The sequence below is a fragment of the Lytechinus pictus genome, chromosome 11 (assembly GCF_037042905.1).
Source record: "Lytechinus pictus isolate F3 Inbred chromosome 11, Lp3.0, whole genome shotgun sequence".
Classification (NCBI taxonomy): domain Eukaryota; kingdom Metazoa; phylum Echinodermata; class Echinoidea; order Temnopleuroida; family Toxopneustidae; genus Lytechinus; species Lytechinus pictus.
This window is the reverse complement of record NC_087255.1, coordinates 12,751,917-12,823,171: the sequence shown is the minus strand read 5'-3', so window position 1 is coordinate 12,823,171 and position 71,255 is coordinate 12,751,917. Positions and strand designations below refer to the sequence as shown.

Below are 71,255 nucleotides of genomic sequence, written 5' to 3'. Positions count from 1 at the left end.
TAAAAAAAGTTATGAGCGTTTGAATATCGAGAATAGTGCTAAATAATGCGAATATTAATAATGCCAAACAGAGATGCTCCCATTAGCAAGGCTTGCATGCGAACATGATATGCGAATGCGATAGAGTCAATTCTCCTCTTTGGACACTGAAAAAAAAAAACCCCAACATCTTTTTTTTGTTCAGTCTAATGATAGGAAAAATAATTCATCGATGATATTATGTTTTAAAATCTGTATGATACATGCCATCTCATTTTAAAAAATCGCGATAGACTAGATCTAGATAAAAGGAAAAAAAAGTGAAAATGTACAAAAAAATAACCTGATGAGGAAGTTTTATGTGTGACATCACAGATCTTGGTCGCTTTTCCAATAGGAGAATCTACATAATATTAGTGATCTCAATATTCAAATGCTCATAAATTTTATAGTTTTTATTTTTTTTACTTTTTCTCAAATTTTCATTGAATTTCTTTCAGTTATCTCTTTTCTATGAATTTAACTGCATGGTTTCAAGAGTTTCATTCTCCTATTCTCCTTTGTTCAGCGAAGTTTTAAATCATTAGTAATTTGTTCCAAGTCCTTTTCTCTTGAATTTCTTGATTGAACCTACTTTCAGAAATAAAAATTTTGATACTACAAATTTTCAGCATCAATCTACATATGAAAAATTATTTTACTGCCGAAGAATTAAAAAAAATGTTAGACATTCACCTTTTTTTTTTTTTTTTTTTTCGATTGGACGTTTCGTCGACACATTACACAGTACCTGAGATCTCTTTTTCGTAATTCACAAATTGAGTTCGAGAGTACCAAATAATTAACAAAATAAAGCATGGAAGCGGATGATGTAGAGCTGGATGTTGAAGGCATAGATGATAATGATCGGTAATATTTCAAATTTCCATTTAAATTTCTTGTATTTTAATGTCAGACCCTTGACACGTTGAAGAAAGTGCGACATGCATGTTGAGGCCTGAGGCTGAGCTTAGACAGCTGGCAGCCGTCTGTTTCGAGGAGTTTTTTAACATTTTTTTTTTTTAATTCTCCTCGTACACAGACGGCTCGCTAGCGTGCAGCCACCATTAGGGGACTTGCAATGCGAAATCCCCCCGTCGGGGCTCTTCAATTTTTGTCTTTAATGAATAAAAATTTTGAAAATTAACGCGACAAAAATGCAAATTAATATTCCCTCTTGGCATTAATTGCCCAAAAACGGAGAAAAATCAAGTTAAAAGGAACAAAAACAGTGACTTACCTCGGCTGTCGCGCAAATTCACTTCCCCGTTTTATCCGATCTTAAGTACATAAACATATGGCCATTGAGTCCCCTGTACAGATCGCGCTAGAACTTCGGTCTCTGTATTTGGTGAGTGAAGCCAACGGAGTTCAGCTGAACAACCAACATAACAGAGACCGAAGCTTTTGGTCTAGGCTGAGCTGAGCTGCGAGGCAGAGGGTAGGGTCAGTCAGTCCGCAAGCCCTGAAAAAGTAGCTTCTTTTATCCAAGTGATATTCATGACAAGAGGGTTTTTGCATAGTTAATGAGCTTGGTGCGAACCAAAACACCTCTTTTTATTCGGCCATTGCTGCTCTAAATATTGACCAAATTTCATGCTTTTGGTATCTTTGTAAAGAAGAAGAATCATTCTTTGAGGTCATGTGTTTTGATTTTTTAAAGAATGTTGTAATATAGGAAAAACTTTTGATCTAAAACATTAAACAAAATATTATTTTTCATCGAACAAAAGTTGTTGTTTTCACACTTAATTTCTGTTTGGGCACAAATGATTTTTAAATCATGATAAAGCTGAAGATCTAAGCTTTAATATGATATCATTTCTATAAGAAGATGTATTTTAGATGGGTCAGCAGCCAGCTTTTCATAGGCCAAGTACATTTTGCAGCTCAAAAACAAGAATACTGCGCTCTGATTGGTTGTAGACTCCACACACCCACGCAAATTCCAATGTTCCCCACACTGGGCCTCTGCAAGGTCACACTCACCATGTGGTAATCTCTTCAAACTACCCGCCGCTGTTTGTTTTGAAAACAGTATTCAGCCAATCAGAACTCTGGATTTTATGTTACTCAAAAATTTCAGAAATCTCGTCTTGCATCTTGATGGAAATAACTGGCTGCTGACCCATCTAAAAGATGCCACATATCAAGAGTGACATTGTAAGAAAGTATAGAGTTTGAGCTTTCTGATGATATATATAAATAATGTTGGTGCCTAAAACACAAAATGTTGCACAATTTGCAAGTGAAAACAGAGGAAGAAAATTATGTTTGATGCATCTTTTCAGGTAAAAAATCCACTTATTTATCAAAATATTTCATTCAAAAGAAATGACCATTATAAAAGGGTAACATTTACTCTTGCCCATGGTACAAAAATAATCAATATTACTCAAGAAGAAAGTGGTTAAATTCTTTGAGAAAGAAAGTCTCACAATTCACGAGATTTTGCAGGGACATGAATTCAGCCACGAGAGGACTTGGATAAATCTTGCTCATTTGCTCATTAACACAGGGGCTTGCGGACTGACTGGGGTAATCAACTTGGTTAGACATAGACCAAAAGCTTCGGTCTCTGTTATGTTGGTTGTTCAGCTGAACTCCGTTGGCTTCACTCACCAAATACAGAGACCGAAGTTCTAGCGCGATCTGTACAGGGGACTCAATGGCCATATGTTTATGTACTTAAGATCGGATAAAACGGGGAAGTGAATTTGCGCGACAGCCGAGGTAAGTCACTGTTTTTGTTCCTTTTAACTTGATTTTTCTCAGTTTTTTGGCAATTAATGCCAAGAGGGAATATTAATTTGCATTTTGGTCGCGTTAATTTTCAAAATTTTTATTCATTAAAGACAAAAATTGAAGAGCCCCGACGGGGGGATTTTGCATTGCAAGTCCCCTAATGGTGGCTGCACGCTAGCGAGCCGTCTGTGTACGAGGAGGAAAAAAAAAAAAAAAAAGTTAAAAAACTCCTCGAAACAGACGGCTGCCAGCTGTCTAGGTTAGACAGACCGTCGCCGGCGGGGTATCGCCACGCCACGGATTGTGCGGCAGCGTCTGGGTCAAAACCACTATCTCGGCGCAATTGGAAACTCAACAAATCAGAAAAATAAACTTTGTTCAACACATATCATTTTATTATGAAAAGAATGCATGTATTGTCAAGTTAATATCCGTTGATTATTGGCTTTTGAATTTTGCTGATTGACTAAATTTTCACGTTTTCGTAATGACACGTATAATTCAGTGTGAAACCTACGTTACAGAGCATTACACCTTTAATAGTCGTGGTGAAATCTATTTCTATTGAGTAGAACTAATTTGCCACTTTTGAAATAATCAATTTGGTGCCAAAAATTGTACGATAATGGTATATTACTTCCCTTGAGTTTGATTGCGAAAACAACTGAGGGGAATTGAAGTTTGAAAACATTAATTTCTATAAAGAAATTTGACTGTCAAAATCACGAATCGTATCTTTTTACTTCGAACAATAAATCTGAAAGATAAAGGTAAGATTTAAACATTTATAAAGTCATGTAATGATTAAGTTTACAGGATATTCATCAAATTCAACGAACGGGCAGCATGTAATATGTAATTGTCTCATTAAATATGGTAACGTAGGTTTCATGAAAGGTAACGTAAATTACAAGTTCTAAAAATCTGAAAATAACTACGAAGGTTTAGAATTGTATGCACGAAAATAACTGAAAGTTGATTGGTTACATTCTCAAATAATATCATGAAACAAAATGGACCCAACTATTATCACAAAATGGTTTTAATCCACGGGAAATTTAGATTACACGGTGCTCAGAATATGGGCATTTTATATTCAAATGTAAAGTGCCAGACGTGTGGAAGTGTGAGTGATAATCAAAACGCGGGGTCAGTTGTGTTTTCAGATAATGGTATTTATATCAACTCCCTCGTTCTGTTTGCAATTTTAATTAAATGTAAAGAGTGAAAAGTAGAAATAAAGTACTTTGAAAATAGTAACGTATGTTACTTTAATATCTGACAATGCTAAACAATTGTCCTACCACAACTAACATTAAAAATCTGCTAGCTTGGATGAAATATAACACCAATGTGTTTTCAGATAATGGTATTTATATCAACTCCCTCGTTCTGTTTGCAATTTTAATTAAATGTAAAGAGTGAAAAGTAGAAATAAAATACTTTGAAAATAGTAACGTATGTTACTTTAATATCTGACAATGCTAAACAATTGTCCTACCACAACTAACATTAAAAATCTGCTAGCTTGGATGAAATATAACACCAATGTGCCAAGAAATTGCAACTTTAAAATTTAACAATTTGTCTTTTTGAACTTTACCAAGGTATGAAATACTGAAAGTGTGAAAGAACTATAACACCAATTTGAAATTGTGAATAAACTATAACACTTATAGATCAACTATACGTCAAACATATGGAAATGTGATTGATCATCAAAACGTGGTTACCTTTATTTTCCAGATGACTTTTATATCAATTCCCCATTTTCTGTTAGCAAATTTTGATTACGTTTACATAGCGAAAATTAGTAATAAAATTATTTTAAAAAGAGTAACGTATTTTAACTTCAATATCTGACAATGTAAAACAATTATTTTAACTCAGCTAACATTTAAGATTTGAAATTGTGGATGAACCATAAAACCTAATGTTGAAAGAGATAGATGAAATGAGGAAAAGGGAGATTGCAGTAAGTAGACACAAGATGAAAAACAAGAAGAAATGAACCCCCCATGATATGATGAGGAACATAATAGGGAGTTGAAGATAACTCACATATCAATTATTTATGCTTGAATATTAATTCCCTAAGACTGGAAGCAGATCAATCTGATATCCCTACAACTTAATCACATAGGCCTAACTCTAGTTTTGCATGTGTGATATTAATTTCTTATAGCTCTTACAATAAACATATGGCCAATGATTTATATGGAAATCAATAAATCAATTAACCCATAAAAATTAAAACCCCTTTTGAATCATTCCAGTAAAGATCTATGAAGTCAGACAACGGCCTTGAAGGCTTCTTCGATCAGAGCTTTCTGCTCTGGAGATAAAGTGACAATTCTTTGAGAAGTATCACAAAAGCATGGTGTAATGTGACACAACACTTTGTCCCATGCCACCCATATTGCATCTTTTTTTACAGGCCATTTGTATTTCCCCCCCTGTATGGGTACCAGAACATTTTGCCATGAAGTCAATATGAATATCAGAAGAGTCAAATTTGAGGACTTTGCCAATGTACCACTGCTTATCATAAACTGCAGCAACCCAGTCGTCAACACCATATGTACCCGAGGACGCTTCGTTGGTTGTTGGTGAGGACTCATCATTTTCAGACATGCTTGTGTTGCTTGGACTCTGTGGTGTAACAGAAGCACCTGTTGTTGACATGGTAGTCGATTGATGAAGGAGACGATTGTGTTTCCACCCTTCGCACATCGTTTCAACTTGGCCTTCTTCCCGACTGCCATAGCAGCTTTGACAGTAGCAGGACAACTTTCTGAGAAGAACTCCATTGTCATGGCCAATCACTGCGTGCATCTGCATTGTCCCAGGAAAGGTTTTCACACTGGACCACCTCTCCGCAATGAGAAGACTTCCTGCAGCACAGTCTCCCTTGGCTACAAAGAAGAAGTTGATCTTTGAACCTGAGCATTCGTGGCGTTCTTGTGAGGCCCAGGCGAAAAAGTCGTAGGCATCTTGGATAACTGCTGCCCGTCTCTTCACTGCAGTGTCTGCAAGACGTTTGATGGTACCCCCGATCCCATCGCACGGACCCTTCCCGTGGCCACTCTCGAAATAGTTCCATTGAGCATGTATGCCGTCGAAGATATCAGCATGCTCACTCACCAACGAAAACATTGTTTTGTTCCTATATTGCGATGTAGGACTGTCGGTCCAGTAGTGAACCTTGTGGAGATGGGGTATCAGCTCTTTGAGCTTTGGCATGAGCTTGGTGAGTATTGCCAGTATTGTGGAAGTGTTGTGATTTCTGTCATCAGACACAGCTGCAAAACTTTGATGAACTAGTTCATTCCCGTCGTTGCGGAAGTACACGACAATTGGGTGAAGTGTCACCCCATCCTGACACCAGTAGGCGCTTTGGACCTCTTCAAGTGGAACACAGACATAGTTTTCGGCAAAATCCATCTGGATAATGCACTCATCTGGCTTCAAAGAATTCTTGCAATCTAGCAAAGCTCTGAATTGGTTTTTGATTCTGACAACATGTTGCCTGAATTCTTGGATCTCCTTCTGAAAGCGCTTGATAAAGTCAGGTTTACTTTGAGATATGCGGATGATTTTGATTTTCTTTCTCCCATCTACCTCAACCCTTGACCACTCATCAAATTGGATCTGCTCTGACTGCAAGTTGTTGAGGAGAATATCTACCTGAGCTTCATTATGTTCTTTAATGAACTCATCTGGGTTGTCATTTACAGTTCCCCCTAGTGATTGTAGTGCTTTGAGCTTCAATGCAACATTCTGATGCTTTTGACAAAGGCAAAGATCTCTCGAGGCGAACTGGACAGGCTTAATGTGAGGACATAGGGTTCGTCGCACGCGGTTGAATGCTGACAATGATATCTTTCTTTTCCCATCGGTCTCTGCCAGATACCTTTCATGAAGATTAGACAGATAATCAGTCAAATACCTCTTCTGACACTTGGTTCCGTCTTTGCCCTTGCTTGAATCCTTTTTTCCCGGACACATACGTGATACATCATCTCTGTGCAGAAATTCTACTACTTCCAGATGGAGAGAAGTCCAGGTTGGTCGTGATTGTTGAGTTGATTTGGTATGTTTGTTTGCCTTCGAAAGGTTACGTCTCCCCAATCCAGTTTCCGTCCGGAGCAACTTTAATAGGCGGTATTTCTTCAGAACCTTTGATCCAGCTACCAGCTGGTGAAGAATCCGGCGATCAGACATCTTTCTGCTTGTGTTAGAAGAACCTTGAATCTCTTCCATCATTGCATTGGAGAATAACAATCGTTTTCTGATTGAAGGAACACGGCTTGGATCTATTCCTTCATCTTCTAGCTGAGAGTTTGTACGGGATCGCGGTGTATTCTTAACTTCTTTTCTTGTTGGCATTGAAGTCATGACTTTATTCTGCAGCCTCTCACACCTTTTCTTTAGTCTTGTCTTGTCTTTCTTTGCCGCCTGTAGTTTCAGTGTGAGCTGTTCAATGTTTCTATGAGCCTTGCTCAAACACCTACTCACTCGTTTTCTTCTTGGCTTTTGGAATGGCATTTTGATAGTAAGGCCTAACTGGTTAGATATGTCAGGGGATATGTCCGAGATAGCAGAATCGTCATCCGCAGTGTATCCGACGTCATCTATGTTCATGTTTCTTCTTTGTTCCATTTCCTGTCTTACCCGACGAACTCGATCTCTATGCTTTCGTACTCTTCTATTTACTTGCGTTCTTCTCTCTTGGACCCTCTTCTTTGTGAGCGTATCCACCGGTTTGTAGTATTTTTTCACCCTCTGCCTCTCCGCTTGTAAGTAAGCATTTTCCCCCATCTTTTGCCGCTTCCTTTGCCTGTAAGCAGCCTGAATTTCAGCCCTGCTCCTAGCCATTCCTTTAGGGAAAATAAAAAGAGAAATGTTATATTGTATGTTATGTTTTCAATTATGAAATCTTGAAACATACATTACCATTTTGGGCAGGGGAAATGCCATTATTATATTCCAAATCTTATTAAAAGGTGTCGCGTTTATCAATTGATATCAACAACTTCTTTACACAAATATGCCTTATACTGCTATTTATAGTTTTTTTTCTCTTTCATTACAAAAATATTAAGGTATATATATATATTTATTTTTTTAAGAAGGCAATTATATAAAATTGATATATATAAAAGAAATTTGAGGGAAGGAAATCAACAATAATACATTCGATAAACCGATATACGCCCCTCCTTTATATTGCGAAAAATAAAATTTGATCATGGGCTTGGGAAAAATCTTAACTAGTATTCAAAACTCGGTACCAAATCCTGAAACCTACGTTATTATAATTTGAAACCTACGTTACTATAATGAGGTGGATAAAATATTAGCATATGAACTTTGTTATATACATTAATTCAACCAATTGAGAGAGATCTTATTTATGAAGAATATTGGCAAGTATTAATGTAAGAAAGGTATAGACAGTGTAACAAAATACCGAATCTTTTAAAGGGCTAGTTTTATCTTTAAATATTTCATGAAAATAAAAGTTGAACGGAACATAAACAATGCTTGAAGTGATAGTAATTGTACTTTTTTCTTTTTTTTTTGTTCCCGAAATTCCACTGGTAATGAAATTGAATGTAGTACTAGCTTATTATAAACATAAAGTTACGATTAGCAAGATTAAATCCCCTTATATCATCTATGTATGGGACAACTTCTATTTTGAAACATACGTTACTAGAGTTGAAACGTACGTTACATTATTATTACTAGCTATCAAGGTATAAAAAATTGATTGAAGAGTAATTTCACATTCTTTAACTTTTGTTTGATTTTCTAGCACTTCTTAAGAAGCCCTTGACTAATGGTTGCACCTAAAATACACTCAAATATTTAGGGGAGTAGAACCTTTAAAAAATTTGATGAAATTGAATACTTACTAGTCAGCTTCTGATGCAAGGGAGTAGAAACATGGGACGAGATCCACCATAGACTTGAAAAAGTTGTTGCTAGGCTTTCTGAGAATGATCGTAGATGGCTCATCTTTGTTATATATCGAGAAAAATTCTTTTAACGCCAAAAAGGCCGAGGTCTGCATATACGGTAACGTAAGTTTCATAACGTAAATTACATGATGGGGTAAATAAATAGTTGCTGATCCAAAATTGCTCTTTGCAAGTATGATTTCGTTGGCCCTCTGACTTTCCTTTTATCAATGCTAACTGCTGATATACATATCAGCATCTAAGGTCTATACACATTACCCCAAAACGGTAACGTAAGTTTCATCTCTTAATCAGGGCTCCACACTAACCCATTTTTTCTACTGGTCCAACCTATTCATGTCGGACCAGTAGATACCCAGTTTTTCAAATTTTTACTGGTCCGAACCTAAAATCTACTGGTCCCAAAAAATAAAGAAAACATTAAAAAAAGGCACAAGTTTATTTTTCTAGCCTTTCGTCCCCCCCCCCAAATAAAATGAAGGAATGAAGGACAAAAGGAAAGCAAGACAGAAACGAAGAAAGAAAGAAAGAAAGAAAGAAAGAAAGAAAGAAAGAAAGAAAGAAAGAAAGAAAGAAAGAAAGAAAGAAAAGAAAAGAATACAAGAAAGGAAGGAAGGAAGAAAAAAAGAAAAGGTAAAGAAAGGATAGATGTGAAGGAAGGAAAAAAAGAAAGAACTAAAGAAGGAAAGGAAGGAAGGAATAAAGAAGGAACAAAAAGAAAGAAAGAAAGAAAGAAAGAAAGGAAGGAAGGAAGAAAAAAAGAAAAGGTAAAGAAAGGATAGATGTGAAGGAAGGAAAAAAAGAAAGAACTAAAGAAGGAAAGGAAGGAAGGAATAAAGAAGGAAAGGAAGGAAGGAATAAAGAAGGAACAAAAAGAAAGAAAGAAAGAAAGAAAGAAAGAAAGAAAAAAAGAAAGAACTAAAGAAGGAAAGGAAGGAAGGAATAAAGAAGGAACAAAAAGAAAGAAAGAAAGAAAGAAAAAAAAAAGAACTAAAGAAGGAAAGGAAGGAATAAAGAAGGAACAAAAAGAAAGAAAGAAAGAAAGGAAGGAAGGAAGAAAAGGTAAAGAAAGGATAGATGTGAAGGAAGGAAAAAAGAAAGAACTAAAGAAGGAAAGGAAGGAAGGAATAAAGAAGGAAAGGAAGGAAGGAATAAAGAAGGAACAAAAAGAAAGAAAGAAAGAAAGAAAGAAAGAAAGAAAGAAAGAAAAGAAAAGAATACAAGAAAGGAAGGAAGGAAGAAAAAAAGAAAAGGTAAAGAAAGGATAGATGTGAAGGAAGGAAAAAAAGAAAGAACTAAAGAAGGAAAGGAAGGAAGGAATAAAGAAGGAACAAAAAGAAAGAAAGAAAGAAAAAAAGAAAGAAAGAACTAAAGAAGGAAAGGAAGGAAGGAATAAAGAAGGAACAAAAAGAAAGAAAGAAAGAAAGAAAGAAAGGAAGGAAGGAAGAAAAAAAGAAAAGGTAAAGAAAGGATAGATGTGAAGGAAGGAAAAAAAGAAAGAACTAAAGAAGGAAAGGAAGGAAGGAATAAAGAAGGAAAGGAAGGAAGGAATAAAGAAGGAACAAAAAGAAAGAAAGAAAGAAAGAAAGAAAGGAAGGAAGGAAGAAAAAAAGAAAAGGTAAAGAAAGGATAGATGTGAAGGAAGGAAAAAAAGAAAGAACTAAAAAAGGAAAGGAAGGAAGGAATAAAGAAGGAAAGGAAGGAAGGAATAAAGAAGGAACAAAAAGAAAGAAAGAAAGAAAGAAAGAAAGAAAGAAAGAAAGGAAGGAAGGAAGAAAAAAGGAAAAGGTAAATAAAGGATAGATGTGAAGGAAGGAAAAAAGAAAGAACTAAAGAAGGAAAGGAAGGAAGGAATAAAGAAGGAAAGGAAGGAAGGAATAAAGAAGGAACAAAAAGAAAGAAAGAAAGAAAGAAAGAAAGGAAGGAAGGAAGGAAGGAAGGAGAAAAAAAAGATAGAGATAAAAATATTTTTTTAAAGGAAAGAATGAAAGAACAAATTAAAGAAAAAAGGGAAATTAAAAAAGAAAGACAGTAACAAAAAAAATGAAAGAAGAGAGGGAAGAAACAAAGAAAGATTGAAAAGAAAGAAGGAAAAAAAGATAGGAAGAAAACAGAGGAAGAAAGCTAAAACTATCATCAAATAATTTATCAGTTTCTTTTTGGCTCAATTAAAATAGCCCCAGAAAATAGCTACGAAAGAATGTCAGAAACCAAGTGTATCAACACACACATAAATGCATTTGTGGGGCTATTATGTATTCAGACGATATCACCCGAAACCCGATCTGTTTGAACCAAAACAAAAGTGAAAATTTCCCCTTTTACTGCTTACAAATGAGAGTTACTCCAATTTTTAGGAAATATGGACATTATAAGAGCCTTTCATGAGTATGAACCGTGAATTTTGACAGTTCTGTGAGAGATTTATGCCAGAGTTTAGCCAAGCTTTGTTCACGATCGCGCAGCCAGTAGAGAATTTACCACGTGGGTTGTGTGGCTGGCTACATGTACACTGTATGCTACTCTAGTGTGTGTATTCTGTGTGTAAATGACATAATTTAACGGGGGGAAATGGTTTGCAGTGAATTTGACCATTTCTGGAAAAGTTATTGGCCCAACAATGGATTTTATTACTGGTCATGTCGGACCCTTAAATCTTGCTATTTTATGAAAAATTACTGGCCCGACAATGATATTTTCTACTGGTCATGTCGGACCAGTAAATCTTCCTATTTCTGAAAATCTACTGGCCCGACAGCAATTTTTACCGGTCTGGGACCGTCGGACCGCCGCTAGTGTCGAGCCCTGTCTTAATGCTACGTTTCTATAAATTGCTTTTAGTTTGGTTTTGATAAGATTATTCTTACTTAGGAATGGGAGTACATAAGTATCATTTCTTATCATATACCCGAGGTGTCAAATAAATAAAAATAAACATATTTACGATGACAAAAAGTAATTAATTATTGATCTAAAATACGGTAACGTAAGTTTCACTACATTTGGCGACACATTTGGTTTTATCCGCATGTGAAAACAAAACATTTTTATCAAAAACTTTTGATTGTATTTTGTGGAGGGATCACTTATATGCATATTAATTTAGTTTTAGGGCAGTTGCTTTTTACTTTATTTTGGCAAGATACAGAAATTTAGAAAATATATGACCGGCGACACGCTGTTTTTCACTATTACAACGGATGGGTTTGCTAATTTCTCATTATATACCAAAAGAAGGTCAATAATATGACTTTATTTTTAAAGAATGGATCTCATATAATAAATAGAATAGCTTAACTCGACCATTCTATATCGATTTTATTTTTAATTGGACCCATAACATGCGGGACACGAATTTAACGCAATTGCGCCGAGATAGTGGTTTTGACCCGTCTACGGCTACGCGTCTGATTCCGTCCGGCGCTAATCTGCAGTGCAGTTTCGCACCGGCTGACTTCGAGCAAATCTCCCCGCATGATATTGTTCGCAAACGCCGTGGCAAGTCTCTCAGGCACATTTCGAGGTCAATAAACAATATGCGCATCACTTTTCCGAATATCGCGAACGAAAATGAAGGGGGAAGAGAGAAATACAAATAGAGCCTCAGAGGCAAAGCCAAAGGAAGGAAAGGGAGAGGAAGTAGAAATACCACACATGCATACATACATGTCCATGTACATGTCATGATTTTTTATTTTCAGAAAAAGTAGATCCAAGTTAGACTTTATCTTGTGACCATTCGTTTTGAAGCTTATGACCATTCTGAAGCTTATGACTTGCTCTACACTGTAAGAGTATGTTTTTTAGAGGCGAAATTTGCATATTTTTCCACCGAAACTTGTGAAGATTTTCACAAAACTTAAAGTGATTACAAGGATATAATGATAAAATGTGTATCTCATGACCATTCATTTTGAAGCTTATGGGATGCTCTACAATTTAAAAGTCATTTTTATAACATTGACTTTGAATTTGCAAATTAATGCATATTTGATTAGGCCAAGTAAAAAAAGAAAGTAGTTGATCGTCCTCGCGCGCATCTATTTTGGCCGCCGCATGAAAATTTTTACTATTTACTATTTTCAAAAATTGGCTAAAAAAAAAAAAAAAAAAAGTTTCTCCTCCGTGCCTGCTTTCCTTTTTGATTGCAGCATCGATTTTCTTGATATTTACTATTTTTATGGCTGCTGAATAGCGAAAAAATTCACAAGATTGGCAAGTGATTTGCTCTCATGTGCTCTGGGATCTCTCTCGCAACTTCAAAAACAATTGCTAAGTCCGATATCGCCGTAACTGCAAGAAGGAAAAAAATTCTGATTTGGTTTTTTATTGGAATTTTGAAGATACCATCATAAATTAGCGAGAAAATAAAGTTTGCAAACTCGGAAAAGATCACGGATTTCTTCATTTTTAGTGCATTTTCGGGGACCCCACTTCCTGAATCTGAACTAATCCGTCGCGTGCTTTGGAAATATGGCGCAGATAAATCAATTTTAATGATGTAATTTGTATTTTAGCGGGGTATTTTGGTGAGTGATAGCGCCAGTACTTCGATGTGTGTTACGGTGAATAAGCTGTGCTTGTGACTCTGTTGGGTGAATGCATGTGTGCTGGGATGATGTGATTGACTGTGCTGGCGCGACGTGAATTTGTGAAATGAATTGAATTTTCTGGTAAGTTTTAATTTCTTACGTCAGCAGGCAATGCATTGAATATTCAAAAAATAATTTAAAGTGGGTTATTCATTATCAATAGGCCCCTATTGAAAATCATTGATGGGATTCCAGTCAGTGCCAATTCTGTTCAAATTTGATAAACTTCATTCTTCCTTGAGCTATTCAATTTGATGGACAATTGTAAAAATTAGTAAATAGATCTAACACTAACAGTTACAAATATTGAAATAATACACATTATGTGAACAATTAATTCAATAATCATTTAACATTTGATATCAATTTAAAAAAATGAATAAAAATTAAACAGTATTAAACATTATGTAAACGAATATACAAGCAGCTGGAAACTGCGATGCGAAACCATGCCCAGAGCTAAAAAAGAGATTGGCTCTGGAAAACTGAACATGGCTCCATGGTAATAAAAATGACCCCCCCCCATGCATGTTTTACCCTTACATATATATATATTAATATTTAAATTAATGTTTAAATCATTCACTTGACATGAACATTTTGTTTTACAACAAGTACCGTTATACATCAGTAATACTTCAATAGATTTTTTCGCATAATACATTTTCCATATAGATTTCCAATCAATTGTATACATGTATATATATATATATATATGTATTTCTACTCATTTATTATTAATATTGAGCATGCATCGATCACATAATTCGAGCTTGACATGGACTGACAATCATTTGAATAAAAAATAGCAAAAAAAATAGTAAATAGTAAGGACCTCCCTCATCACTGATGTCAAAAAACGGGCCGAGAAAATGCCTCCTTGTTTTTAAAAAAAATAGCAAGATAGCAAATAGTAAGGACCTCCCTCATCACTGCTCTCAGAAAACCCGGACGATCAACTACTATCTTTTTTTACTTGGCCTTAGGTGCAATTTGCATAATTTTTCATCAAACTTCATGTAGATTTTCTCATTGATGACATGGATTGGATTTGGTTTTTTACATACGAAATAGTGTACACTTTATGATAATTTCATCATATTCATAATTCAAATATGTCCTAGAAACTGTAAAACACATATTTTGATGTTTATGCAAATCATATTCATAAATTAATGTGGAGGTATATTTACCCTAAAATACCCAAGTGGATTGATAGATGATTAAATACATTGAAACTGCAGCAGATTTTGAACTGGCCTTTTCCAAGGGACAGGATACTAAGAAGGAGATGTCTTGAAACCACCGAGATGCTTGCTGGAGTCAAACTTTAAAATGCAGCAGATCCTGGACTGACTTTTTCCAAGGGACAGGGTACGAAGACAGAGATGTCTTGCAACATTCAGATGCTTGCTGGAGCCAAACTTTTGTGGAGAAAAAGAGATATACCAACATCAGTTTGAAGGAAGCAATAGGCTATGTTCACAATCTATCTACATCATTACTTTTTACATAGAATAAATCTGAAACTCCAAGCATGCAAGCACTTATACTTACTGCAAAGAACATTCAGATTCAGTCTCCAGGAAAGGGATAAAGGGGAAAACAAGGCCAAGGTGTAGCATACAAATCCAACTGATGAACAAACGTGATGCAAAATACTGGAGAAACGTTACTGAACAGGGAAATGTGAAATGAAAAGTTGTGTTAGTATTAAGAACAGTATTTACAAATAAAATCATTGTCCTCATTAGGTCTTACAATAATTTCAACACTTGAAAATATAAATACCTGTGACGTAATTATTATTGAAAAAAGTGAATATTCCTTTTCTCGAAAAACTTAAAGCATTTATGTTTTCCTGAATAGGCAGTTCAAGCAATTTTTTTTTCACCAATGCACGCTTGCATTTACCTAACAAACAATTTTCAGGTCACCCTGCTTGTAGTCGTCGAGGAGGCGATATGTGTAGATTGCATCATCCTCATCATACTTGACGTTAAACCATTCTGGGTATCCTGGTACCAGTCCTAAGTCTTTCCCACTTCATTCTTTGTTATCAAAACGTTGGTTGTACCTGTGTGGATAAGATCAATAGTATCATGTTATTTTTGTCCTTTTCATTCAATTAGAATCATATTGAATATCATGCATCATACAGATTTCCTCAAGGCAACAAAAGAAATCATACTTTGCAAATCATAATCAACACACACAAATTAATTCATAAACGGTAAATGATAATTTGCACGCATCAGTCAAAAAAAAATATGCTTTTAAATTATTTGCACACATCCATTGTGTGCAAATAACCATCTGGTAGACTTTTTGAGGATCCAAGATGTGGATGGTTTTATCTTCCAAGCACCTCTAGAGTGGAGCAGTGATGAGCCTGCTCATGAGGCCAAGTGCCCTACAGCCTGCCATATACTATGGTTCTGCTAGGTCCATTGATGAACCTTTTCATTTGATCTCCAATAAAATACACAAATGCAGCATTGAAAAAGAGGATGTTAAACCTGTTGCCTTTAAAGGGCACTAGAGGTAGGGTGCGCAATCCACTTCTCTTCAGGAAGTCCTGCGCAAACAACTTAAAATGGCCATGCTCACCTGCCTTTTCACTTCCTCCTCTGGCAAATGCCTTGCTACAACCTTTCACCAAGCGGAGCACGCTACATCCCTCTGATTGGAAAGCAACCCTTTCGCCTTGGCACCTCCACCTTTCCCTTCTGTCAACTCTTTCTACACTATCCAGGGCCTTCTCGCGTGTTTCGGCATGTTGTACGAGGCTATGGAGTCCACAGAAGAAGGAAGTAATGTTGCCCAGTGGCTCTCTTTCAGCATCGCTCATGGCCTCCCAGTTTTCTGTGATTGTCGGCAGGACCTCGACCCTATACTTCCTGAGGAGCTCGTGCCACTTGAGCTCAATCGCGGCTCGATCAGACATGGTGTTCCTGATGTTGCTGAGGATCTTTTTGCCTCCAGAACTTGCTTTATTACGTGCCTCATCTACATGTACATCCTGAAGGAACTCTTTGAAAGTCTTAAGCGTATCCGCAGCAGACTTAGTCGCGATATCTCGCAAACCTACAACGAAGTACCTGTTGTCTGAGGTTGATGCATGGAATCCCATCACCTTCTCGCCAAACTTCAAAGTTTCATCGCTGTACAGGGTTGTATTCTGCTCACTCGAATAGTTCTGCTGAAAGCTGATCTTGAGCCACACACCGCCTTTGGATGCTCATGTTCTCTACTGTACTTTTCGAAGGTAGCCTTGAGCACTGTTTCCCTGTGAGGTGGTGTATTACTGATTATATTACTCCCGATACCTTAGCTGCTCCAACATGATTATGGAGCAGATTGTAGACACAGTTGATCAGTGCTGTGTTGAAGCTTCGATTTCTATCATCATAGGGCTCGATGACATCTTGTTCCATTGCCTGAACTTTCATTTCCAGATCTTTACTACTCTCTTTCAATTCTGAAATTTTGTCTTTGAGAGCCTTGACTGCTTCTTCCAGTTGACAAATTTCATCCCCACACTGGTCATGATTTATACTCTCTTCAAGCTTCTTGTTTGTCTTTTTCTGGTATTCTTCTCTGTTTCTGGTCCTTTTTACAACTGTTTTAAGCTTCCGAATGCCCGCTACCTCCTACTCGAAGGCAGCTTCCTTCGAAGCGAGGGCAGCATCCTTTGACTCCAATTCCTCCGACTTCTCAGCACTTTTTTTGCCTCTGATTCAAATGAACAGACGGAGTGTGCTGAGCTAATTCCAGTAGACTTCGGCTTCTGTAAGTTTGGCATACATTTAGGAGGTGAAAATTGAATTGCCAAGAAGCTCTCTAATCTTTCATTTGCAGAACCCCTTCTGGTATCTTTGAGTATTGATTTCCTTTCAGATTTAAGTCGCCCGATTGACTTTTCGTAGCTCCTTAGCGATGCATTATTCACAGGAAACAGACCTTTGATGTGCCTTGCTACTTGGGTTGATTCTTGGTTTGAAGTAGCTCTAAAACCTGACCATTTGTCAGCATGGCAGAACCTGGTTCTTTGATATTGAAAGGAGAAAAATATGGACAACAAAGAAAATCCTTTTTTTTACTTCATGAATAATGCACATGGTCTTGACAATTTTCATTCCTTAATATAGGGGAATATTTAAGCTATCAAATCTATTTACTCTTTTGAATTTATCAGGATTAAATTAAGACTGTTATATGTTTTCTGGTATAGAAAATGAATTGCTGGTTATTACTAATATTTGATATAGGGGAAACTTCTTTTTCTCTGTATGTACACAGTCTCAGTGCAACAATCTTAATAAGACAAGCTCTCATTCAATGAACAAGGATATGATATGAAGACAAGGAAATATACTATATCTTTATCATTATTTGTTTGCTATTAAAGTAATATATCTTTTCTCTGCAGGCCCTCAACGTCATCATTAGGTCTTGGAATCGATCCCAATGAGCTACCATCTGTCAGTTCTCATCTTTCACCGGAGCTCTCCCAGCACCCATGGCTTACATTTGATGATCATGTAAGATCCTTTCATTCATCTCCCCTCCATAGCATGTTTAACTAGGCAACCCAACTAACAAACTCAAACTCCCTGAGACCATATGTAACCTGCCACCCCAAACCTATAAGTAATTCAAAATAAATTTTGAGATTTGTATTTGGGCTAGAAGGTCACATTCATGCATTAGGTGAAAGGAGAGAGCCTTAAGAATTCATGTCACAATCTTTCGAGTGTGATTGGCGATTTTATGATCAAAGCAATCTACAGTAATTTTTCAACAGTTTATATTTGCTTTATAAGAAAGAAAATCAAGTGAAAAAATGTGAGTATTGTAATCATCAGTTCATGAATTATTGGTGGAAATTTAGACAACGCAAGTTATCATACCTAACATAGCTGGCTGTTTGTGTTTACAACGTGTACACGACCGAAAAACATGCCGTGTACACGTGCATCAAAAATGGACTTTCAAAACGGGCCTATGGGTAAAGCACTTAGTCTAGCTTAAGAAGCCCATACGTGTAGCTTACGAACAGGTTTATGAAACAGCCCTGAGATACTACATAATACCGGTTGGCCCACTGCATTACATGAAAGAATTATTATCCTTCACTTTTATCATTTATCTTATGATTTAAAGAAGAATGTAAAAAAATGACCACACGATATGACAGCACAAAACAGAATGTTATTTCTGATGGTTTTGATAGCCTCATAATTCATCTGATTGTTTTGTGTTTGTTTTTTTCAGTTCAACCCTAACATCCCTCATGTAATTCTCCACGATGATATGGATGAAAGTAGCAGAGCCACTATTCATCAGATGATCACAGAAGAACAGTATCCTTTCACTGTTTATTCCTAAAGGCTTATTGAGGTGCACCGCACAAATGTATGCAACAATAAGGACCTTAACCCTTTGCACGCTGATGTTGCAATTTTGCACACTCGTACAATTAAATTGAACAATTGTAATAATTAGTTTTCTCCTCTACATATATATTAGAGAAGCTTATAAATTACAATAGCTCTTGAGTAACATCTAAACAATAATCATAAGTATCAATGGTGCAATGTGGAAATCTTGAGTTAAAGAAAATAACATGTAAACAGTGTAGTAGGTTTCACGGTACACCATGTATCTTTCTTGGGCAAGTGTTGGTCCTGAAAAGGACCACCCAATCTCATCTCAGAGATTGGGTGGACTTTTTCAGGACCAACGCTTGCCCAAGAAAGATACATGGTGTACCGTGAAACCTACTACACTATTCTTCTTCGCCATGGAAACCTTCAGAAGTTGCAACATGGAAACAATTGTCATTATTATCCCCCCAAAATTAATTCAGCATGCAAAGAGTTAATTGGGAATTTAACAATAATGATAATACACCGGTTTTATGAAGCGCAAATTTCATAAAAGTCTCTTAGAACTGGGAAAGGTAGAATAAGAAAGACGGCAAAAAGAAAACGAGCATTAAATGGAACCTACATACATTATTATACAAATTTGAGACTGGGAGCTACAGTCAACCTATCTGTTAAGGTCATGGGAGGGCAACAGAAAAAGTATTTACTGCAAACAGATGGCCTCTATGGACAGGTGCTATACCTCTTTCAAATGGGAGACAATTTGGTGGCCACTAAAGATAGATTCTCACTATAGACAGGTGGTCACTGAGACAGGTTTGATTGTAGCTACAATGCATCATAAATCAGGAAAAATTGGATTGATTTATTTAAGTGTGACTTTATAGTTACACTGAAACCTTTTCTAAAACGCCACCCAGGGCTGTCGGATTATGGAGGGTTTTTTTTTTTTAACTAATTTTCTTTGACCTCACACCTCCCATCATTACAGTTCTTATTTGCAGACAAAGAAGTTTATGAGGTAAGTAGGAAACATTGGATTCAATTTTATCGGTATTTTTATTATTTGTATCCCCATTTTCCTGAAAATTCACTTTAATTTGAAGGGAAAAAGTTTTAAGACAGAAAGGGTTATTTGAGGTTTTTGTCCAAGTTAGGTGAATAAAATATTGGCATTTATGACAAGGTATTTGAAATGATAGTTACATATCTTTAAATTATTTAAAGTAGGATTGTCTTCAATTGTTATTTTTGTGATTGAAAATAACCCCCCCCCCCTCAATGAAGAAAAACGATGATGATGATGATAATGATTATAGTAAAATAATGATAACTACATTTATAATGATAACAATAGTAATTTTGATGATAATATGAAATAAGAAAATAAATGAAGTAAAAATGGAAGGGGAGGGGAATTCCAATGAAAGAGGTCAGAGTTTAACCTGTTAACCCATTGAATACTGAATTCTGTAATTCCCATAGACTTTTTACAGGTATCACCCAGTTCCAGTTGACAACGGGTTAAGAAGCAAGCTCATATCTCTAGTTACAGTTTCACATTTCAATTCAATAAAAATCTTTGATAGTACATCATAATAACTCATAATTTCAATTGTTTTTATTCTCACCAGACACAAGAATAAAGGAATGAAAACACTCTTCTCGGTGAGGTAAGTTATTTCCTTTAATGTTTTATTAACATCGATTGGAAAAGGGGATAAAGTGCATTCTTATTTATAATCCGTTATTATAAATTGTATTGTATGACTACATTAGGAGTCATGTTCTTTTGTACAAAGGACTTCTTTGGACACTCCCCTCCTCTTAAATAATTATGACATCACCATCATTCTTTTAAGAAATTTGTATATCCCTCTTAACAGTATAATTTCATAATCAACCAACAGGTTAAACTTGTATCTATTTTTGGAATTACAAAACACTCTCTAAATGCAGTAGATGATATGGGGAGGTATCAAATTATGAGGAATACATATGAGCCACGAAATTCTGCTCATTTTATAGGATTGAGTCTCTTTTGTTGTCAAGAAAATGCAAATCACCACTTATTAAAAATAAAAATTTGTGTTAATTATTTTGACTCTATACTAATTTCATTTTCCTCCAAAGTATGAAAGACATAAAAAGATAAATAATGATAACAAATAATAGCAGGGCGCGCTGGGAGAACAGTTTTCGGAACTGAAGTGGCTACCCTGGGTAAATATGCCGTTATTATTATTGTTTGAAAATTGTGAAAGTCGTTGCCCATTTTGGAAAGGCAATCTTTACCTATGTGTGCTTATACATTTAGTGTTTTTATTCATTGTACGACTATTTGCTGAACAATCCTTTTTTTTTTTCCCTAGGAAACATGTTAAAAAATGCACGAAATGGACAAAAGCAGAAAAGGAGTTATTCAAAAAGGGACTAGTGAGTATCCTACTTCTCTGGAAATCTATAAATATGGCCCTGCCTTACAAAGGGTTGCAATACATTCGAAATCACAATCAAAGTTGATATTGATTCCAATTCCTATCTCTTAACACAATTTGACTTTAAAGGAGAATGAAACCCTAGAAACCAGCTGAATCCATATCAAAGAGAAAAATCAAAGAAACATATTGTTGAAAGTTTGAGGAAGATTGAATGAATAATAAGAAAGTTATGAGCATTTGAATATTGAGATCACTAATGCCATGTAGATCCTCCTATTGGCAATGCGACCAAGATCTGCGATGTCACACACGTACAACTCCCTCATTACTTTAGTACTTATTTCACTTATATTCTCACTTTTATAGAGTATATCACAAGGTGAGGTGTTCTCTTTATGAGAGGACAAGTACAGAGGTTTCACAAAAATATATCATGTATGAATCGTTTGTCATATGATTAGAATGAGCAAAAAGAGATGTTTTGGGGTATATTTTCAGTGTCCAAAAGGGGAGAGTTGTTCATCTGTGACATCATAGATCTTGGTCGCATTGCCAATGGGAGGATCTCCATAGCATTAGTGATCTCGACATTCAAATGCTCATAACTCTTCTATAGCTAGTCCTATTTTACTCAAACTTTTGTTGATCTTATTCTTTGATTTTTCTGCCTTCACAAAAGCTAACTTGCTCCAAGAGTTTCATTCTCCTTTAATCTCAGTATGAGTTTGATTGGAATTAATTGCAACCTTTTGTGAAGGTACTCTTTGAAAAGGCCTCATGGGTCGCTTCATGTCCTATTGGACACAAATTCTGAACAAAAGCTTCACATATTCGGCATTTTGGATAATATGTTCTTAGCATTGTTTGTAAAGAATCACATATATACAAGAAAGGTATACATTGTACTACGAGGCCTATTCATCTATGTTCATCTAGAACTTCTTTTGCTTGTCATTTTCATTTTGAGAGTGTTATAAAAAATCAGTCTATGAAGTGTACATTCTGCAGGTTCAGTCAGAGGCAGTTTATTTTTTTAGCTTTGGTAAATCCCCCACATGCACTTATTCCTACTAGTATTCAAATTAATTACTAGTTTATGAATGTGTATGCCCTAGAACAGGTAAAATGTGGAGGATATGAAATGAAAATGTGTTTTACAGGATAAATTTTGTGATTTTACATAGATGCCCGATCAAAATAAAAAAATCTGCACATTTCTTTCTTTCTTTGGGTTTTTTAGCATTTTTATGAAAAAAAGCTTAATCCAAAGCATGAAATTGGCTTAAAATATGAAAATATTAGAATAAAATCTTTGTTTCCTGCTCTTTGACATCGAATCACAAGATAAGTGCTCAAAGAGCCTGTTTTGCAGGAAAAACTCTGCTGAGTGATGGCACTTTATATAAATTATAGTGAAATTTTAATTTTAATGGTTGACAAATGTTTCAATGTCAACCACACCTTTGTATGATCTGAATGTTAGATGATATATACTTAACATTATTAACCCCTTTACCAAAACGTTAGCCAGGCTTTTAACCATTGCAAAAATCAAGAGATTTAGTCTTCATTTGCACATTCATAATAAGAATATGTTAACACTTCAAATTTATTTTTTTTTAATTTAGGAAGAGTATGGCCATAATTGGAAGGAGATTTCAGACTTGGTGAAGACAAGGGACCCCAACCAGGTCAAGAATTTCGCTCGAAAATACCTCCTTAACCAGGTAATATGATTGATAATGATATGTGCCTATTGAAGCGCCACCACATACTGTGCAGATGGTCTGCGATCCGATTTATATAACTTTCTTGAAGCGCTATGAGCACCGAAAGGCGGACCTGTGTGCTGTATGAGTATCCACTATTATGATTACTATTATTTTATAACAAATTGTATTTTGCTTTGTTTTCTAAAAATATGAATGAATAGTAGGCCTATATATTTGTATGAGGTTTACAATGACTGTAAGTACAATGTATATGAATGTTAAAATTTTGGATAAATACCCATACTATTGTAGAATGTATTTTTTCTTTCAATTTGTCAGTCTAAGAAACCCAACCACCCCTCCCACCCACACCCACATCAATATTTTAAAATGTACTTTAATGTATGAGTCTGCTACAGACATCCATACCAATATTATTGTTATCGGTGGTGGTAGTGGTAGTAGTAGTAGTAGTAGTAGTAGTAGTAGTAGTAGTGGTAGAAGTAGTAGTAGCAGCAGTAGCATCATCTTTATTTAACAGTAGTAGTGTTGTAATAATTGTTAGAATTTCAAGTTTATTATTGAACTTCATTCACTTGACATGAACATTTTGTTTATAGTAGAAGTATTTTAGGTTCTAATGTTTTTTTGTGTGTATATTGCTCTTACATGTATATCATGATTTAATTACTATTCCATTGTCCTTCTTACCAGGCTGTTAAAGCGGATGGGCAGGATTTCTCCAGTAAATGTTCAGTCAAAGTTCCTGAGAGTCTAGATACTCACCAGCTACCAGATGATGATGATGACGATGAGGAGGATATTGATGTGGAAGAGACATCTGATGATGAGCAAAAGGGTACGTGGAAATACTTGAGGTCATTGCATCTTTCAGTGACAGGCCAAACCGCGCTGGAAGCATTTTACCAGCATGACATTGATGAAGAACTTTAGTATTTCCTTTGTAATGTAATCTTAGTTTTTTTATAACACATTTTTATTAAGTGCCAACTTATTCACCAATCCTCTTTCTATTTTTTCTATGTTGATTGTCTCATTGATATATCTTGGAAATGGTTATCTCTTCTCTTCTGTACACAGATCAAGGTCTCCAGTCAACCGTGTTATTTGGGGAGGTCCTAAAATCTTCTGTTCCCTTGGACCATAGAAACAACCTTGACAGCCATCAAGCTGGAACATCCATTTTGTTGATACCTAAGTTTGAACCTTCGGAGTCCCAACCTCCTGAGGTTGATGAGATCAAATTAAAGACTGGAACTTACCGTGATGAATACATCGCTTCTTATGTAGCCGGCCCAGATGGTCCAATCCTTATCAAGACTGAGAAGCCATCATCTGAAGATGAAGATGCACTAACCATATGCCTCCCAGGACAGTCTGCAAATCCTGCAGGACGTAAGCAGCAGAAGAAAGGGAGGAAGGGTGGGAAAGTTCCTAGGAAAATGGTGAATGCCATTTCAGAGGAGGAGCATTCCCAAGGCGAGGATGAGACAATGGTCATACCACCAGCTGTCGGTAGTGTAGCAGCGATGCAGGAATCAAGTCTTCCGGGGAACCTAGGATCTAGGAGAAGCTATGGCCAAGGATACCAGGATGGGATGGAACAGAAGAGATTGAAGATGGCTATGACACCTTCATTTGCAAAAGTGACTGGAGAGGTAGGGTTTGAGGGAAGTTCAGAGGAACAAGACGGTGGAGAGTACATGGAAATAGAAGTTAAGATGGAGAAGGATCCTGATGATCGTCCTGAAGATCTTACAACTCCTGATTTAAAGACAGTGTTTCTAAGGAACAGAGATTATTCCCAACTATGCAATGAGAGACTTGATGGGAACTTCGTGGTTGACAGAGTGGTGAAACGTGAACCTGATGTCACTTCCTGTGCAGATACCCAACATGCATTGCATGTGGATAGTGGGCAGCAGATTGACGATGCCCGCTGTCCCCTTAACCTGAGTTTAAAGGAACCGAAGTATAGAACAGTGCCATCTTCTGAAAAACAAGGAAGTCGTGATCTATCAAGCTCCCCACCAATGCAAATTCCTATACCAAGTAATGCTGAAGCATTCAATAAAGTTGAGAAGAATGTTAACCTCAGATCGTCCAAGGAGCTCCAAGACGATGATAAATATACAGCGGGTAACGAGGGTCATGGAGTTCAAATGTCAAGTGATGTTGGTCAAACAAGAGTAGGAGAAGACGGTGGCATTGACTACAATGGATTTGAGGAAGGTAAAAATCACAATTGTGAAGGTAGATATGAAAGTCAATGTTCACATCATTTGTAGTGTCGTAAATGGTTTGATTTGCAATTGTATTTCATTGCGGTGAATATAATTTTTTTCTTTTAGTTGAAAGAAAATTACCCTGAAACAAACAAATGAATATCAATGTGAATTGAATGAAATGAAGAGATCCAATGGCTTTCATCCTGTAATGTTTATGGTAATAGATCCATGTATATATGGTGTTCAGCATTTACTCTATGCATTCATACAGTACTGGGCTCCATCTTACAAAGAGATACGATTGATCCAATCAATCGTAACTCTATGGAAATCCATCAGTGTCATAATTTTTCTACAGGAAATTTGTAAAATGTCCTTTGTAAACAAAGGGGAACACACCAAATCAAGAAATCAATGACTTTATGGATATACATTCATATCAAGAAATCTTTTTGAACAAACATGCATTTTATATGTTCACTTTGCAGGCTTTCCATAGTTGCGATTGATCGGATCAATCGCAATTCTTTGTAAGACGGGCGGCGGCTCTCAATACAGTGTACTATATTATTACCCCATCTGTAGCTGAGCTGTCATACACGTAGACACGTTTCATTGCATGTTAAAGCATGCAATGAAAGAATCATAAGAGAGAATTCTTTCACCTCACCTGGGCAGAGTGTATCAAAAACTGGATGAATTTCTTGCTGAAGGAAAAAAAATATCACAAATATATTTATGTCTTGTCCTAGATCTTGAGTGTCAAAACAAAATATTTGAAATGACAAATTGATAACTTTGTTTTTCCCCATGTAGAGTCTGAAGAGGAGACTATTGAACTTCCCAAGGAGGAAGTAACCCTTGACCCTAAACATGTGACTGATGGAGAGAAAGAGGCTCATCCAATCTTCTTTGATTACACCAGCAGTGCCTTTACACCCGAGCGATATCTCACCATTAGAAATCATATCATCCAGTGTTGGTAAGAACCTCTATTTTCCATTTTTGTAGCTGATTCATAATAAAGTGTGATACTATTGTAATATATTCAAAGGGCAAGTCCACCCCAGCATAAAGGATAAAAATTCCAACAAGAAATAAAACTGAAAATTTCATCAAAATCAGGTGTAAAATAAAGAAAGTTATGACATTTCAAAGTTTCGCGTAAATTTACATAACAGTTACATCCACATCCTGTGGCGACCGCACAGAAACGTTGTTAGCCTAACAGAGAACTAACAGTAAGCTCAGTCACATCTTTCGGATTGTTAAGTCAAAACATCTATTTCAATGTTGAGCAATGCATTGTTGTTACGTTAGGCATCGCCGCCACATTACCGGTTGTAACAGGGGCCTCTGTTTAATAGTGCAATGTTAGCGTTAACAACGTTTCTGTGCGGTCAGTACAGGTCGGTATACAAATGAGGGGACCAATGACATCATTCACTTACTATTTCTTTTGTATTTCATTATCTAAAACATGAAATGTTTTAATTTTCTCCTCATTGTCATGTGAAAAAAGTTTTACTCCTCTCGTAACAAATGAGTCCCCATTGTTTTAACATTTTTTGGTTCAGTCAAGTTGGTCATTGTCAAATCTGTTAAACTTGAAATATTGTATAATTCAAACAATAAAAAATCATAAGAAATAGTGAGAGACATCATCTACTCTCATTTGCATATCACTGAATTTTGCATATAACTGTTTTGTGAAAAATAAGCAAAATCTGAAAATATAACTTTCTTATTTTACATCCGATTTTGATGAACTTTTCAGCATTTTTGCTTGTTCTGATTTTTCTGAATTGATTCAAATCAACATTTCTCTGGGGTGGACTTGACCTTTAATAGCATTTTCCATATCATTACCTTTACGAGGTGTTTTTCTCTGGCAATCTTTTTCCATATTTTGCGTTCTCTGGTCAATATCATACCAGGTTTTCCATTAAAGGACAAGTCCACCCCAACAAAAAGTTGATTTGAATAAAAAGAGAAAAATCAAACAAGCATAACACTGAAAATTTCATCAAATTCGGATGTAAAATAAGAAAGTTATGACATTTTAAAGTTTCACTTAATTTCACAAAACAGTCATATGCACATCCTGGTCAGTATGCAAATGAGGAGAGTGATGACATCATCCACTCACTATTTCTTTTGTATTTTATTATATGAAATATGAAATATTATAGTTTTCTCCTCATTGTCAAGTGAAACAAAAATTAATTCCTCCCTGAACATGTGGAATTAGCATTGATTAATACTATATGTTTCAGGCAAGTTGATCCTTATTATCAGTTCTATAAAAAATGAAATATTGTATAATTCAAACAATAAAAAACAAAAGAAATAGTGAGTGAGGAACATTATCGACTGTCTCATTTGCATGTCATTGAGTTGTGCATATCACTTTTTTGTGAAAAATAGCAAAACTTCAAAATGTCATAACTTTCTTATTTTACATCCGATTTTGATGAAATTTTCAGCTTTATGCTAGTTTGATTTTTCTCTATTTATTCAAATCAATATTTTTCTGGGGTGGACTTGACCTTTAGTTTGTGTGTGAATTCAGCAGCGGGCAATATTTGCGAAAACCAGTTGGAACCAGTTTTTGAAGCAATGTAGAGTAGACGGGCTCCCAGCCCATCAGGGGAAATTATTTTACTTTTCTCCAGACAGGGAATTCGATAAAAAAATACCTCAAATCAGGGGAAAATGCTTCAAATGAGGGAAAAATCAGGGAATTTTAATTGGCCCAAAAGTCAAAAGCACAGTAGCCAGCCAGACTCAGTTTTTTGTTGTTGCATATATCAAAACAACATCCATTGAATGACTGGTTATGTTGGTTTTAGTGGGGTTTTTTACAATCATGCAACACTGGGAATGGGTTTAGATAATTATCAGGGAATTTTTTAACTTCATCAGGGAAAAAATCAGGGAATTTTGTTTCCTTGAAAAGCTGGGAACCCTGGTAGATAATGCAGTAATGAAGTAAAACTTTTGGAAAAATGACATTTTAGCCATTTTATATATTATGCAGATATTGACTGATGGGGTGTGTAATATAAACATGCTTTGGACCGCTGGATTTATATTTTCCCGAAGTGCGCAGCGCTGGAGCTAAATATAAATCCTTTAGGCGGCAAAGAATGTTTTTTTACACACCCCATCAGTCAATATCTGTTTTATTAGAAAGCCTTGAATGATGGAGATAGATCTAAAGTTAGGTCTACGATGCGTGCAGTAGATAAGTTGTTTATGATATTCACAGTGACTGATGGAACTGGAATAAGTAACTTTAGACCTATCGTTCGGTCTAACGCAGTGAATGACCCTTTCCTAATAAAAATCAAGTTTGTTAAGGCCTAGATCTTAGTTAGAGTCCGGTCCAGGTCCAGGATCTAAGGCAGACCGAGAATGCATGTTGAGCCATGATCAGGTGCAGACTTTGATCTAATTGGGGATGAGATAAAACATGACGAATTTTAAATAGATCTCTAACATTAGATCTATGTCAAACTAGGTTGCGGCTGTACTGTTGGTGGTGGTCCTGATCTTTCTGTTGTCGAACCAGGTCCAGGACCAATTCTAATTGATAATGTTTCGTTAGAACTTATTTACATTGTCGTTAGCAAGATTTAACTCTTTGTGCGCTGGACCATGAACCCATCTGTACTGAATTATTTTCAGGGAGGGAAACAATGCATTGTTTGTTGAGTGTGAAATGCGAAGTTCGCACGGCACCGAGTGTGCATTGGTGCGAAGTACGCGTGGAAAGGGTTAAAGTTAGATTTCTCTAACTTTAGACTCTAGCCTAGATCTAGATCAAAGTTAGATCTAGCACGTTAAACAGTTAGACCTAACTTATAGATCTAGGCCTAAATCTAGATCTACTTACCCAATTTTATCGTCCAAAAGCTGATCTTATTCCTCATTGCTAATCAGACATCACCACAAATCGTTGACATGGTACGTACGTTAGACCAAATCCAAAACTAAAAGTTTTAAAAAAGCTCTTTGTAAGTTAAGAGCGACTTTAAGAATGACTGGTGATCCTTGTGGTAAATGGTATATTTATTGGCGATGGTTTAGCGTGTAAGAAAGGATCACCAGTCGCTCTTAACTTATGAACAGCTTTATGAAACGGCCCCCGGGTAATACATAATATTAGGAGACGTGGATATTTTGAGGTCTAGGAAATTTAAGTTTTATTATGACATATTTTCTGAAAAAGGACACCCAAATATGACATTAATAACATCATAACTCACATGGAATGAATATTCTTCATAGCCCGCACTTCGTTGACCAAATATATTTGAGAGCATCGATCTGCCTTTCCAGACCCATCATGTAACTACTTTTTAAGATAGAGAGCAAAGTAAAACATGCTCATGTACTTATAACTCATAGTATTCAAAATGTTACGTGCGTAAGATATTGTCGGCATGCATCCCATGGGTGTAATCATTTCATTCTGCTAATGTTATTCTAATCCAAGACGCGAGCTCTAAAGAAAGAATGTGTGCTTCTTGCCTACCAGTAATGGTGTGATGTTAAGTTGTCATTGTTTTCTTGTCCTAATTGTTACGTACAGGTATAAACACGGCTTCCCGATTCTGATTGTCTTGCGGTCTGGTTAGCAATCAGTTTGAAATTACATGTACCCTTGCTTTTCCGCCCAACATTTCTGCATGCATTGATTTGTAGTAGCACCCGAATGAGCACAAAACCCGGTATGATAAGCGTGTCTTGTCCTCGGGCACGAGTAACGTGGGTGAGATATCAAAATCAAGCAAATACACCGGTTTGTTTACATCGTCAATATTGTCAGAATAAAAGGATTTCCGTAGCTCATCGGACCAAATTTGGATCGCTCATCGAATGGTAGGTATTTATTTGTGTTATATTATGAATATAGACAAGAAATTCACAAATAATTACGGAGATTTTAAAGCTCATTTTTTGCCGAATGCTTCATGCTTTCGAGCATTCATTAGCGTTATGCTCGTGCCTGTAATTATGTATGTTAATGTGCTCGTCGTAATGATTGTTTAAACATTGCCAATTCAGTCTTTTAATGCTCAAACAATTCTGTATAGTGTTCTGTTCTACTGCAATAGACTCACCTATAAGCAAAAGTGCCATAACAAAAGCAACAGTACAATCTTCTCGTACATTTTTTTTGCACATTTCCTTTGTGTTTTTGGTTACGTGCGTATGTGCCGTCTACAAATTTATTTTTGGTGTTTGCATTTTACCTAATTTTTAGCAAATTGTTTTATATGAAATGACAATTTTGTAACATTATATTGAAACATGCCTTCAATAAAAAGATTCTGACCTTTATTTTTTTATGTCAATCTTCCCTTTCCTGTTTCAATAGTTGATTTATTTTCTCTTCTCTAAATATTTCTTTTTGCCTCATTTTAGGTCATATTGTATCAAGTTCATATTTTCAGTTCTGTATTTTCTATTTTCTACTCTGGATTTTTTCTTTCTTTTTTGCTTGCTTGAATTTCATAAATTTGTTAATTTGATGCTGCCCACGAACCCCCCACCCTGGAAGTATCACAAGGGAAACCACATGCATGCAACCACCCATCACAGCACCTTAATATTTGTTTCTCAAAATTCTTTCCAGAAAATATCGTAGTTTTTTTTTCTTGATTTAATGGTTACACAAGAAAATGGTATATTTAATTTTCTATGAAATTTTAAAGTAAGCAGTTTTCCTTTGATTTTATTTAAATCTGTCCTAACGAAACTCGTGCTGTTCTGTCAGAATAGGTATACACACTGTACATACTTGTAGCAGTGGCGGTCCAGGGGGGGCATCCTGCCTGTGCCCTCCCCCCCCCCCCCCTTTTAAGAGCCTGAGAGCCATAGCAAAAATATATTTAATGGGAAAATGTCGTGTACTCAAGTGAGGACCTTTTTTTCTAATTTTTCCGGGAACAAACTGACCTCCATTTTTTAGTGAATACCTTTATTTTTTGTTTTTTATTGTTTTTGGGAGGGGGTTCAAATTTTTGCTGGAACAAAATGATGTCCATTTTGTTGATTTTGTTGTGAATCCTTTTTTTTTGGCTTGTCAAATTTTCAATGGCATAAATGAACATAAATGCCCCCCCCCCCTTTTGGAAAATCCTGGATCCGCCCCTGGCCTATGCTTTGGTTGATTCTAACAAGTGGTCCAACAAGGGACTACTATTGATCAAAAGTCAAATATTTTCAAAATTTCTTTATATTTTTAGGAACATGAACCTACAGCAACAAAAGCCAAGAGCCCGAGGCTCATCAGAGGATGGAGCAGAACAACCAGTATGCAATAGTAGAATGGAGATGCAGTGCGAGTATCAGAGAAACTACCAAAGTCGTTTAAATGTAGATCAGGAATATCTACAAAACGAAGCATTTCGGATGCAAAAGTGGCGACAAACGAGAAGTGAAGAGCAAAAAGTAAGGGACAGAGAGGCGAGTAGACTTCGCGTGCAGCGATACAGACAGAGGAAAAGAGAAGCAGGGTCGACATGTTCAACTGAAACCACAGAGTATCAGAGAAACGACCAAGGAGATTTAAATGGAGATCCGGAATATCTGCAAAATGAAGCAGTTCGGATGCGAAAGTGGCGACAAACGAGAAGTGAAGAGCAAAAAGTAAGGGACAGAGAGGCGAGTAGACTTCGTATGCAGCGATACAGACAGAGGAAAAGAGAAGCGGGGTTGACATGTCCAAGTAATCCCCAAAATTAACAAGAGCAACATCCAAAACACTTAGAGAGAAAATGGCGCAGCAGTAAAAGGAAAAAGCGCTACTAAACTGTATGACATTTAGAAAAAGGTGGAGAATAAATGAACTGCGACGACAACAATATGCTGAAAAAAACAGCGAAGTACACAGTTCCTCAAACGCAAGTCAATCAATTTCTCGTTCGTGAAAAGTCTTCAGAAGTTGTATAAACATTCCTGATGAAATCAACACCTTGGAAAAAAGCAGCGCCTGAGGGAAAAAATTATCTTCAGCCTGTCACAGAAGAAGTTGGATTTCTTGTAGAGAAATTCTATTAAATCAGTGCTTAGTAGGATCCATAAGAGTCGTAAAACCAGAGATCTTCATCTGCGGCATCTTCTTCATCTTGCAACTAAAGTAAGGAATGGTATGCGAAACATACATGTAACAGCACGCGCTCAGTTTGGATTGAGTTGGAACTTTCTAAAAAAAATTAAAATAAAATGAATGCAACAAACTTCCGTAAAATGAGAAAAGAGGCTACAGGTGAATCAACAAAATGGATGGTGAAGCGTTTCTAAAACAGACCAGATATTTCAAGGGAACTACCGAGCACAACCAAAAGTGAGCCATTGAAGGTGATGGAATGCCCCTTGTCATATGCCTAGAGGAACTTTAGAAGGAACATCTGGGTGTGAACATTTTTTTTACCACCGTCCTGAAACTACGTCCCCAGAAAGTTCAAGTGATGTCAAAGACAAAGCTTCTCCAGTGTCTTTGTGAAGTGTGCACAAATGTAGCTTTTATCCTGCAGTCCATCAGGAAGAAGGAGAGAGAGTTTAACATCTGCAAAACAAATACACTGCCTCTGACATCACTCTTTGTCAGTATGAAGGTCTATTTCCTCAGATGGAGTGTATTAACAGGAGTTGCAGTGTGGGATAGACAAGATGAATTCCTGCCTACAACCACTTGTCCAAGGCCATGGAGCATTTGAGGTTAGATGGAAATCATGGGAAATGGTACAGACTCCAAGGGGAAAGCAAATGACACTTGAGCAGAAGACATGCACACTCTAGGCATTGTCATCCCAAGGTATTAGAATCACATCTGCTGCCCAAGTGTTGGAATACCCGCTGCACTTATTTCATGCTTAACTGCAGGGAACAAGCTGGTGAGGAGCAATGTGCCTGCATGATGGACTGTCCTATGTTCAGTTTTTGTAGAAAACTTTATTTGCCATTATCAGGATGAAGCACAAGGAGCGCACTGGAGATTCAAGCAAACAAGTATTCACCCAATTATACCCGTATTACATGCCTTGAGGAGAGCTGCGATGAGGTCACCCGAGAATTGATGGTGTTTATCTTAGAAGATCGTTAACATGATCCATCATGCCGTCCAGCGCATGATGACGATAGCAAACCAACACCTGACTGAGAGAGGAGTTGACACAGATGTGCTATTAAGTTTCTCAAATGGATCTTCCACCCAGTACAAAAGTACAGTTGCGTTCAGTGATGCATCGCATGGAAGATGTGATTCTGCGCCTCAGAATAGTTTACTAGATAGATGGCGCATAATAAATGATGTGTTTATTATTATTATTCCAAGAAGTTCAGAAGCACTTCTTTTGAGAGTCACCACAGAAAAGGCCCCTGTGATGGGGAGATTGGAGAAATCAAACAATGTGCGACAAATGCTGTGAAGGCGAAGCATAAAATCATTGTATCGGCTGAAAACCTTTTATCTTTGGACAGGAGCAGCTGTCGCTTCCGAAAGATGATGATCATGTCCACTCGAGGAGAAAGTTTTTATTTGATCAGGAAGGTGAAGTCACCCGAAACAGAGAGGACTGCACTGAAAATATTAAGCCAGTGCCAAGCATTAGAGAGAAATGCTGCTTCTATGGAGTGGAGCCATTCACAGTGGCCTCAAGGCACTTGAGCTGTTTTTGTCAGCAGTGCATTAGGAAACATTATGATCAATGCCAAAACAAACAATTTACAGGACCATGGACACTGTCCTCACTGAAGACTGGCAAGTTCATGGAGGCACGTAGTTCTCTTCAACAATTTGCTGTCTGCAAGAATGATAACAGGTATATATTTTGAAAATTGCAAGGTATACCTCTGATCAAATCGAATGCCTTGTACATGTATCTTTCAAAGTGAAAGTGCCCACAATAAGCCATTTCGTAGTTCCATTCTACGCATGATCAGAAGAAGGTCATTGGTACTAAAGTGACATGGTGGTGTAATATTGAATGAGATAAGCACCAACCTTGATGTCATGATTATTTTGAATTGTGTTTTTCATTAGATCTACAAAAAACAATACGTCCACTAGCAACTGGTATATTACAGTTGGCCTAGTACTTTGTGATAACAACATGCTAATGCATTCAAAGTAAAAATGCAACAAATACCTTTATTGAATGTTCATTGAAGTGCTATTCTAGTCACCTGGTCTAGTCAATTTCTTCATCCTGCTATTAAGGCATGCCTACATAGTATCTTGCTTTCAAATCTGCCTATTGTAATGAAAGAAATGAAAGGTGTTTTGACCAAAACTGCCCATGAAGTTTGTTCTACGAAATGGTCTATAGCAAGTGGATTATCGTGCTTTATGAAACTTTGCACAAGAACCAGTTTCTGATTTCAGCAGAGAAGTAATTATAGTCTGTACAAGTTTTGTACGAATGTGCTTTTTAAGCTAACCCTTACTTCATTATCTTCAAAAATTTGTGTAAAATTTTTCTGCTTTAATAGTGCAATGAATTGACTGAAATAGTGTTGCCGATGATTCCCATCGAAAAACTATAAAGTAAAAAACAAAGAAATACACAATAATTTTTTTCGATAATGCCATTATTTTAATAGGGCAGAGTTGGGGTTATTGAGACCCTTCGGTAAAGCAAGCCCCCAGTTTAGCTCGCTGCTCAAGTTTACCAGTGTCAAGGGGATTGCTGTCTGTGTGGTATTCGAGAGTCCTGAGCACAAACCTAGCAGCACCTCAAAATCGAAATATTGAAATTAGCATTGCCACTTCAGAGAGGCGAGTTCTGTACACCTACATGTACCTAGTAGTGTGTATTAACTTTTGTCTTAGTTTAATTTTGTACTTAGGCATTATTGTACATGCCAGTACTGTAGTAAATTTCACCACTTTCTCTTTTTCTCACTGGAAACCTATGAACTGAACATGCACAATTGGGCAAATGAGGCCCCTCGGATTGAATCATAATTAACCCTGTATGGTTACATTTGTTATAACAGTCCAATTGTAAGAGTGTCCAGACCAAAATCTAGCAGTTTTTGGAGCTGTTTTCAAAGATTTACAGCCAAATTATGATTTATGCATTAGTTAGTGTAAGCGAGAAATTATAAATAAATTTGAATAATTTTGGTACCATGGAAAGTCGAATTGTGGAGATTATGTCATTGATGATTTGTGTGCCAATTTTTGTCATGATTACGCTATCAAAGCCAAAACCTTGCAAGTGGAGATCACATCTCACGGGCTTTTTATTGATCAGCACAGTCATTGCTGGTGCTGTCTATCATGGCTTGTGTTCACCCCTGAACTTGCCCTAGTTTTTATCTTGATAAAACTGATCTGCCCGAATTCACGAAGGTGGTTTTAAAAACCATCTGTCGAACCCATGGTTTATGCAAATTTCCTGTATAAATTACACTTAAATACCGCATATATTAAAAAATGTCCAATGCTGATGCGCGCTTTTGTCACAGTGCACCAAATTGATGCCTATTGTCATGGTTCAGTATGCTTTATATTTATAAGTCCACTGTTAACAACGGGCTTGGACTCCTGAATAAAATAGTGTACTTGAACATGGCAACAGGCATTAATTTGGCACACTGTGACAAAAGCGCTCATCAGCATTTGACATTTTTTTAATGTACGCGGTAAATAAGCATAATTTATACAGGAAATCCGGTTTCAACAGATGGTTTTTAAAACCACCTTTGTAAAATTCGGGCCATCGTGTTTTCCAAAGGTTGCTTGCGTTTGAGATTGCTGGTCAGAGCGTGGAGATATCACAGAGATGATATCTCCTTGGTCAGAGGGGACGGGAGGGGAAGACATGGAAGAATCAGGATGGTTTGAGGGAGGAGGATGCACTGAATAGGTAAAGTGTGGAGGGAGGAATGTGAGTGTGAGGTGGATTGAAGAACCATCGTGATAATAATCTAATAGTTAGTTCTTCCCTTTATATAATTACATGTAGGTTAAAGATCAAGCCGGGCTACCTGAATAAAACCTCGGCAAGGAATGGATTAAGGAACAGCTGTGATGTTAACCAGATAGGAGCCATTCACCAATACTTGGAGTCTATTGGAGCAATCAACTTTGGGGCAAGTGAGTTAATAAGACCTTTCCTTTAACCCTTATCTTCAGCTTTACTGTGCTACATCAAGGGGAGGGAATGGGTGCGGTTAGAGTTAGGTTGGGTCCAACCCCATTGAGATTTCGGACATGGACAGTGTGATTGCACTGATAATCAGCAAGGCGGTTATTTACATGTATACATCTCTATTTATTTATTTATTCATTTATTCTATTTATTTATTTATCCATCTCTATTTATTTATTCATTCTATTTATTTATTTATATATATATATTCAATTCTGATGCTCTCTTTACATCATAGCCAACCCATTAGAACAGAGTCTAAGGAAAAGAAGGAGCACCCTTGAACGTTGGTCTCACTTACAAGATTCTGATGCTAAGACTAACAGGCTGGAATCGATGGTAAGTGATCGGTCCCTGAAATTAGGACTAACAGTTTGTATTGTTCATATTAAAAAAGACTTGGATTTTTCCTGAGTAACAGAAGTTTAAACTCAACATTGTTATTTTGTAAGTTCTAAAATGCCTGATTCTTTTGATTTTGTTATTCTTGAGAACTTTATATTCTTATAATTGCATAATTCTGGATGAACTTCAAAGCTCAATGGCAAAAACCATCAAGCACATGAACCCTAAATTTTTTTTTTACATCTTTAGAATTTGTAGGTGCTAAAAGTGACTCTGTGCAAAATTTGGTGGAAATGACAAGGATAAGTTCCATTTTAAATCTGGAACATCCTTTATTCACTCTTATCTTGTGTACATTAATACAAATCCTCCCCGTCTCCCAATGTACATTTAAATCCCCTCGTCTTTCTGATTTAGAACCCTCGCTGTTTTTATGATAATTTCAGAGACCAAGAAAACAGTTCTACAGGAAGTACTCTGAGGGTATTGAAGAAGGTTCCGGGATCGAGAAGCCAAAAAAGTAAGAAAAACATATTGGAGCCTCCCTTATTCTCTGTGCTATGTTTTCATATTTAAGCCTGGCTCGCACATTTGCGCTTTGAGCTGCGTATTGCTGCTTTGGCCAAAAGCAGATACTATGCAGCAAATTATTTGGTTGCAATCACAATTTTGCAAATGAGCTCATATAGAGTTATACGTAGTAAAGAAAAGAGATAAATCAGCAGTCACGCTGCGTTGGTCTGTGTAAGCTGCTCGCTGTTTGCTTGTTGTCACCTATCTTTGCTCATCTAGAGTTTGGTTTACGTATCGTTTCAGAAGTTTGAAGCCCACAATGCAAAGGTGAGCCAGGCTTTGCCCTCTTCAAAAACACATGGGCTTTGCCTTAGCACAAATCGACATTCAGTGAGAGGATTGATTGGATGCCACTCGTTTTTATTTTGACTTTCACTTAACGCTGTTTTACGACCTCTTTTATACACTGTGATGATCTCTGGCAACATTTGCGTTAAGACCCTTTGAAGCAATGATCGTCACCGTATCATCGTCCCGCTGTCGATCAAAAAAAGCAAAAACAAGGAGAACAAGGAGAAATTACTTCCTCTCCAACAACGCATGGCGCTGTTTATATCAGTTTATCATAGATAATTTTTCAGTATTGATAATATGTGATCTTCATCTTTAAAAATTCTTGAAAAATTTTATCATTTCTGTGGAATTCTACACCAAAATGAAAATCTTCTTTCAAGAGAGGGTAAGTGTTACTTAAAAAGATTTCCTAAAATAATGCTTTTCTCATATCCTCAGGGCTTTTTTTTCACTGAATTTCTTTCCATATTCTGCTTTTTACAATGATGTAGAAGAATCGATGTGCAGTTATTTATGCTTTTTTTTAAGGCTATTTTCATGATTTTGATGTGATGCCGTAATATTGTCCCATCCTATGTTTTATATGATTAGTAGACCCAGTGAATTAGACTCCAAAATATGAAAAACATTGTGACTCCTAAATCAGAAAAGATGCAATAAATAAAGTCTTTTTTTAAGCCAGAAATACATGTAGATAAAACAAGCCTTATTTTTGCTGAATAATTCTTAAAGGCATCAGAACTTAGACATCAGTCTAGGCCTATTTCAACATTATTTGGGGGTTTTGTATTAATAAATGCCCTATTAATGTTTTAAGTAATAAATAGTCCAAAGCTGTGAGGAAAAAATGATATTGTGAATCCAGTATTATGATTATGGTCTTGAGTGTCATAAATCATGACATATCATATTGATGTGTATGTTATACATTTAGATTCATGTTGAATGATATTAGTAGTTGACTGTGTGTTAACACAAAATTTTCTTTTGCAACAAATGCCCGAAACTAATATCACTAAAGATGTATTAAGGCACATTAGGAGGTAACGGTCGTGTTGAGGATTTTTTAAAATCATGTTTGGATTAGGATTAAGGTTATTTCTATTTTTGGCTTCATGAAAATACAGTGGGGAGCCTGTTATTATGTCTGTCAACCTGTCAATTGAACTGATGATCAACAATCTTCTTGGCCATTACGTTTTCTCCATAAGAACATCACTAAATTTTTCAAAAAAGAATGTCAACAAAATCATGTTTCGGAGCAAGTTATGGTCCGACGTACAAAATTATTTTTTAACTAATTAACCAGGTATCGAAAATTGGTCTCAAAGGATGTAGGAGACTCGAAGGAAAAAGTCCTGAAATGTAGCAAGAGTTTTTCACAAGTTTCAAAATATTGCAAGAAATGTTGTTGGGGGGGGGGGGGCTCTCAGTCCTTAACCCCCCCCCCCCCACCGTTGATTGGTTCAACACTGGAGTTAGGATGTACGAACATTTTTATCCGAAATCTTTATTAATCCATATATCTCGTGACAGAACTTTTGCAGTCTTGCTCAAGAGCCAGTATTTCATTTATTACCACATTGTAATAAAATAATAATAACATAGGATTTGTGTAGCGCACATATCCACCTTGCTAGGTGCTCAAGGCGCTCCTACATTACCCCGGCTAAGCTAGTGTACCGATTGCGGTGCGCACAGCTTTTTGAGGAATTACTTCCTGCCAATACCCATTTACCTCACCTGGGTTGAGTGCAGTACAATGTGGGTAAATTTCTTACTGAAGGAAAGCATGCCCATGGCTTTGGATTAAATCCACGTCCTTCAGATTGAAAGATGAGAGTCTTAACCACAAGACCACAACGTTGTCACATTAATAAATGATTGTGAGGGTGATGCAGATCAACCAAAAAATTACACGGGGGCGGCGGGCGAATTCGCCCCGGAAAGTCCAAAAAGAGCCCCGGAAAAGGGCTAAAAACATTCACACGAGGGCGACTGCAAAACTCATAATCGCCCCCGTCAACTAGGCTTGGGAGCCAGCGCCGGGTAATCGAGTCTACCCGATTCTCAATGCCAGAGTCGGGGAGTCGACCCTGATCTCTGGAGACTCGAGTACCAAGCGGCGGCGGTTCTGAGATAAAGGGACTCGAGTCTTTGCAATGCTCTCTCATTCATGGACGAAAATCGGCCCCAGCGCCGACTCCAAGCACTGAGATAAAATAAATGTAAAATTTGGAGCCGAGGAGTCATACACTTCGAGCAGAACGTTTCTCTGCTTGTGTGCTTTAGGCTCAGTGTGACTGCATGTGGTATGGGGATGCATCGTGTGCATTGTGTGTAGTGTGTATTTCTGTGTGTGTGACTGTAAAATGCCAGTAGAGACCACGTGCGCATGTGTTGAGCGACACTTGTGATTGTATCATGAACTGGGATTTGTGTGTGGATTGTGTGAGAAGTTTGAAGGTGTAAGATTTTGGGCGACTTGATAGATGATTGCTCCCCCCCCTCCCATTTATGTACACTCTCTAGCCCCATGTCGAGCTGCAGCCACCCATCTTGATCCTTCCCCCCAAAGCTTGTCTCTCCTCATTCCTTCTTTTCTTCCAAACTTTATTTCCCTATTATTCTTGTTAATTTCTCCTTTTACAAGTTGTAATTCACTACGAACTTCATTATAATTTTAATGAAGTGTTTATCACCTCTTGTTTGTTTTTAAATATTTTTATATCTCTGTTCAAAACAAGAGTCTCGTCTATCCCTTTAAAAAAAATCACGCTTTGATTTTTTTTTCTTTCATTCAAAAATCCCATTGATAACGTTTGCTTGCTAGTCTTAAATGGGAGTCTTGCCTTATTGGAATATTGGCAAGAAGTTAATAAAAAAAATGATGTTATTGTTCTGTCAGTAATAAAAGTAGAGATTCAACTATGGATATTTTTCAGTCATATTTCATTTAATCTTCGTTATTTTAATCCAAACATTCATTTTTTTTTCAATGATGTATTTCACCTTTGGCCAGTTCGCCATTTTCTTAAGTGACTGAAAACGTAGACTAGCCCCTTAATTCAGGGACATCAACCCTCGGCAATTTGTTTACATAACTTTCTTGTATTGCACAATCTTGAGAAGCACATGTTTGGAAATCTGATATTCTTGTGGTGGTGGGGGGGGGGTACGAGATTGCCGCCCTTTTCATTCTGTTTTGGTTTGGCTGCAGCCACATGGCCTCTCTCACTGTGTGGAGAAATTAGGTCAGGTAAAATTTGCAAAGACGTGGATAAGTTCATTTCAATTAGAGGCCGTGCAAGGCTAGGCATTCATGATGGATGATGGAAATTGCCAGTTTTGGTTCTGGTAGGCCTTTTTGTCATGAATCTGTGTAACTGATACGAACGCTTAACAATTCAATGACCTTTATGACTTATATCATTATTTTGTATGAATAATTTTAAGTCTTTTTAAAAAAGTGTCATTTAAATAACTTTCAGTCAAATATGTACGAAGGATATTTGTTCAACTTCATAACATTTGCAGGTACCTATATTGTATGATAAAATAAATTACCTCAGAATTGTACAAATTCAGAACTTTCTTTTTCTTTTACATTGTCTTTAGACACGAATACAGATCTTTCTAGATTAATTTAGCAAATGGGCTATAACACTAAATAGTAAACACGCAAAGCTCACGTCAACCAAGTATCAAACATTCAAACTTGGATTAATTCATGGAGGTTCTACCTCCATGATTTAATCTGAATAGGTCTGTATTAGGTCCATGAATCAACTCAGATATCGTTCAAGCATCAAAATCAATCTATCATCACAACACTAAAATCATAAACAATCACTTCGAAGAAACAATGCGAAGGTCAAACCAGGGAAGTGTTATACTTCCCTGGTATATGCTAGCTACCGTGTATATATATACACACACACACAAACGCAAAAAAGCCGCGAAATAGCTCCAGAAATTGTAGCCCTGGAAAGTGGAAAAAGAGCCCTGGAAAATGAAAAAGTAGCCCTGGAAAATTTTTAAGTTTCTCCAAAAAGAGCCCTGGAAAGAAAAAAAGTAATTTTTTGGTTGATGCAGATAATTGTCTTCTTCGAGTGAATGTACAGTCCGACCTCTCTTATCCGGACACGTTGGGACCAGCACCAATCTGGGAGACCCCATATTGAATACACGCAGCTGCCTATCCCCAAAGGTAGCTACACGTAATCTATTGTAGTGGGCGCACACAGACAGTATTTCACTGCTGTCAGTGCAAATCATTGGCGTTTTTTTACGGAAATGAAATTGATTGGTTGCCAAAACTCTTGGATAATTTACCTGCGGAAATGAATGAGAAATACATCAAGCATACCTCGAAAGAACGAGAATGACTCGATGTAACTGACTTTGAAAAATGATCGCAGCAGGCATCGCAGCTTCGCAGAGTCAGCCATTGTTATGTTGATTGTAGGCTCAAACATGATAGATGGTGCTGTCTGTAATGCAAGATGAAGCTTGAGCGCGCGAGACACGGGCTGATGTTTTTCCCCCCCCAAAAAAAAAAGAGAACGTGATAAAACGGTTGCGCTGTGCCCTGATTTACTTGAAAATTATCTTGTCTAAAGTTCTTTTGGTGATTTAGATAAGATATTTTCATACAAAATAATCTGGTTGTAGGTAGACTATATTGGAAAATTTATGTAATCAAAGTGAGTTTGCATAGGAATTTTAGATTGAAATCTCATCTCCCCACGGACTAGATTGAAAAAAAAAATTCTCGGCAAGTGTGCGTCCGGATAATAGAGAGATCCGGATAAGGGGAGGCCGGATAAGAGAGGTCCAACTGTACATGTAAAAGAGACATTCCTATAAATTTACACACAAATTAAGCTGAACCCAGATAATTTTGGGGTTTTGGAAAGGTACTTGGGCTTACATCCAGTCAAAATGGAAACTCATAAATTCAGATTCAAGGGATGGTATTACTGGGCCCCGTCTTACAAAGAGTTATGATTGATCCAATCAAACGTAACTATGGAAATCCATCGGTGTCATAATTTTTTCTACAGGAAATTTGCAAAATGTCAATTGTAAACAAAGGAGAACACACTAAACTGTCAAGAAATCAATGAATTTATGGATATACATTCATATCTAGAATTTTGTTTTAACGAACATGCATTTGATATGTTGACTTTGCTTGCTTTCCATATTTGCGATTGATCGGATCAATCGCAGCTCTTTGTAAGACGGGGCCCAGGGCTAATGTAGTAGTAAATCCGTATCAAAGTATCATTCCAAACTGACCTTGCTAACTGTGATTACCATGTTTTGAAATCATGTTTTCCTTCAAACTTGGATTTATGGATGTAACTGTAAGAGCTGAGTCAACAATTAAAAGGAAATGAAGAATATTTCCTTCTTTCTTGACTCTGAAAGATTGATTCCTTGAAATGTCAGTAAATGTTAGATTACTAATATCAATAACTAACCTTATTGGTTTGATTTTGAACTTATTTTAATATGCTATTTACCTGGGCTTTTTTAATAAGCACAAAATCAATAACTCTGTAATTATTCTTGGATTGTCTGTTGGTGTAATAAAATATATGTTTCTGCTAGAAGAACGATATTTTTTTTTGGTTGGCTTTGCTAGAATATGCAATTCTGTCTTCAAGTACACATCAGCTGAGATTTCCAAGAATTGATCTTTCAGAGTCAAGAACGAAGGGAATTCCCCTTATTTTCTTGGTTTTTTCCAACTAATTACAAAACATTTTCAAGGAAGAGTGGATGGAAAGGTATGGAATGAGAGTTTTCTGCAACTTTGAGGGAAGTTCACATTTTTTTTATTTTTTTTTAATTCCTGGAGTAACTATAATTGTGTACAAAGTTTTTGCACCATACGCTTATTCTTATCAACAACTTGTGGCTTTGATGGAAGTTCAATAGTCCAGTTTAGAGTTACCTCCTGGGCAAATTTCTTTAAAGGACCATTCCTTTGTTCACGAGGATCAGAACATTTGAATGCAAGATAGTAAGCATGATGGCATAGCAAGAATGCAGAAATTGCATAGAACAGGTGACTAGAATAGCTCATCAACAAACAGTTAATGAAATTATTTGTTGCATTTCTGCTTTGAATGCATTGCTTTTGTTGCATTTTCTACTTCTGATATATTAGCATGTTGCTATAACAATTTACTTTACCAACTTTTAAATACCAGTCGCCAATGGATGCATCGTTCCTTTCCATTTGAAAGAATGTTTGAATGATGAAGACACCAAAGATTGGTGCATATCTCATGAATATTAAACCATCTTGCCATTTAAGTTCAAATGACATTCTCCTGATTATGCGCAGAATTGAACCACCGTCTGTTCTACTGAACAGCTACATAGAAAATGAGGATTATTCTCTGCTTTCTTGACTCTGAAAGATTGATGTTTGGAATTCTCGGTTGATGTTAAACTACTAACATCAATTTGTCCATGTGGGATAGAATCACATATTCTGGCACAACCAACAAATATTGTCACTCTTCTAGACGTAAAAATACACCTTGAGAAGTTCTCATGATTTTTTGTAAATCTTATTTCTTTTTAAGTTTCAACATGGCATCCAGCCATGAACAATGCTTGGGACAATACAGTCAACTTTGTGCTCAAGAGACGATCGCTGTTGAGAATCCAGATGGCGAGAGACCATGCAACGAGGAAGAATATGAGAAAGTAGTAGTTAAAGATGATGTCTATCATCGTGGTGTATGCTATGAAGACTTTGAGACGAGGTGTCACCCTAAAGACAAAATAAAGCAAGTAGGAAAGGAAATGGCGGAACAATATGGACTTTCTTACAGCTGGCGAGAAGATAGAAATCTCTTCTTTTCGGTCTGTGTGAAAGACAGCAATGTAGTGGTGCCAAAATGCATTACCGTATTTCACGATGGTACGTGGGAGGTATCAGTGGTTGGGAGTAAGTTGGACTCCAGTGCTGACCTACTTCGAGGTATCCCAGAAGTACTGGATGAAATATCAGCCAAAGTCTTAGTGGAAAAGGTTGCCAAAGCAAAGATCTGTAAGGGAAATGAAGAATATGTGTCATTTTTTAGAGACCGGGACATGAAGGGATATGCCATCGACTCTTACCAGTCTGTCGAGACCGTACGAAGTACCAAATGTAAACTATTCAGTGGCTACAAGGAAAGGTGCTGCGTGTGCACCATTCTGCGGAGTGATCTAGCTTCCAAGAAAAGAAGAATAGACAAAATGAGTTCCGAAATGCGTACTGACGTATCCTCCAGAGCCAATCTGAACTCTCTGACGAAGAGCCAGTTGATAGAGAGGGCCAGAAACCTACAAAAGGAGCGCAAGCAGTTGATGAAGCAACAGCAAAGACTCAAGGAAAGGTTCGATCATTTGTTTGGAGATAAGAATGTTCCTAAAAAGACTGGCGAATGTACTGGGATAGACGTGGCCCAAGCATCAGATAAAAATGAAACACTTGTGGAAGATGAGTCATCAAGTGATGATTCATGCTAGGGTCAGATGGAGGCCCGCGAAAGTGGTGACAAAAACTAGACTAGATGTGGTGGTATCCAGCCATCATTCGCTAGACTCTCACTGTCTATGGTAAACATCTCATGCTGCATATAAACTGATTATGGAAAGTGGATTCAAGATTTTAGCTGAAGTTGGAACATTGGACAGCTGAAAGACATGAGTAAAATGTGAGATAGTATTTTTTTAAATGTCCGATTGGATGAACATAAAAAGGACTACCATAAATAGAGACCATTGGCTGTGATTGATGAGACTCTGGTAGCATATTCTACATCAACCGGACAAATGCTTATTTTTCTTTAATGTGAGAAGTAAAAACAAATTTACTGTCTTTGAAAGATGTGATATTGGGCTTGGAAGAACCAACCCCTCGTGTTTTTATAATAATGATTTATGCAATATGTTGTTCCATGGAGCAAACCTTAGCTTTTTGGCCCTACATATACCATTCAAAGTGGGAGTATGATTGTGTAATGAGACTCTTTTGAAGGTTACAACAGCTGGACTCAAATGCCGTCAGATAACAAAATTCAAAATATCTTGTTGACGATGAGTCGCCATGTAATATGTTATGTCAGGTTCATGTGGAAGCTCACAGAAGCAGTGTACTCAAATAGCCGAACTCTTTGTCGGACAGAGCATCTTGCTACCGAAATCTTGAAAAGATATACATGTACAGCATTGATGAGCACGTGGGACATAATACATGTGATTCCTGTCGACACTGAAAGGAGTATTTATTTCTTCTTGGTGGATTGTGTGAAGGGAATTCTTTTGGAAGTTGAAACGGCTACAATCTCGGTGATGTCAGGCAGCATCAGACGAAATTAAAAAGCTTGTTGAAGATTAGTCACCATGTAATGTGTCATGCCAGGAGCAGATTGAGGCCCATGGAAATGCTGGACTTAAAGTCCAGTGGACACTGAGAAGGAGGATTATTTCTTCATCGATTTACCTCATCTTCCTGAACATATGAAATTGATAACGAACGTAATGGCTACCAGACCAACTTGCTTTTTGATGAGTTGATGGTTGGACGAGATGGTGATTGGACTACTGTATGTGGTGATTGGACTATGTGGACCGTCTGATAGTAGACCAAACGATACTGGACCATGTGACGAGTAGATGGGAGCGGATGACAGCAGAGGAAAGGGACAGATTCCCTTCTGAAGACTACACCAAACAATCTGAAAAATTCTGGCTGCAACAGACAAGAGTAGAAATATGTAAGTATACAATTTACAGTCAGTGACATAATACACATTCATAATCATACTAATATACCAGGCTTTGAGAAAGTTGGACTGGGTGGACTGGCAAACACTAGGTTACTGTACATTGCCAATCCAACCCAGGAAAATTGATTCCCTCTAATACAGTACATCTGAAACAATGATTTTATAGGGTATTTGTATCTCGCACATATCCACCTTGTTTGGTATATGATATTTGTTTAATATCCATTTTGTAATTGTGAGCACTAGATCTTGGTCATCTAGTTCCAGTTGATCCATACAATTGAATGGAGTGTTGTGGACCAGGGACTTAGTCTCCGGACTTTGAAACAGAGAGTCGTTGGTTCAAATCCTAGCCAGGGCGTTATTTCATTCAGCAAGAAATTTATCCACGTGCTGCATTCAACCCAGGTGAGGTACATGGGTACCGGCAGGAAGTAATTCATCAAAAAGCTGTGAGCATCATAATCAGTGGCCTAGCTAAGCTGGGGTAATATAGGAGTGCCTTGAGCACCTAACAAGGTGGCCATATGCACTATACAAATACCCACACATTTTTACCAAATCTTAGTTGCATGTAGATCAGCCTACATGTAGCTAACATAAGACTTAGCACCTGAGCTAATGCTAACTGTTATCTATGTTCTCTAGATTGCATGTGGCTGCAATCAGTCTCCAGCTTCCCTCGGGCCAGGATATTGTTTGCATGCAGGCTGCAATAACTCGGATCTTACATGTATATCTCTTGATTCATCTGTGTTTTAACAATTTCAACTGTAGACCCTACATGTATGCATGTGATGTCACACTGCCCAGGAGACCGAAGCACGCCCTCACTCAGAGGACAAGCAAGTTTGCTAGAGGATGTTTATTCACACGCGATCATGTTTAACTTAAATTGAGTTCAGATTTGAGCGATCACATGTAAAGGGTACACTGGCAAGGTCAATGAATTGGTTATACTCCATGGCGTTGTGATCGGTTTTTAAGCTGCTAGTGGCGTCAATGCATAAGGTCTAGAGCTGAATAGAGTGTTTAAAACTCTTTGAGGATCAGATAATGGCTATCATTGTGTTCTTAGCATTGACAATTGTAGACTATTACAAGAGAAGTGATTTCCCATTTGATTGACTATTCAGTTCTCAGCAAGATTGTGATTCACCTTGCTGCGCTTGCTACATTCACGGCGCTCTCATGGACTGGAGGGAGCGGATAAGGGCGATTGCTGGGAGGATGAGATGAATCAATTGGGATCAAAACAAGATTAAAAACTTTTGACGATAGATTGGCTGACTGAATAATATCCACAGAAACAATGTATTGTTAAATGTGTTATCAGTACATTCCTCCATTCAAACGGAACTGCACTATGATGTTTTCTAGAGTTATGTTATGCACTTACCTTCTCTTGAAAGACATTTTTCATTTTTTGTATCAAATTCCACAGAATTCATGAAATTTTACAGTTCAACAAATAAAGAATATGATTATCACACAATATCAGGACTGGAACAGTATCTATGATAAGCTGATATGCATAGTATCATGCATTGTTGGAAATGAAAAGACTTCTCCTTATTAATGATCAGAGCTAAAAACATGTTTATTTCTGATCAAGAGAGGGCCAGTGATGTTGCAGTGACTACCTCAAAACGCAAACATCGTCCAATGTCGTAAACAGCGTATGTGTAAAAGGAGTTTGTGCAAATAAGGTGATATATTAAAATTATAATTGTACTAACCATGTACATATATCTTTGTATGAATCGGATGAAGTGAACTAAATTACAATATTATTCTCAATTGATATAATCGTGTTAGTGTTACTGTAGTGCTTAGTAGTATTGTGCCTAACCTTGACCATATTTTCCTTCAATTTGTTTCATATTTAAGCATATTGAAGCGATTGTTTTATTTTCTTTTTTTTCCTTTTACAGTTGAAACTCTAAGCAGACCAAAGCAGCAGCGTCTTCATATTTAGTTCTCGTTTAATATTTTAGCATTTGTTTTTTATTTCTTTTCCTTTCACAGACAAAAATCAAAACAGACCAAAGCCCCAGCCTATGATCCTTTCAAGCTGATAGAGTGCCACAGGTTCTCCAGAGTTTTACCGGTGAGGTGGTTTTCTCTTACATGCATGTAAATGTTTTTTTCACGGGCAGGGCAACCAGGGGGGCGGGGAAAGGGGGTTACTGCCCCCCCACCTGGTTGCGCAGGGAGGCAGAGGGCAATCACCCTCCTCCCACCATCTTTAGTGTTTGAAGATGAAGAAAAAAAGAGGAAGGAAAGGAAGAAAGAAGAGGATAGAATGCAAATGTTTGGAAAGTTGTTTAAAGCATGGAAAATGTGACTTTCAATCATGTAGGCACTCGCAAAATATGGATTTTAATTTTTTCAATTCACTACATTCTTAAACATGTCTTAGTATTGTTGATATGTTTCAAAGCACCAACAATGTTGCTCTATGACCCCAACTTCATTTAGTATGACCAAGTAATGTGCATGTGCATTGTGGCCCAGTTGATATTTTACAGACTTTGAAACAGAGGGCCATGGGTTCAAATCCCACCCAATGTGTAATTTCTTTCAGCAAGATATTCATCCCCATTGTGCTGCACTCAATCCAAGTGAGGTATATTGGTAGGAATTTCTTGAAATGTTTGTGTGCTGTAAAAGGCTTGCCGGGCTAAAGCCAAGGTCATAATATCCAAGTCATTTGGAAGCACATAGAAAATATTAAAAATGTGATATGCACTATTCAAGAACTAACATGTCGTTATATTTTTGTGTATTTCCCATATCACATCCACAGGCCCCATTCATTGTGAAAGTCAAAGGAGATGCAATAGTGATCATGGATGTGGTAAGTATTCTATTCAATTCAAATGTGTCACTCACCCAGGTAACAAATTTCTAATGTTTACCTCAGATTTCACCTATTTATGTCACAGAATTACGATCTAAAGTTAGAGCAAATCCATTGCATTTGTGATAAAAATAATTCCTTTTGATTGAATCATACTTAGGGAGCAAACTGCCATGAACCGCCTTCTAATCCGGCAATGTCTGATTGCCCTTTAATAGTTGCCTGATGTATTTAACAGCCATAAATTTCTTATTCTTTGTCTGATTTCTTTCCAACTGTCACCATACCATTTCTCTTCTCTTTCTCCTTTCACCTAAGTTATTTTGTTATCAAGGTTGAATTCCCCTTTGTAATCTGCTTATATGCTTCTCTTTTATTTCTATTTGAATTTTTTCAGCATTCTCATCTTTCTACTACTGAAGTGATTGGTCTTCTTGGGGGTTACTTTGATCCTGAACAAGGCGTCCTTGACATTAAGATTGCTAGACCTTGTAGGAGTATTAGTACGGGCATGCAGTGTGAGATGGACCCAGGTAACTTAGCCTTAGAGAAATCCTTGCAGCACTTTATTTCATCATCATCATTTTCATCACTTCCATTGTCATTTTCATCACTTCCATCGTCATCATCATCATGTTCACTTCCATCATCATTGTAATGATCATTATCATCAATATCATAATTATCATCATCATCATCTTCATTGTCACCATCAATATCATCTCCATCATCACTACCCTCGTCACCACGACCAATATCATCGCTTTTGTCACAACCTTCATCATCATCACTGCCATTGTCATTATATCACTACCATCATCACTACCATTATTATCACCACCACCACCAGAACCATCATCACCATCATCATCATCACTACCATCATCATCACCACCACCACCAGAACCTTCATCACTACCACCACCATCATCATCATCACTACCATCATCATCACCACCACCACCACCACCACCATCATCACTAGCATTATCATCGCTGTCATAACTACCAACATTATCATTACAATCATCACTACCATCATCATAATCATCATTTCCTACTATCGTCATCACTACCATCATATCATCACCATCATTACTATCATTGGTCTTCTTGGGGGTTACTTTGATCCCGAACAAGGGGTTCTTGACATCAAGGCTGCTAGACCATGTGGGTGTATTAGTACAGGCATGCAGTGTGAGATGGACCCAGGTAACCTAGCTTTAGAGTAATCCTTGCAGCATTTTATTTCATCATTGTCATCACAATCACCATCGTTACTACCATCATCACTATTATTACTGCCATAAACATCATCAACATCATCATCATTACTACCATCATGATCATCACCATCATCATTACTACCATTATGACTATTAATACTGCCATCATCAGCAGCAGCATCATCACCATCATCATCATCACCATCATCATCACCATCATCTTCACTAACATCATCATCATCACTACCGTCATCAACATCATCACTGCCATCATCTAAATCATCATAAAAATATTAATACCAATTACCATCTTTATCATTGTTACATGTAAGATCATCATCAACATCATAATCATTATCATCATTGAATTTTTTTTTCTAAATATACTATAGAAGAGCTATCCAGATAAAGGGTTTGTTACTGAAGTAGAATTCTCTTAGATATCTGTCAAGTTTGGCAAAAAAATAATAGTTGACTACTAATGCATAATAATTGCTGTTATTGAAAGTGATAGGTCAAACTCCCTATCTGAAGCAAAGCTGATGAAAAAGATATAGAGTTGTATTATTGATTACGTTCAGATCTAAACCATTTTATCATTGTATGTTTAGTATCCCAGACAGAAGCTTGTGAAGAGATCCAGTCCGCAGGATCTAGAGTGGTATCCCATCTTAGTTTCAGATTCAAACCATTTTATCATTGTATGTGTAGTATCCCAAACAGGAGCATGTGAAGAAATCCAGTCTTCAGTGTGCAGAGTGGTATCCCATCTTAGGTTGATATCTAAACCATTTCACCATTGTATGTTTAGTATCCCAGACAGGAGCATGTGAAGAAATCCAGTCTTCAGTGTGCAGAGTGGTATCCCATCTTAGGTTGATATCTAAACCATTTCACCATTGTATGTTTAGTATCCCAGACAGAAGCTTGTGAAGAAATCCAGTCTTCGGGGTGCAGAGTGGTCGGATGGTACCACAGCCATCCAACGTTCAGTCCTAATCCATCGGTCAGGGATATTGAGACACAAGGTCACTTTCAGGTAAGACTTTGATTGACTAGTTGAATTCAAGTGATCTGTAGTGGGTAGGGTTCGCACTTTAATTGCATTTAAATTCCAATTTGTATACAGTATTTCACTGCATTGGTCAGATCATGTTTAGAGGATGCGCACTACTGCTAGTCATTGATGAGGCACGCATTTGATACCATTGTGTTTAAGCATGACTCAAGTCACTCAAGTCACTCTTTAAAACACCCTCCTGGACCTGTATGGAAACGTTCTTTCAAGTTCGGCTAGGGGTGCAAGTATGTCCCCCTTGTACCTGTCATAGTAGCCTATAATCTAAGCTGAGGCTGTAGCTATTGTCTTTGCTTTTCTGCACCTGATGCCATTATGCGGAACATAAGGGATACTGAAAAGAAGCCACGGCCTGTACACTCCAGGGGCCCGTAGCACAAAGCTTAGCAAAGATCGTAGAACATTTTTCTACGATTTATTGCATTGACTACAATGTACAATCAATCGTAAAAATTACGATTAATCGCTAACCTTTGTGTTACGGGACCCAGTTTTGCTTTAGTCGTCATTTTCTTTTTATTGACGAATGTCCGGGGCAGGTTTCGTTTGGAAAAACTGCACTGAACCCTGGGGTTTGTAAAACAAAACATAACAATGATCGTAGAACATTTTTCTACGATTGATTCCATTGACTACAATGTACAATCAATCGTACAAATAAAGCGTACGATCAATCGCTAATCTTTGTGTTACGGGACCCTGGTTGATAACGATAACAAGTATTTTCTCTTTTTTTTTTTATCTCAGCAGGAAACAGATCTTAACTGAAGTTCTAATAAATTCATACCTTGCATTGTTTGTATTTCTTTTCTTTTTTTCCCCTTGTAGGATTGGTTCAGCCAAGATACAAAGAGCCCATTCATCGGTGTTATAGTGAGTCCTTATCATACCAGACAGCTTGTTACATCTCAGATCAACTATCTAACAGTCAGCCAAGAGTGGTCACCTGACCATCAATGCTGTAAGTGTGCTGTTAGTCAGCATCAGATCACCGGCATAGAAAATATTGTGTAATGGACCAAAATATTGAGGGGATTATTACTCCAGTTTGAGCTGTACTACTACTTATTGATTTTATTATTTCTTTTTAAAGGAGGTTATTTATTTAAAGGTCAAGTCCACCCCAGAAACTTCATTTTAATAATAGACAAATCAAACTAGCATAACGCTGAAAATTTCATCAAAATCGGATGTAAAATTAAAAAAAAGTAGTGATTGGCACAACTCAGTGAAATGCAAATGAGACAGTCGATGACGTCCCTCACTATTTCTTTTGTTTTTTATTTGAATTATACAATATTTCTATATTTACAGATTTGACAACAAGGACCAACTTGACTGAATCATATAGTATTGAACAGTGTTAGTTCCACACCACATGTTCAGGGAGGAATTAATCATGTGACAATGAGGAGAAAATTAAAATATTTCATATTTCATATAATAAAATACAAAAGAAATAGTGAGTGGATGATGTCATCAGTCTCCTCATTTGCATACCGAACAGGATGTGCATGTAACTGTTTTGTGAAATTTTTAGTGTTATGGTTGTTGGATTTTTCTTTGTTTATTCAAATCAACTTTTTGTGGGGTGGACCTGTCCTTTAAAACCATTATCAGGAGCTTTCATTGGGGCTTTGATACCATTTGGGTATTTATCCATTGCGGGCATTGTCTGTTGCCCAGGGTTAAAAGAGGAATATGACCAGCACCTATTTGATTCCATACATTGCCTGATAAAGCTGATGTCTCACTCCCCACGACTGACCATCGTATTAAAGCCAAGGCCTAAGAATGTCTATCTTTGGGTCTGCAAAGTTCACTGCCCAACTAATATCACTTTATTACAGTTATTTCCGATACTTTTCAAAAGTTTGAGGTCAGAATCCACTCCAAATGAAAACCATAGATGGGATGCACAGGTCTCTGAAGTGTTCCTTTATCACTCTTTATTTGTATGTTCAGGGAGACCATACAATGAAAACCAAAGATGGTATACAAAGATATATGTAGTGTTCATATCTCACTGCTTGTTTGTTTGTTTAGGGAGACCATGCAATGAAAACAAAAGGTCTATTGAATGTTCATTTATCACTGTTTATTTATCTGTTTAAGGAGAATATACAGTGATAACCAAAGGTCTATGTACAGTGTAATGTTTTTTTTCCTGTTTATTTGTCTGTTTAAGGAGACCATATGTGAAAGCCAAAGGCCTATGTTATGTTCATTTCTCACTGTTTGTCTGTTGAGGGAGACTATACAATGAAAACCAAAGGTCTATCTGCAGTATAATGTTCATTTCTCACTGTTTACTTGTCTGTTTAAGGACACCATACAATGAAAACCAAAGGTCTATGTAATGTTTTTTCTCAATGTTTATTTGTCCTTTTAGGGAGACCATACAAGTTTGATTTCTCCGTCTATCAAGACAGACATGTGGCTTATTCTCACCATCACCTCCTCTCTACGGCTTCACATCTTATCACAGAGTTTGCTCAGTACAAATAGTGAGTACATGTACCTAATAATATACATGTACTTTTGGTATAGTGGTTCTTGACTTTCGCCCTGTAATCAGAAGGTCGTGTGTTCAAATCCTACTGCGGCCTACTGTCCTTTGTCAGGGCATTGATTCACACTTTGCCACTCATCACCCGGGTGCTAAATGGGTACCAGGTAGGACGTGAAAAACATTGCAACTTTTTCAGAACTGAATGGTGACTGGTTGGAATACTCCCCAGGGAGTGTAGGATGTGCATACTTTGTGTTTGGAAATATATGATTGAATACTATGACTGGGGTCATAGTAAATCTGTAAGCATTTAGATATGTACAATATATGTCTCATAAGTAATCAGATTATTAGTACTATATTACGTGGGACCCCCCTCTCCCCATTTTAAGTACTTATGGTGGTATTACTACTACAGCCAAACAAAATAATGGTTACCATGGAAATGAGCACTGCTGACAAAGTTTACAATCTCAATGCTATGAGACCATATCTTATTACATTCCATTCCATTCAGGATTGATTCATTGTTGATTGACAACATGTTTTTTTTTTACAAGTAAATCTGAAAGCCATATGCTTTTCATGTACTTCATGCAATTTCTGATTAACATGTACTATACAATACTTCAGCTGGTGTAAGATATATGTAAATGTCAATAAGAAGTGGGATACAAGTAGTTTATTGACTTCCACTGAAACAGCAACTGGTGCTAAAACCAGTGTAATGTACTGTGTCTCTGTTTTAATAGGTATTAATAGCTAGAGAGGTGTATAATGTACTATAAGGTGTTATTATTTTTCTTTTAACAAGAAGTTTCCAATTTCTTTCTCTCCATCAGTCGAGTTGAGATGTTGTGGGTCTGCCCTGGTCAGTCTGGAATCACATACCTTGAAAAGGTAAGCAATTTTAAAAATTTATTTTCAAATTTGAAATAATGCATCATTTTGTGAGTTTCAATGGCCCGTATTCTGAAGTCTGGTTTAAATTGAACCCTGGTTTAAAGTTGTGGTTTAACTATGGAGAGCCAATTGGAGCACAAATCCCTTACAGTACACATCCAATTTATTAACTCATATGACACTCAGATTGTTCATAATTGTCTGGGAATGATAACTGAAGCATTTTTCTTTGTTATGAAAGCAAAAGGAAACAAAATAGTTCATTCTCTCCTCTGTCATATTATACGCTATGTACTGTGAAGAGATGTAAAGCATTTCTTTCTACCCCACTTTTCATTGGTTGTAGTTTTGTTTCCTCTTTATTCACATTTATTTTCAAAGGCTAATTGTGTTTGTCCCCCAAAATGGCTATGATATGTATACTGAAATGCTGTTAGAAAAATTGGTATTGAGAAGGGTAGTGGGTTTCACGGTACACCATGTATTCTATTGTGGGCTTATGTTGGTACTGAAAAGAACCACCCCACTGCACTCTTCTTCTTCTTCGCCATGGAAACCTTAAGAAGTTGGTATTAAGGTTGATAATTTGATTTGACTTTATTTATTCATTCATTTTTATTTCGTTTCCAGGAAAGATGATAACAAACATGACAAAAATTGAAACATTACCATAATAGTATGCAATTGAGCATCAGCCAATGCCTGTGGATTCGATATTCTGTCGAGAGGATCTCCACATTGGCTAGAGCCTGCAAAGAATAAAGTGTAAAGTGATATAGTCATAAGTATAAGCATGTATTTATAATAAAACTTTGAAATAAACATTAAAGTTAATGTTATTTCATCTCCCCCCCCCCCTTTTTTTCTATCTTGCTCTCTTCCCCTCTCTCTCTTTCTCTCTTTGTCTCTCTCCATGTAGATGATTAAGTCCATTAGTACCAATCTGTGTGGAGAAGAGGAAGCCAAGGAGGAGACTCTATCCAAGCTGAAGTCCATGGTGTATGCTCAATACAATAGTCCTACCGTTATTAAAGACTCTACCATAGATCCTACCCTCCCATATGATCCTCCACCTTGACTGTTTTAAAGGGGAAGTTCACCCTGACAATAAATTTGTTTTATTCAAAGCAGATCGAAAAATATATAAATACAGTCAAACTTGTTTATTAGGCCATCCATGGGAAACCGAAAAAGCAGCCACTATAGACATGTTATCTTTATAGAGAGGTACATGTACTATATCAGGGGGGTGTTTCACAAAGATTTTAGTATGACTTGGGTCGCACTTAAATGCCGACGCGTATCTGATATGCAACGCGCAGTCTTATTGATCATCACGCAGTAGTGTGCGTCCTCTTGGCATGATCTGTCCAATACTGTCATGCCTTTCATACAGCGCGCAACTAGACATTTAAGTGCGACTCTAAGTCATACTTAAATCTTTGTGAAACGCTCCCCCCCCCCCCAGATATTCTGTTCAAATGGGAGACTATACCGTAGACAGCTTATCTTTATAGGCAGGTTGTTTAACACGTACTCCTTTCAAATGGGAGATGATTTTAGTGGCAACTAAAGACAGGGTTTTACTCTATAGACAAGTGGCCGCTAAGATGGGTTCGACTGTATTTAGGTGAAAGTTTGACTAAAATCAATCAAAGAATGATAGAGTCCTTAATTTTTTGAAATATTTGACTTTGTGACTTTATATGCGAGCAGCAGCGCCATTATGTTAGGTGATGTAAACTCAGTAGATTTCCTTTTATTACTGGTTCATGGTGACTGAAAATGTGTTTTCTTATTGAATCATGTATGTCTGGTATTATGAATGCACAAAACAGCCATTCTCGATTATCTGTGAAAATTGCATTTTATTGAATCCATATCATGTGATCAATGGGGGAGCTGCTTGCATTTGACATCACAAAACCAGAAATTAAAATATCCATAATTCTGTTAATCTTTGATGGATTTTCGCCAAGTTTTCACCATATGTTTCTTTTGTTTTTCTGCTTTTATGAAAACCAACTTCACATCAGGGTGACTTTCCCCTTTAACGCCCTTTGATACCATTCTGACCTCGTATGTAATATATTTGAAATAACCTACATGTTAGAAGTACTGTGTGCATATTCATTGTTGTAATCAGACAATTATATATATATATATATATCTTTCTACATCTGTATAAGGCGAATTTCTTTGTCTCTTTTCAATGTTTGCAATGCGGCTTAACGCCCTCTACCTTCGTCTTTACGTCGATATGTGTACTATGACAGAATAAACTCATTCATAGACTTCGCCCTTTGGTAGGATGTATGCATATATATATATATATATTTAGTGAAGATGGTTTTACAGCAATTGAAGAGTACCTGTCTTCTGAAAATTAATGGATTGGCTCTTGATTATGTTCCATCAGGTTTGGGCAACAAAAAAGAATGTACGGTATCTAATTTAAACTAAACACGTGTCTGCCATTATTTATAAAGCAAATGAGTGGTGTCCCACTACTTCTCAAACTTCATGATATCTAAGACCCAAGAGTCTATATAAATCTGATGTCCGTGTAACATTAAAAAAAATTGAACTGCAACAGTTTTCAAATTCTGACATAGATTTTTATGGTAGGAAACTTTCCTCACATTGACGCATATTATAATAGACATATCTGAATTGATCTTCAATGTGGAATGATACAGATGATTTTTTTTTTTTTCGGAATGATCCTCATATACATGTATGTATCTCAAACTGGATAGGAAGAGCAAAAGTTTGTCTTGAAAGTCTCCCATGAAAAAATCGTATTATAATCTTTATCATTGATAATTACCCGGTCCATATTTGGTAAAATCATGTTCAGTTTTAAGAGTTCAGAGTTAGATTTATTTCTATCAATATTCAAGTAATCAACATAAAAACCAACAGCAGCAAGAAACAGATACACAATGTGCTGCACTCAACCCAGGTGAGGTAAATGGGTACTGGCAGGAAGTTCTTCTTCAAAAAAACTGTAAGCAGCGGAATCCGTGCACTAGCGTAGTCAGAATGATATAGGAGCACCTTGAACACCTAACAAGTTGGATACGTGCGCTATGCAAATACCTACTATACATGTACATATGTTCATGGCAGAATAAACTTCATAAGAAATACTTCAGATATTGATGATTTTGTAGGAAGATCAAGATATGAATGCAAATATAGGTCATTAATCAAATTACAGATTACAATTACATATAAAAATGAAAATGAGAGACTAATATTAAAAAGCAGAGCTTGTATTTAAACATAACCAAAAAAAGAAGAATCAAAACATACAACAAAACTATTATGAAAATGATATTTACAGTCATGATACTTACATGTATAAGTCTGCATTATTCATTTTATAACTCTGACTTAGTGAAACTTTGAATTGACTAAACTGGTAAATATTCCCTGATTTAAATAATTTATTCATCTTTTAGTGTATTAGGTCATACACTATTAAGAATGCGGCGGTTTTACTCTTCACTCTCAAGAGTTGATGTGTTTGGACTCTTGCGCTTCGGCTAGTCCAGACCTGAAAAGACTCGTCTGGAAGCCACATTTTCCTTTGGGACAAGTTTGCGATTCCATGAAAACATCACCTCTCGGTTCATAGTGCATGTTATTTCCCACCACGGAGATGATCTTCCACTTGCCTCGTGATTCACGCAAGCATTCTGTAGGATGATGCTCAATGCTTGCATATCGTCAAAACAAACATCATCATCAACATCTACATAGGGCACTTCATCAAGAGACAGAGCCACATCTTTCCCTTCAGGAATCCTTGCAAGCTGGTGAATCCTATTATTTGGCCAGTTGAATGGGAGTACACAAGGCCTTCATTGACCTTCCTCTCGTCAAATGAGAGAACTACTGACTTCTGATATGATTGAAGATTTCTTACATTTATTTCCATCATTACCCGACGGAGAATGTCTCTGTTGAATCCTGGGAGATTTTCTGTGAAGTTGGTATAATGCTTCAGGGTACGTTTGTGGGGGAGAGTATTAAAGGAAACCAGAAGTTCTCAGCAACTCGTAAGCAGACGGCGATTTAGGTGGGAGGTGGGAGGAAAAAGTCAGGGCTGCCAGGGCGTACATGTATGTTCATGGATGAAAACTTGTCTATCAACTGTTTTGTTGATTCCCCTGTGGCATGTGAAACTCCAGGGGTCTCCGGAAACACTTCCTCTCTGTTGACTGTCATTCCATAAATTTTCACTTGCCGCTCTCCAGAATGTGACAAAATCATACACTTCTCTGTGTTCCCTTAAGGAGCAAATACTGCGATGAAGGGTTTCTCCTCTTTTTGCGTGCTCACCGATGCTGTAGGGCAGCTGCAGAGATGTTCCTTAACATTTCTGGGGGCCGTTTCATAAAGCTGTTCGTAAGTTAAGAGCGACTTTAAGAACGACTGGTGAACCTTGCGCGCTAAACCATCGCCAATGGTGTATACCATTTACCAAAAGAGAGAATCACCAGTCGTTCTTGAAGTCGCTCTTATCTAACGAACAGCTTTATGAAACACCCACCTGCACAGTGTTCCACATTCACTTTACTGGAAGCCTCGGAGCAAATCGCACAATGTTGATGATGTGGCTTGTAAGCAGAAATCAAAATATCAACCTTACACGCCATACTTTCTTTCTCTTTATGGAATTCAATAGAACAAAATAGTCCGATGAATCCTGTTTAAAGTTAATCAACCATTTAATTCAAATAGAAATTAAGAAGTGTTGCCGCATCTATCGCAACAAATAACTGTTCATTCAAAAGAAATAAATATATCAAATACATATGGATTATAATTAAACATTATATATGAACAAATACATGATTTGTCCCAGAAAAGATCTAACTGTCTGAGTTTAACTGTTATTTCAACTCGAAGAAATCGCAAAAGCCTTTTATTTAATTATTATGTTGGATGAATTAAAGTTTATAACTGACAATGTTCAGCAGTTCAGATCGATCGATCATCGAAGTCCCCTCGTGGTCTAGCCACGTCATCACATCGAGGTGTCCTCGCAGGAAGTGATGTATAGCTTTCTCGTGGCTCCTTTGGTCCTCGAACACCTGGAAGATTACCAAGAACTACATCGTATACAGGATTGTCAATACAGAGAGCTAACTCACCAACGAAGAAGGGCGATTTTATTGGCACTCTAGCCACTGGGAGTGTCCTGATTGTCTGATCAATCAAGAGACACCTTCTCTCTTCCCCTGTGAATTGCTCTGGCGTGACGATGCCTGTCTTCACATTTGTAGTTGAACAACCACTATCCCCCAACACCTGCATTCTGGTGCCATTAACAAAACCTTCCTTAACCGGCATTAGCTGGTAAGGCTTTGCTCCACATGCTGCACTGGCAATGCAGGTTCTGGAATAACTTCAGTGATTCTATCTTCTATGCCTGTACGGGAATAATAAGAATCAATTAGTAAACAAGCATTTACTACATGTGTCTCAGACTCGCTAGTTAACTCATTTCGACTGCTAATGCCGTGTTTTCTCTCAATCTCATCTGCTTGATATGAAGTAGGGTACTGAGAATCTAGATTACCACCTTGGTTTCTTTTCTTCAACTTCATCTGGTTCTGATCCACCTGGATTTCGTACAGCTTCCTTTGCACAAGGTTTAAACTGATGAAAGGACATCATTATCATCAGTCAGTATTGTCTTTGACAAGGACTGACAGATCACATTACTTAGCCTCTCCTGAAGAGAAACGTCTTTGATCCTCTTTTCCTGTAGAGCCAACAGATCTTGCAGAGTGCTCTTCAATACTAACCAACATGGTGACATATGGAACATATTGATAAACAAGCTGTTCCGTTATATGTGCACGTAAAAACAAATGAAGTGTGTGTTAAGTGTTTGAATGAATTACTTGGCACTATGTCACCAACACAATAATCAAATCCAAGCCGGTATATTTAGTTCCAAAGTCCAAGACTTCCACGCCATATTTTCTTTTTCTTCAAAATCTAGAGGTACATGTACAGCTTCCTTTGCACAAGGTGCATCACCGGTTACTATGGCAGCGTATTGTGCAGACGTCGGTGACGTCATAATACTTTTACATCAATGCGCGTACGTGTATAATCGATAATGAACAATACATGACAGTGTGTCAGGGACAATCGTACCGATTGGTACAGAGGAAATATCGGTGAACTATTACGATTGAATTTCGTTCTATTTTTCTTTGCCTTCTTGGCAAATTCTGATGAGTCAGCTACCCTTCTTGCACCCTTGGTAACATCTGTCATTGACCAATCCTTGGTTCTATCAACCTTCTGGCACTTACACCAGAGACCGGGGAACATGCATGTAGAAGCAAATCCACCTATTCCAGTTACCTGATTTAAAAACTTTAAATCACCACCGAGAGACCTTTCTACTGTAATCGATTGGCCACATACCAGTATTTGATTTAAATGATTGAACTCTCCAATCAGTTCTTTAAATGCAGTTTGTATTAGTATGCATTCTCCTGTCTCGGGGCATTCCACAATGGCCAGCAGGTACTTATCCACATTCAGAAGTGAAATTATTATCTCCTATTATTGTGTAGCTAGAGTTAATTAGGTGTTGTTTACTACCGGCTCTTGTCCCATCCCACTTATTTTTTCCTTCTGATTGTTAATCAACAATAAAAAAGTGTCAGAAATTGTTAAAGATTCTATTAAATGTGATTCTATGGATCTATCAACTCCATCGTATGTATCAGTTACCTAAGCATTGACCGTGCTCTTTATTTCATGGCGGTGTCTAATCACCTACCACGATCTTGGTATAGTAGGCAATTCATGATAGGCATGATCGCATATATTATTGGTGTCCATTATGAAAATAATGTTGTCTATATCCCCCTCTTTTATCTTGTTCCCCAGTGGGGATTCAATATATTTGTCATTTTCGTTTAAAGATACTCTGAAAATTTGTCCATCTTCATTTTCGAATTCAACACTCAAATATTTACCTGAACAGTCATGTCCTAACAATTCTCTCACAGCATTTTTTTTTTCAGAAGTAAAATGTTGTTTTTGCCTTGTGCTGTAGGACTGTTAATGTTTGGCTTTCCCCCTTTTCTTTGGATTTTTCTTTGGATTTGATAATTTATCTTACATTCTTTGAGATTCAGACAACTGTTTCTTTCATTCATTTAACTCGGAAACAACCATTTTATCTTTTTTTATATTAGCCAAATATACTTCCTCTTTTAATTTCTGTTTTGTGGGTCTACTGGTTTTGTGAGGGACTTCAAATTTGTAGCTGGACTTTTCAAAACTGTTTAGTAGCTTATGCCTTGGTGAGAAAGTATTCTTGCTAGAATTTTTTTATAGACATTTACTTCTGTATCCATCTATATCCTTAGTCAAACTGAATGAACAAATATTAGAAAATTCAATTTCAGTGAAATCAGGAAAACCTTGATCATTTTCATGATTTGGGATTGCATGTACCATGTGTTTTATGAATAAAGTGCAAACTAAAAGAAACAAGATATTAAAACCATGGAAATTCATTACAATTCTCATAAAACAAATTATTCAATCGTAATGCTACACCCTTCAAATGGATATTGAGACTACTTTGGAGTATACCTGTGAAAATAGAAATTACCTGCTAGCTGTGAAATTACAAAATAAAGCTATATGTCATGTGGAAGTATTTTTTCCATCAAATTTTATACAATGCAATATTAAAAAGTATAATCATATTATGAATGAATTCAATACATCCAATTTTAAAGATGTAGAAAAAATCATACATGTTTGCACTGGTGGCCGTCTCGTGCCCAGAGATGTTGATTCTCTATGTTGAACGAAGATTCCAGATCGATCCATTCCACTCCCTCTTCCGCAGCGAGATTCCGCATGGCTGTATTCCAAACGTGTGCAAGTTTCCCCTTCTCGTCTAATCTGGGAGCGACTCCAATGCAGAGTACCTGTTAAGTATAGAGAAAGAGGGGTGGGGTAGGGTTAATAAATTTATTGCTCGATCTCATAAGCGTGTGGCTAAATGTGCATATAAGTTCTATTTTTTCTTAAATAAGCGCAAGTATGAAATATCATAACTTATTCTACATCAGATATTGACGAAAAAATGCCGGGTGATTCAAAAAGGTGTTGGAGTAGCAGTGGTACACCATAGTTGTCACTTAAATGTAGACCATCTCGTGCCCAGAGATGTCGATTCTCTGTGTTGAAAGAAGATTCCAGATCGATCCATTCCACTCCCTCTTCCGCAGCGAGATTCCACATAGCAGCATTCCAGACATGGGCTAGTTCCCCCTTCTCGTCTAATCTCAGTGCGACTCCAATTCAAAGTACCTGTTAAGGAAAGAGAAAGAGTTGGGGTAGGGTTAATAAATTTATTGCTCGATCTCATAAGCGTGTGGCTAAATGTGCATATAAGTTCTATTTTTTCTTAAATAAGCGCAAGTATGAAATATCATAACTTATTCTACATCGGATTTTGATGGGTGATTCAAAAAGGTGTTGGAGTGGCAGTGGTACACCATAGTTGTCACTTAACTGCAGACCATCTCGTGCCCAGAGATGTCGATTCTCTGTGTTGAAAGAAGATTCCAGATCGATCCATTCCACTCCCTCTTCCGCAGCGAGATTCCGCATGGCTGTATTCCAAACGTGTGCAAGTTTCCCCTTCTCGTCTAATCTGGGAGCGACTCCAATGCAGAGTACCTGTTAAGTATAGAGAAAGAGGGGTGGGGTAGGGTTAATAAATTTATTGCTCGATCTCATAAGCGTGTGGCTAAATGTGCATATAAGTTCTATTTTTTCTTAAATAAGCGCAAGTATGAAATATCATAACTTATTCTACATCGGATTTTGATGGGTGATTCAAAAAGGTGTTGGAGTGGCAGTGGTACACCATAGTTGTCACTTAACTGCAGACCATCTCGTGCCCAGAGATGTCGATTCTCTGTGTTGAAAGAAGATTCCAGATCGATCCATTCCACTCCCTCTTCCGCAGCGAGATTCCGCATGGCTGCATTCCAAACGTTTGCAAGTTCCCCTTTCTCGTCTAACCTCGGAGCGACTCCAATGCAGAGTACCTGTTAAGGATAGAGAAAGAGGGGTGGGGTAGGGTTAATAAATTTATTGCTCGATCTCATAAGCGTGTGGCTAAACGTGCGTATAAGTTCGATTTTTTCTTAAATAAGCGCAAGTATAAAATGTCATAACTTATTCTACATCGGATTTTGATGAAAAAATGCCGGGTGATTCAAAAAGGTGTTGGAGTAGCAGTGGTACAGCATAGTTGTAACTTAAATGTAGGCCATCTCGTGCCCAGAGATGTCGATTCTCTGTGTTGAAAGAAGATTCCAGATCGATCCATTCCACTCCCTCTTCCGCAGCGAGATTCCGCATGGCTGCATTCCAAACGTGTGCAAGTTCCCCCTTCTTGTCTAACCTCGGAGCGACTCCAATGCAGAGTACCTCTTAAGTATAGAGAAAGAGGGGTGGGGTAGGGTTAATAAATTTATTGCTCGATCTCATAAGCGTGTGCCTAAATGTGCATATAAGTTCTATTTTTTCTTGAATAAGCGCAAATATAAAATGTCATAACTTATTCTACATCGGATTTTGATGAAAAAAATGCCTGGTGATTCAAAAAGGTGTTGGAGTAGCAGTGGTACAACGTAATTGTCACTTAAATGTAGACCATCTCGTGCCCAGAGATGTCGATTCTCTGTGTTGAAAGAAGATTCCAGATCGATCCATTCCACTCCCTCTTCCGCAGCGAGATTTCGCATGGCTGCATTCCAAACGTTTGCAAGTTCCCCTTTCTCGTCTAACCTCGGAACGACTCCAATGGAAGTACCTGTTAAGTATAGAGAAAGAGGGGTGGGGTAGGGATTAATAAATTTATTGCTCGATCTTATAAGCGTGTGGCTAAATGAGCATATAAGTTGTTTCTTAAATAAGTGCAGAAAGAAACTTCTGGAGGTCATAGACATTTCAGATTCCATGTGCAAATCGCAATGAAATCAAAAGCAAGGCATCTGTGATTCAACAACCTTTAATCCTCTTTTGTGAACTCCAATCTGGTGAACTTCCAATGGTCTTCTCTCAGACCTCCAAACTGTACATGTTCCAGGTTCAACAATAGCAAAATCTCTTCCTTTCTTACAGGTAAACCAATGCCAACCCTCCCCCCAAAAAACAAAGTCTTATAAAGAATCGAGCATGGAATGAGACTTCTTTCAGTTAAAAAAATTGCTTCAATTCTACAAACAGGCTCTTTTGAATTGGAAGCTCAATATATTGACAATAGTGTCAACCTTTCCTTGGTCATGCAGATTTTCTTTAATGGTTATTTGCAAAAATTGCCTGAACGAAATCTCTCTGATCTGGGCCTGTATTCCATAAAAGAGAAGCATACTTCAAGTAAAAAATGTAAGCATTTTGTCTCATTTTCTGTCTAAGACAGATATAGGATGAATGGCTAAGTAACTCTTTTTAAAAATGCAGTCTATATTCCATAAATACTACATGGCTAAGAATTTTGCCCTAACTTTAAGATGGTTGTGAGTTGTCTTAATCGCTGGAATTGTTGGTTGCCGTATAGCATAAACAGATGGCAGAAAAGAAAAAACGAAACCGTTGCTTACCTGTCCGATCCATTGCCTGTTTCTATAGGTGCACATTTTCCTTCATGGCACTTGTTAGATTGTGCCATTTCTTTGTTATTTTTGGCACCGATTGCCTGACTGTGGGGTTTGCTGCGTTTAGTTTCAAGGCAATTTCGGCCCACGCCTTTTCCTTGTCTTGAAAGGTGATCCTTGAATTGAGTTTGGGTCGCAAGATTTCTTCCCTATCTCTTATTTTGGATATGAGTGTGATTTTCTCCCCTTGGCTGCGTTTAGTTTTAGGGCATTTTAAACCCACGCCTTTTCTTTGTCTTGAAAGGTGATCCTCTAATTGAGTTTGGGTCGCAAGATTTCCTCCCTCTCTCTTATTTTGGATATGAGTGTGATTTTCTCCCCTTGGCTGCGTTTAGTTTTAGGGCATTTTAAACCCACGCCTTTTCTTTGTCTTGAAAGGTGATCCTTGAATTGAGTTTGGGTCGCAAGATTTCTTCCCTCTTATTTTGGATATGAGTGTGATTTTCTCCCCTTCAGTGAAATTTGCTTTCCTCTTTTTCTCAGCCTCCATCTTGATTGATCGTTATGATGCGATTTTTGCTGTAACACATAAAACGCATTTTTTCTCCTCTGCAATGTTCTTTACATCGTTTTCCATGTCTTTGATGATGTTCATGAGTTGGTTCACTCCAATGTGTATTCACTCCAATGTGTATCACTCCATGTGTATTGAAATGATTGCAGCGGATTCTTGTGCACACTCCGATCATCTGAAGTATAACCTTGTCATAGGCTGATTCTTCTGTAGTCATGGCCATTCTGTGAATAAATATGAAGAAGAGAAGAGATTACTAAGATTGTAATAAGCGTGATTTAAAAAAAAAGTTAAATGCTCAGTGGCCATATTATTTTTTCTTGTAGTGACCAAAATGCTCTGATACGGAGGGCAATGAAATTAAGACATACATATGACATAGACCCAATGGAATGTTTTTTTTAACTATGGTAGACACTATTTCACTCACAATATTGTGACTCGTTCATGAGTATACAATGTCTGTATGCCACATTGTTGTAATCCTCTGTCACAGCCAATTCTCTGAATTTCTTTGTCAGTCAGTCAGCGCAATTGAGGAAGATCTCTTTTTTCAATGTTGTCTTGTCCGAGGCGTTAGTAAGACCTTCTTCTAGATCAGATACATTCCTTTTGGTGATTATTAGGTAAGATTTTATGTTGGTTATTTCATCCATGAATTTATCAATCTTACCATTCAGCTGCTGGAAAGATGCTCGAGATTCTTTCATGAACGAAGCCAATTCCGCTGGAAACATGGCCGCTCCCGTAGCACCACAGTCCTCATACAACGACTTGTCACTCGTAGCGGATCCAGTGCTAGCAAGCTGGTCACTTTCATTGGAAATCACTTCCATCATTTCTGTTCTTATTTGAGGTAGTCTGCTGTGATTTACCCTTCTGTTGAGTTGTAAGGTTGTATTCTCTCGATACCTTATCCATTTTCGAAGCTATCAGTCAAAGTTAGTATAATTTTAACCTAAATTTTTGAAAATATGTCGGTAGCTAAAAAATGTCTGAGTTTACCAGGAAGCCATAACCGTAAGATCAGGTTTATACATGTGTGGGGTTTAAAAAATGATACAGAATATGGGGGAAAATAAATGTTTAACTGAAGAAGGGAATAACACAAGCTCAATCATACATCTAACAGAAGCAAACGGAGAGGAGAAGATGGAACTTAACTATAAAGACACAGGAACAAATTGAACTTAACTCGATGAAGTCTGGTCGTGCACTCTTTTATTTGCTGGGCTAATTTGCCTCAGCTAAACTCATAATGGCAATAACAAAATTAGCATATATTTAAATTACACAAAATCAACCAATGAAAATAAAGAGAATGGAGGAGCCAACTGAAAGAGGAAAAGTCTAATTCATAAAAATAACCAATAAGAGATAGAGGATGGAGATTAATAAAATGTTGGGATGATTACATAATAAGAATGTTGAACAAAAGAATCAGATGTGGGAATGTAATGAATGAACACATCTGAATAGGAAAGGAATGACAGGAGAAGTAGGTTGAAAGTCAAATGTAAATGGATGACAACAGAAGCATGGAGAATTTAAACAAAGCTGAACTGAATACCAAAGCTGGAACTGTAAATAACTAAACGATTTAAGGAAACAGAATGTCAAAATAACAGTCTTACACATGCATTAAAAGCAAAATGTCAGTGACGGTATATAGTCATATCATTACACACATAACATCTGATATCAACATACACATCTTATCGGTATGAACATCATTACATCACTTTTACACGCTAACATACTACACACATAAAGGTATAATCATATCGATCTAAAAGATGTAGAAAAAAAATCAGCCATGTTTGCACTGGTGGCCGTCTCGTGCCCAGAGATGTTGATTCTCGATGTTAAACGAAGATTCCAAATCAGTCCATTCCACTCCCTCTTCTGCAGCAAGATTCCGCATAGCAGCATTCCACACCTGGGCTAGTTCCACCTTCTCGTCCAATCTTGGTGCGACTCCAATAAATATAATCATGTCATTACACAAGTCATCTATCTCAATCTGGCTGATTTTTCTCTTTCACTTGTCCGTGAATGTACAGACAACACCTGTAAGCCAAACTTGTGTACATGTAATTATGCATCACATTAGCCAACCTTAGGTGTCCTTGAGGAGTTATTATGTAGATCCGGTCACGGAGGCTCGTAATCATTGTCGATGTTGCGATCGCGTATGTCTTCACAAAAAAAAAAACACACACTCTTAAAAACTAGTTTTGTAAATAGTAGAAGTACACCAGCCAAGTATGAAAAAGTCTGGTACAGATAGTCTAAAGATTTAGAACTCTAAAGCCTGAGGCCTCTACAATTAAAAGAACCTGTTTTCAATGTCATGATAAATGTCGATAAGACACTACAACATACATGTACATGTACGCTATGTTTCATGGAATAACTTCTTGCAAGCTTCTCATATACCTCACCTGGGTTGAGCGTTGCACAGTATGGATGACAATGAGCGAATTGTTGATGAAACTTAAAATGTGTGGGGTGGGATTTGAACCCTCGGTCTTCTAAATGAGAGAAGAGATTCAGAACCGATTGATCATTGTAGTGACCCTTTATGATTATATTCCCAATCAAATTGATCCTAAAATGCCATTGAAGCTTTGGTAAATTCTGTTTTTCCTCATGTGAATAAGTTTTTATTTCTCTCTGAACATGTGGAATTTGTCAGTTTTTTAATGTATGTGATTCAATGAAGAGCTTATATAAAAACTGCATAAGTATAATTAGTCTTGATTCATATCAAAAGTTCAAGGGAAATAGTGTGGGGACATCTTCGACTCTCATTTGCATATTATCCCTCCTGTTATCCCTGTTGTAAATGAAATTATTTTATAAAAATTAGGGTGATTTTTTAATGTCTTAACCCTATTGACAGGCTATAGTATTTCAACACCTAAAAAGACGGGGGGGGGGGGCTGATTCAGCCCCCCTTACGACCTTAGCGGTCGATTGTGTGATCGTGATGAAAATCAGCACAGTCGTTTCCCATGGCAAATTTTCTACGAAATTTTAAAATTCTTGGTAAAAGCAACTTTTCCAAGGATGTGACTCGGAAAGCAGTGAGATCAATGCTGAGATCCACCGGAAGTACTGGCTTGTCCTGTGCTGTATAACATGGTACGATTTCCAGTAAACACGAGCATTACGACAGGGTTCCGCACGTATGACGTGCCAAAATGAGTGATATCAATGTATGAAGACCTGGCTTGTCCTGTGCTGTAGAACATGGTACTATTTCCGGTTAGGGTCTAACACAAGAATTACGACAGGATTCTGCATGTATGACGTGCCAAAATGAGCGTCATCAATGTATGAACACCATGTATTTGAAGAAAGAATGGTTTTTAGTCCAAGAGAATGAGATCCAAAGTGGCGGAAAATCATAAGGTACATGTTCGTAGCATCTCCGGTACTCAGTCAGATTTTATAGATATATTGTACCTTTGATATTCCTGGAAGAGTTTACTTCCTAGATAATGATATAAGTCATAATGGTTTGAATAAGACCTGTATATATCTGCAAGCAATTCGTAGTCAAAATCTGATTAGGGGTTGTTTGAAACTATTAACAGAAATTTGGTTTATGTAGTTATCATGCTTCCAAATGACACAGGTTTGATGTTGTACATATGTAAATATTGCCAACTTTTCAGTAAATAATTAATTTATATTTCAATTTATTTTCCATGTTTCATTCTTTTCAATGTTGAGAAGAATATACTTTTGAAAATATATTTCTGTTAGTTATGGCGATTGTGGTGATGATCATAATGATGGTCACAAAAATGGTTGATGACGATGATGATAAAGGTGGTGGTGATGATGATGGTGTTGGTGGTCATGCTTGTGATAATGGTGATAGTATTGATGATGCTGGTGATAGTAGTAATGATGATGGTGATAGTGATTATGGTGGTGATGATAGCAGTTAGGATGGTGGTGATGATGGTAATAGTGATATTAAATATGGTAATGTTGCTGATGATGATAGTAGTGATGATGATGGTAAAGGTGATGATGGTGGTGGTCATGCTATCGATAATGGTGATAGTACTGATGATGCTGATAATAGTAGTAATTATGGTGATAATGATGGTTGTGATAGTGATGATGATAGCAGTTAGGATGGTGGTGATGATGGTAATAGTGATAGTAAAGATGGTAATGTTGCTGACGATGATAGTAGTGATGATGATAAAGGTGATGGTGGTGGTCATGCTAGTGATAATGGTGATAGTACTGATGATGCTGATGATGATGATAGCAGTTAGGATGGTGGTGATGATGGTAATAGTGATATTAAATATGGTAATGTTGCTGATGATGATAGTAGTGATGATGATGGTAAAGGTGATGATGGTGGTGGTCATGCTATCGATAATGGTGATAGTACTGATGATGCTGATAATAGTAGTAATTATGGTGATAATGATGGTTGTGATAGTGATGATGATAGCAGTTAGGATGGTGGTGATGATGGTAATAGTGATAGTAAAGATGGAAATGTTGGTGATGATAGTAGTGATGATTATGATGATGATAAAGGTGACGGTGATGCTAGTGATAATGGTGATAGTAGTAATAATGATGGTGATAGTGATGATTGTGGTGATAGTGATGATGATAATAGGAGTTAGGATGGTGGGGATGGTAAGGGTGATAGTAAAGATGGTAATGTTGCTGATGATGATAGTAGTGATGATGATGATAAAGGTGATGATGGGGTGGTCATGCTAATGATAATGGTGATAGTACTGATGATGCTGATAATAGTAGTAATGATGATGATAGTGATTATGGTGGTGATGATAGCAGTTAGGATGGTGGTGATGATGGTAATAGTGATATTAAATATGGTAATGTTGCTGATGATGATAGTAGTGATGATGATGGTAAAGGTGATGATGGTGGTGGTCATGCTATCGATAATGGTGATAGTACTGATGATGCTGATAATAGTAGTAATTATGGTGATAATGATGGTTGTGATAGTGATGATGATAGCAGTTAGGATGGTGGTGATGATGGTAATAGTGATAGTAAAGATGGTAATGTTGCTGACGATGATAGTAGTGATG

General features: G+C 37.1%; 2 protein-coding genes across 3 annotated transcripts; both read left to right on the top strand.

Moving 5' to 3' along the window:
• The first annotated feature begins 16,686 nt into the window (after nucleotides 1-16,686).
• LOC129271789 (histone H2A deubiquitinase MYSM1-like) lies at nucleotides 16,687-32,356 on the top strand. Its single transcript, XM_064106628.1, has 11 exons — nucleotides 16,687-16,757; nucleotides 17,775-17,886; nucleotides 18,620-18,708; nucleotides 19,727-19,756; nucleotides 20,370-20,408; nucleotides 21,108-21,171; nucleotides 22,805-22,903; nucleotides 23,603-23,747; nucleotides 23,990-25,141; nucleotides 25,954-26,119; nucleotides 31,395-32,356. Exons 1-11 carry the CDS (start codon nucleotides 16,687-16,689, stop codon nucleotides 31,891-31,893), a joined length of 2,466 nt encoding a protein of 821 aa, XP_063962698.1. The 3' UTR covers nucleotides 31,894-32,356.
• Nucleotides 32,357-33,794: 1,438 nt separating this feature from the next.
• On the top strand, nucleotides 33,795-59,290 carry LOC129270833 (histone H2A deubiquitinase MYSM1-like). Of its 2 annotated transcripts, XM_064106789.1 has the most exons (12): nucleotides 33,795-33,971; nucleotides 36,123-36,253; nucleotides 36,547-36,647; nucleotides 37,100-37,173; nucleotides 48,350-48,431; nucleotides 49,131-49,181; nucleotides 49,582-49,717; nucleotides 51,322-51,449; nucleotides 52,317-52,449; nucleotides 53,881-53,995; nucleotides 54,843-54,900; nucleotides 55,823-59,290. In XM_064106789.1, exons 1-12 carry the CDS (start codon nucleotides 33,919-33,921, stop codon nucleotides 55,979-55,981), a joined length of 1,221 nt encoding a protein of 406 aa, XP_063962859.1. In that variant the 5' UTR covers nucleotides 33,795-33,918; the 3' UTR covers nucleotides 55,982-59,290. The 2 variants fall into 2 exon arrangements, with proteins under 2 accessions (XP_063962859.1, XP_063962858.1); XM_064106788.1 differs by lacking the exons at nucleotides 48,350-48,431; nucleotides 49,131-49,181; nucleotides 49,582-49,717; ... (3 more) ...; nucleotides 54,843-54,900; nucleotides 55,823-59,290 and adding an exon at nucleotides 44,126-46,309.
• Nucleotides 59,291-71,255: the final 11,965 nt, after the last annotated feature.

What these genes read in the sequence shown, in the direction of transcription:
- LOC129271789 (XM_064106628.1), top strand. Translation starts at nt 16,687, where the DNA reads ATGATTATGGAGCAGATTGTAGACACAGTTGATCAGTGCTGTGTTGAA. An exon ending in AAAACACTCTTCTCGGTGAG is followed by an intron (nt 20,409 to 21,107) that starts GTAAGTTATTTC and finishes TTTTTTCCCTAG; the next exon opens with GAAACATGTTAAAAAATGCA. An exon ending in ATCTGATGATGAGCAAAAGG is followed by an intron (nt 23,748 to 23,989) that starts GTACGTGGAAAT and finishes TTCTGTACACAG; the next exon opens with ATCAAGGTCTCCAGTCAACC.
- LOC129270833 (XM_064106788.1), top strand. Translation starts at nt 33,919, where the DNA reads ATGGAGGCACGTAGTTCTCTTCAACAATTTGCTGTCTGCAAGAATGAT. An exon ending in GTCTGCAAGAATGATAACAG is followed by an intron (nt 33,972 to 36,122) that starts GTATATATTTTG and finishes AATTACATGTAG; the next exon opens with GTTAAAGATCAAGCCGGGCT. An exon ending in AGCAATCAACTTTGGGGCAA is followed by an intron (nt 36,254 to 36,546) that starts GTGAGTTAATAA and finishes TTTACATCATAG; the next exon opens with CCAACCCATTAGAACAGAGT.